Source organism: Pelmatolapia mariae, linkage group LG23, assembly GCF_036321145.2.
Source record: "Pelmatolapia mariae isolate MD_Pm_ZW linkage group LG23, Pm_UMD_F_2, whole genome shotgun sequence".
In the NCBI taxonomy this organism is placed as follows: domain Eukaryota; kingdom Metazoa; phylum Chordata; class Actinopteri; order Cichliformes; family Cichlidae; genus Pelmatolapia; species Pelmatolapia mariae.
In genome coordinates this window covers 40,570,169-40,627,231 of record NC_086246.1, presented here as the reverse complement: position 1 = coordinate 40,627,231, position 57,063 = coordinate 40,570,169, and the positions used below count along the sequence as shown (strand labels likewise).

The 57,063-nt window shown below is 46.0% G+C and overlaps 1 protein-coding gene across 3 annotated transcripts; it reads left to right on the top strand.

Annotated features, from left to right (window-relative positions):
• Positions 1-3,660: 3,660 nt before the first annotated feature.
• frem1b (Fras1 related extracellular matrix 1b) lies at positions 3,661-47,175 on the top strand. Of its 3 annotated transcripts, XM_063467011.1 has the most exons (37): positions 3,661-3,675; positions 8,350-8,462; positions 11,342-11,686; positions 11,763-11,857; positions 12,597-12,856; positions 13,162-13,358; positions 13,725-14,048; positions 14,405-14,513; positions 14,602-14,733; positions 19,550-19,894; positions 20,321-20,463; positions 20,565-20,761; positions 20,855-20,945; positions 21,070-21,237; positions 21,314-21,522; positions 23,795-23,888; positions 24,505-24,757; positions 24,975-25,169; positions 27,966-28,154; positions 28,228-28,424; positions 28,698-28,905; positions 31,708-31,852; positions 34,085-34,226; positions 34,798-35,002; positions 35,447-35,711; positions 40,297-40,717; positions 42,559-42,760; positions 43,102-43,246; positions 43,361-43,490; positions 43,781-43,853; positions 43,951-44,100; positions 44,431-44,735; positions 44,931-44,984; positions 45,058-45,219; positions 45,305-45,423; positions 45,877-45,962; positions 46,873-47,175. In XM_063467011.1, the coding sequence occupies exons 3-37, from the start codon at positions 11,468-11,470 to the stop codon at positions 47,079-47,081; spliced, it is 6,438 nt and encodes a 2,145-aa protein (XP_063323081.1). In that variant the 5' UTR covers positions 3,661-3,675; positions 8,350-8,462; positions 11,342-11,467; the 3' UTR covers positions 47,082-47,175. The 3 variants fall into 3 exon arrangements, with proteins under 3 accessions (XP_063323081.1, XP_063323080.1, XP_063323082.1); XM_063467010.1 differs by lacking the exon at positions 3,661-3,675 and having other exon boundaries at positions 8,289-8,462; XM_063467012.1 differs by lacking the exons at positions 3,661-3,675; positions 8,350-8,462 and adding an exon at positions 10,095-10,163.
• The last annotated feature ends 9,888 nt before the right edge of the window (positions 47,176-57,063 follow it).

Sequence of the window (57,063 nt, the reverse complement as noted above, 5' to 3'; positions counted from 1 at the left end):
CGTCTAACCTGAGTCGCCGCAGTTGCAGCCTCACAGCAGAACATTCATCACCTTTACATTTATTAAAAAAACGATGAGTGTCAGTGGAAAACTCCTCCAAAGTTTAAATATGCTATTGAATTAAAATGTATGAGCAGCATTTCAGTTTTAATCTAAGAATTACACGTTTTTTATTTTTTATTAAACAGGCTTAATCGTCAGCTGTTTGTTCAAAGCCGTTTGGTATCCAGGTAAGATGTCAGTCAGGTATAAATGTGGGTTAAACTGGACCACAACATCTAGAGTTTTGGCTTTCAGGCAACTTCAGTTAATGTCATGTGTTCATGCTGTCAATAAAGTTGAGGTTGTGGTACATTACCATCGAGCTAACTCACCTGCTGTGTGACAACCTCAGTCAGAGATGGGGTCAGGCTGTATTTCTGTAGCATCTTTGACCATCACGGAGTTTCTCAGCGTGCACGCGTTCTCTGTGATGTCCACGTGGTATATCACAGGGACCACGTGGTAACGTGAACGACTTCAGTGCAGCTGAATTATCAGCGGTGTGACACTAGAGCAAATATAAGACTCACAGCAACGTTCTCAACAACCTGCAGATGGTTCAGGGCAACTTTAAGACAAGTGAACAATGAGCTACAATTATCCAGACGTGTTTAAAATACATGCATGAATAACAATGAATTTTGACACAATGAGCTACACACAATAGACGCTGGCTTGACTGTTAAATCGGGAAATTATGTCGCTGTCTGGCAGGTGTGCGAAAACTGCCCTTAGACCTTTCAGACTGAAGCACAACCAGAATTTATTTATATTAGGCACGTGGAGGGAAGGATGCTAAAGCAAGGTAGTTGTTTGATTACTTCAGGTGCAGATTTCTCCTGCTGGAAATTAGATGATTCTACTGCTTTGATTCACTTTACAATTGTGTGTGTATTTTTTGTTTGTGTGTCCCAGTTATGCAGGCTGGGCAGCACCACCTGGTCAGGCTGGGCAGCACCACCTCATCCCCCATCACACTGAACACTGGTGCTCCACAGGGGTGTGTACTGAGCCCTCTCCTGTACTCACTCTACACCTACGACTGCACGGCCACTAGAAACTCCAACATCATTGTGAAGTTTGCGGACGACACTACAGTGGTGGGTCTTATCACCAACGGTGATGAGACGGCCTACAGGGAGGAGGTCAGCGCCCTGACCCACTGGTGTCAAGACAACCATCTCACCCTCAACGTCGCAAAGACAAAGGAGTTGATAGTGGACTTCCGGAGGTGCAGAGAAGTACACACCCCCATCACCATCAACGGCGCTGCTGTGGAGAGAGTGAGCAGCTTCCGCTTCCTTGGTGTACATCTGGCTGAGGATCTTACGTGGTCAGTACACATAAAAAAAACAGTGAAGAAGGCGCAGCAGCGCCTCTTCTTTCTCAGGAGACTGAAAAGATTCGGCATGAGCCCCCGCATCCTCAGGACCTTCTATCGCTGTGCCATTGAGAGCATCCTCACTGGATGCATCACCACCTGGTATGGCAACAGCACCGCTTACAACCGCAAAGCTCTCCAGAGAGTAGTGCGGTGTGCTGAACGGATAATTGGAGGTGAGCTTCCCTCCCTCCAAGACATCTACAGGAAGCGGTGCCTGAGGAAAGCGGGGAGGATCATCAAGGACTCCAGTCACCCCAGCCATAAACTGTTCAGACTACTTCCATCAGGAAGGAGGTTCTGCAGCATCCGGTCCCGTACCAGCAGACTGAGAGACAGCTTTTTCCACCAGGCCATCAGACTGCTGAACACGTCATAGACACCTCACCCTCACTACTGGAACTTCAACATTATGCACTCCATACTGTATATAAATACCACTGTTTTGCACATGTCAACTACCAACCTCTGTATATTTTATATATCTTATTTTATTGTTTACTCTATTTCATTTGTAAAATATGTATACACACACACACACACACGTAGAAAAACATATTTAGTATACACATCCAGTAATGCATATACTCTTATATATTGTACATATATTTATTACTTCAGATTTAGCCATTCTTATATTTTGCTTGTTTTACGTTATTGTATTTTTGCACAACTCTGTTGCTTGTGAAGCTCGCACACAAGAATTTCACTCTCATGTACTGTACCAGTGTACCTGCACATGTGATGTGACAATAAAAGTGATTTGATTTGATTTGATCCTGCTGTGTGTTTTCTGATATTGAAATCAGACTATGAAAGGTTCCAGAAGGTTCCAATTAACCCCCTGTTTGCCTCTACATGCCTCAATTCATATATTAATCAGGTCCGGTAGCTCAATCATTGTTTACTGACCAGTGAAGTGTGTGTGTGTGTGTGGGGGGGGGGGGGAAATAGGGTAGTTGATGAGAGAGTAAAGGTCAAAGGTCATCTCTTGGTAACAGAGGAGGAGGAGAAGAAGAAGAAGCCGGCTGTCCTCGCGGCAGTGAACGCACCGTCGAACTGCTTCCTCATTTCATGTGGAAAAACCAACTAATTACGTGGAAATATGATAATGTATAACGCCGGGGGAGCTGCCTGCCCAGCGCCGCTTATTACCCAGACTCCCCTGTTCCTCCACACTCCCCCCCACCCTCTCTCTTCTGGTATTTCTCCCAGGGAGTCTCGCCCTTTCACGACTGGAGAAACATTAGCAGCCAGTCCGGCTTGTTTTGCATCAAAACAACGCCTCATTTGCATAATCTGAGCATGAGCTCCTCCCTCCTCATCACTGCCAGGGAAGGTCGATCCCTCCGCTCCCCATCTTCCTCAGGAGGCGATATCCCCCCACAGACCATCCCCACCACCTTCTCCCCTCTCCTCTTCATCATCTCATCTCATCTCATCCAGTTGTCTGATTCCTCCTTAAATATGCCTTCACCTGATACTGCTGGCTGACCTGCAGGCCTGTGTGTGTGTGTGTGTGTGTGTGTGTGTGTGTGTGTGTGTGTGTGTGTGTGTGTGTGTGTGTGTGTGTGTGTGTGTGTGTGTGTGAGATCACCCCTTTCTTCTCCTGAGGAGGAGGAGGGTGTCAGTCAGTCAGTGATTGTGATGTATGAGAGCTGACAGCTTCCCAGTGTGACTATCCACTGGTCACCAGTATATCCCTTAATGGGTCTAATGGCCTGAGAGAAGAGACACACACACACACACACACAGTAAGATGGGTCGGCCCGAACCAGAACTTTCAGGATGTGAAGCTGAGTGTTAAACTGGAGCTGAATGAGCCAAACAGCTGGAGACCATCCAGATGTCTCCCAGTAGTTTTTTCTTTCAGTTATTTGTAATTTTGTTTTGACCCCAAATGTCCTTTTGTTCTCAGGACAGGAAAGAATCTTTCCAAAACCTCCTGGGTCCACATCAGAACATTCAGGGGCTTAGGAGGGGACGGTGGTGTGTTTGGTAACCCGTGTGAAAACAGTTTGTATCACACCTGAATATTTATGTGATGTGAGTCGGGGTTGACCTTCAGCAGCTGCTCAGACACTATGACTCAGTACAGATTTGGAGCTTTTTTAGAGCCTGAGATTTATTTGCTAATTTATCATGTGACTCAGTCGCTCATTCTTAAATGTTCATGTACTTCTTCAGTACTGAAACGCTGTCCCAGTGATGTGTTTGGACTGTCTGATGGTTCCTGTGACATTGACGGTAAGGTAAAGATGGATCCAATACTGTGCGCAGTTATATAGCTGTGATATTTAAAGATAATATATTAGTAATGGCTTAAATATGAATATGAAAATGTGATAAAATTGGTCAATTCTGGTTCCAGAGACTCTCCTCTGCTCTATGCTCATATTTTAAGAGTAATTTTTGTTTGCCAAAAAAAGCAAAATTTTCACACATGTTAAAAGGATTCTTTAAATGGACGGGTCCTCCTTTCTCCTCAGCACTCACAGGGCTTTATATACAACACGCCTCATTCACACAAACACTTTTTTTTCTATGCCAAAGTGCTTTCTATCTAACATTCACACTCAGGGAGCAGCTTGCATGCAGACTGGAGCAGCCAGGGATCGAACCTGCTCTTCCTGCAGATAAATTGTACAGATCCATGTTATCATGAATTCTTCGGCCATGAGAAGTGTGGCCTGGCCTGCAGCTGTGGACTCTGGCTGCAGGATCAGCTGTATTCACAGGTATGGGAGAAAGAGCTGAAAGGAAACCCACAGGCTTAACTCTGTGCAGATAAATACAGGTTGTAAAGGTCAAAGGACACTCCACAAAGGGCAGTGTTCATCTCAGAACGTGCTTCTTTATGTCTGCTTGGGATTTCGGCTGCTTTAGACTGACAGGAAGTGGAAGAACAGGAAGTGGAGCCTTCTCTTTCTCTGCGTCCCGATGATGATGATGATGGAGTAGAGTTTCCTCTGACAGACAGAGCACGTTCAGTCACGATGGAACCTCTGAGTCTGCTATTACAGAGCCCCTCGTCTCTCCAGAGCGGTGGCTTTCTGTGGGTCGATGCCATCGAGCTGAACGGCAGCCATGACGCTGGCAGCGGCCCGTCGCTCTCCTGCCAGCACGCTGCAAACCCGAGCGGCTTTCATCTCTCTCTTTGTAAGAGGCTCAGCAGGAACCACAGCTCTTACCTGATCTTCACTGAACTCAGAATCACTTTCTGGGCGAGCGGAGCTGTAGGAGGAGCCAGCAGCTCAGCCCCGTTTCCACATCCGCAGCTTCAGACTTGGAGCGGCGCGTCTTCAGCGCCACAATGAGGCTGCAGCAGAAAAGTTAAAGGCCTGCAAAGTCAGAGAGAAAATTCTTCTTCTTTGCTGCTCGGCGACACGGCCTGTTTAATTAAGGGTCAGCGAGGAAGGGAAATTAATCTCAGGCGGTGGAGGAGTCACGGCGTCAGGCTGACAGGGGCCCTGGGGCCAAGGGGGGGGCGGGCACGGGGCCAAATGCCGTGGTAGCCTCTGAAGTCACCACGCAAAAGGGTAGCAGTCAAAAGTGATCAGAGAGCGCCGGACAGCGGACTGGAAGTCAGTGCGTTTCTGGCAGCGAAGCCTCTGAATGAACATAAACCCATGTGACAGACACGCTTCAACTTCACCGCCACTTTCTGAGGCCACGGCAAGGACGTGTGCACGGCCTGGGGGACGGGGGGGGCTGACGGTTTCAGAGAGATCGCTCTTCAGGTTTAAACTCTACACAAAGCATGAAAAAGAAATGCATTAAGAAATCACATTTCTATTCTGAACTCTGAAAAAATGCACAACAGCGCCTCACTCAGGTACGGGGGTCCAAACGTGTTGGCCATAACTACCCGAGAGTCAGAAACACCCTAATCTGAACCTTTCCACAGTTTTTATACATACATTTTTGCAGTTTTATTGGATGGTTGGTTTTTATTAAGTTCTGCATTTACATGTATTATTTAATCAAGTGTATTTGATTTTTTTGCATTTACTTCCATTTCCTGTTTAGTTCCACATTTACTTTAGCTTCTGATCACTTGATCCATTTTTTAACAGACCTACCAAGCACTTATATGCACAATCTCTCTCTCTCACACACACACACGCACACACCACACGCGCGCGCACACACACACACACACACACACACGCACACACACAGCTTCATACATCACGTTACTTTTTGCACAACCCACTGTCATTGTTGCACATTTCTATTGCACTGTTCTGCCTGTATCGTTCTGTTCTGTCTTTGTTTTGTTGCAATTTTTGTACACTTGCACTTTATGTAGTCCTGTATTGATTGTCTGTTTATATGTAGCACCATAGTCTTGAAGGAACGCTGTCTCGCTTCACTGTGTACTGTACCACTACACATGGTTGGAATGACAGTAAAGCCACTTGACTTGACTCTTGTCAGCTTTGGGCCTCCGTACCACAGAAAAATTATCTGACAGTGGTTTGTGTGTCTGTTGTGGTTCAGAAATTAACAATTTTTGGACTCTGCATGACTCACCTCTGTTCCAACCAATCAGAGGCTGGACTCACTGCCGCCCCACACGTTCGTGCCTGATGAAAACTGACCTCGACTCTCTGACCTTGTCCAATCAGCTGTGACAGAGTCATCAGCTCATCCCACTAAAGTAAAAAACCCGCAGCAGGTCTGTTTCCTCCCTCTGGGACGGTTTCCCTCCTCCGGCCAAGCCGCTGCTGCTTCCCAACAGGTGTTTAAATGCTGTTGGGACGAGCTTCAGACGGAGACCCGAACAGGAATGGGGAGGACACGACCTTGTCAACGCTCCTGCTGACCCCGTGAACCATTTCATGATTCTTCTTCACAGCTCCTCAGTTTCCAAACAGTTTGTACGTTCAGTCCGCCGGCTTCATCAAACCTGTCGGGCCTTTTCCCTTCATGTTAAATTTCTTGCATTTTAAACTAAACCTGAGCTGACGTGATATTCCTTATGAACAAGAACATGCTGATCTCCTCCTCCCTCAGTCAGTGGGATCATTTGTCCCAAATCTGAAGCTCTTCCCAGCAAAGATGCTGATCGCTGCATGAAGTTTAGAAGATTTCCAAAATCATCAAAATGTTAATTAGCTGATGAAAAAGACTTTTTCTGCAGCAGAGATGTTATCAGGGAGGCTGAGACACTCAGAGAATCCCGAACAGAAACCTGTAATCTGGTAACGGCAGAAATGGCGAGACATGTTCTCGCTTGCTGCCAACAAACACCCAATCAACTGCTGAACAGGGAAATGTAGGAACCAATCACGTCTGCATAACAGAGACCGAGGACAGTTTGAGATGATGTCAGACGAATGGACTTGTTATGGTGGTAAAGATGGAAGGCCGGAATACTCAGCGTTTGTTTACTGCAGCTGTGGTGGGAGGAGCCAGAGACAGTGAAGTCATAATGAAACCTGAAAACCTGCAGGAAAGCTTCTGTGTGGCAGAGACACGTTTAATCAGATTTGTTCATGTAGAAAAAACACACAGACACCCACACGACAGACACAGATAAAGACTCAGAAACACACACGACACAGACACACACTGTGATGGTGTTTGACTCTTGCCTCCAGTTTGTTGCTTTGGGTTTAGTAATGCTGGAATGGAGGGAGACTCTCAGCTGAGCTCAGACTGAATGTTACAGGCAGCACTGCTGGCTGTGAGCAGCTGCACGGTAAGAGTTTACCGCCTGAGTGAAACTGTTTCTGCTGAGTCAGCTGATCTTCTGCTGCTGGTTCTTCCATTAAGGCAGATTTTCTCCTCTGGCAGCTGCAGAAGCCATCAGAGAGCAGGGATCAGGGTAACCTGGGAGTTAACGAGGATAACAGAGCTGTGAGGCCATCAGCGGCTCTGTGGCAAAGTTCGTTTGTACCAGCTTAGTTTTAAAAAGACGCAAACACGAGTTCTCGAAAGATGCCTTTCTGTCTTTATGCAAACGGTTTCCCTTCACTTCCAGTATTTGTGCTTAGCTGAGCTGCAGATGTGATGGAGAAAAAGCTGTTAGCAGGGTTCCTCTGATTAAACACGCCGTCAGTGATGATTCACAGCTGGATCTGCTGGTGGTCTTAAAAGCCTCACACAGCAGAGCTGAACAACATGTCTGAAATCAAATGACGTTCACACGGCTCTGACTTGATCGTTATCGGAGTCTTCCTACTTCATATGAAGCAAGAGCCATGTGAACCAGAAAGATCCTCACAGGTCTAATTTATATTTAAGGAGCTTCAATGATATTAACAATAACAGTTTAAGTTGCTGTGGGAACTTAAGGTTCTACCTTTTCTTTATTCTCTGAAAGTTTAGACTTCACACAGTTTTTTTTTCTTCTTCTACTAGTTAAATTGTGGGATGTCACAGAAGGGATATAAGACCCACCCACCTGCGGTTTTTAATGGGCAGCCAATCAGAAGAAAGTTGGCCTCATATATTTGAAATCATCTTCAGTCTTCATCGGTTTGTTGGAGAAACCAGAAACCTTCTTGCTGCTTTTGGGAGTTTATTGTCTGAACTTTGTGGAGCTTTGCTACTCGTTTCCCCCTGGTTCCACTCGTCCTGCCAGAAGGTTCAATTTAACGTTTAAAACGTTTACACTGAAGTGTACAGATAACAGATACAGTTCAGTCTGTGGACTCAGATCTGTGAGTGAAATGTTTGGTATTCCTGATGAGGATCAGAGGCGTGTTTGGGACTAAGGGCTCTGATGTGGTTCAGGATTGAGAGCAGAAGGTGGAACTGAGTCAGGCACACAGAGGGGGTAAACAGACGGGGGCAGTAAAACTAAAAGTCCTGGAAACTTCTCAGCACACTTCCTGTCTGCTCTCTCTCTCTGGCTGTAGAACGTCTGTGCTCGCCTTGTTTTCCTTATCTCAGTTTTCCCCCTCTGCTCCCCTCAGATGCCGGATGTGTCAGGGTGACTGACGGCGCACGGTGGATGTTTGTGTTACAGCATTCCTGTGAGCGTGTGCAGAAGGTGAAGAAGACAAGTGTGGAGCTCCTGCAGCTGCAGGTAGGTGCCAGCTCCCTCATCTCCAACCGGCTCGTGCAGATTAAAGGATTTTCCTTCGTTATTCTCTCACCCTTTTCTCCTTTTGGCTTCCTCCTCCTCCTCCTTTAAAAAAAGAAAAACCTCACACAGCGAGTCATTGGGCTTTGCAGGCTCAGGATGAAACTTTGTCAGCTGTGTTGGTGCAGCAGGAAGCAGCGATGCAGACAGACATTCACCTGAAGCGCGACTCAGTTCAGCTCTTTAATGCCTATAAGTGATGACATGTTTTGTTGGCGAAGCTGAGCTGGTGGCAGGAAGTGACAGTACCTTTGTGTCCTTCTATGTAAAAACCCGGCATCCTTACAAAACATGTAAGTCTCCGTACGTCTACTTTTTAGTCATTACTGATTTCTGTGAATGGTGCCACCTATCAAGCGTTTGGTTTTTTTCTAAAATTCTGGTGCCCACCAAAGAGGTGTTGATGAAAATCACCAGGACTGCGATTAAACATGATTTTGACCAGTAATTTTTAATTTATACAGGCTTAACATTCCAAATAGGCAACTGTTAACTAAAGAAAGAGAGATACACCCCGTCCAGTACAGTTTAACGTCCAGGTGTCTGTGAGAATGGGATTCGGGCAAATCTAAACACATCAACTCAGAGAAGATGGAGGATGAGGGTTGAACTGTTCAAACTTCAGCCAGACAGCGTCTGAGAGGATCCATCCGTCCATCTGCTGCAGCGTGATTTGGGTCAATTGGGTCAAGTACCAATGAGCCGTGTGCAGACTGCTGACCGGTGTCATGCCAAAAAGTGATTAGCGTTATTTAAATTTGTTTGAACTGTCATAAATAACTTGTTGGTCTATATTATATGAAACATGTCAAATGGATCCCTCATGAATGATATCCAGTCATCTTGAACCACATTCCTGTCACAAGGTAGAAGCTGCAATCAGTTTTTGGCAGTGACTTTTATACATCCTTTATCCTATATCCAGTTAAAAAATCTCATTGACATTAAAAATGCTCTAAAAGGCTCAAACAGAACAAACACAGTCCAGAGGTCCAGCTCAGGTGAAGCCTAGCAGACAGCTCGCAGGTACAGCCACCTGTGTCCACATCCACCTGTCAGTCAAAGAGGCCACGCCTCTAATAATCCTAATTTAAGCCTTAGTACAATTTAAACAGGTAGCTTATAAAAACAGGCTGTTAAACACGTTTGTTTCTGCTCTAATGTATTACATGGGAGTCTATGGGGACTGACTCATTGCTGGTCTGCTGGACGTCAGAGGGACTGCAGTTCATTGTAGCTTCTGTTTCCTTCCAACCTCAAACTAATGAACCCACGCTCATCTGGCTGGATGGGAAGCGGCACGCCAGCTCTCTGCTTTGATCCTGAAAACACCCCATCACCTCCTCACCTCCTCCTTCCTTCTCCCCCTCCCCCGGCCCGTCCAGCACCTCTGCGGGGTCATGCAGATTAACCTGTCGTTTCCTGCAGACGGTTTTGGTTGGGAGTGAAATGGAGGGTGAAAGCAGTTTCCGGCTGGGAGTGTGGGGCAGTGGGGGAAGAAGCTGGGCTGGCCAGCTGCATGCTGGGAGTGTTTTTTTGTTTTTGTCTGAAGGATTTAGAGGACTTTTCATGTGGCAGAGGGGCAGTTGCAGGGATTCAGAGGGAACAGTGGAGGAGGGTTGGAGCTGCTCTGGAGTATCTGCTGTAAGTATTCTGGTCTGCTGGGTTCAGTGTTTGTGTTGGAAGAGGTCAGAGTCAGGTTTACATCTGTCTCTGTTGGAGTCAGACATTATTAAATCTGCTTTAGTTTGATCTGTGTTGAGCCGTTTTCATGCAGAAAACTGACCTGTGGAGGACACACAAAGAAAACCACAGAAGAAGAAAGACTCTGTTGTTCTGCAGCAGCTCCCTGCTTCTTTGTGTGCAGTATTTCCTGCAGGAGAGGCTGGAGTCTTCGGTTTCATAGACAGGTGGTGTTCAAAGCACACCCACAGCACACTGAAGGGCAAACCAAAATGTAAATGCACACCTGTATTTATACCTGCCTGAAATAAGCTCAGGGTCGGCTGACATGTTGTCGGTGCTTCTGTGGCATGTTGTGTCAGATGAAGACACTTTGACAGCTCATTTGCATGACAGCTGTAGTTATTTAAGACTGACAGAGTTTACAGTGTAAACTGTAAATGAGCACAATACAGTATCAGGCAGTGCTCCTGCACACTGTCTGGCTCCGTGCTCTCTTATTGGATGTGGTTCATATTTCCTCTGTAAATGGTCCAATGTTAGCATTAGTCAGCCAGTTCTAAAATATGATTTGCTCTGTTCCATCATCCATTATTTTGTTTTTAGGGTCTGGAAATGAGTGTGTACAAATGACTAATACAGTAAATTTAACATGAGCTTTTTGAACAGTTAAACTGCAGTAAGTGTATAAAAGCCTATAAAATAGAATAACATCTTTGTCCATCCTCTTCCTCTTGTCCTTATCAGGGTTGTGGGAGGGCTGGAGCTTATCCAAGCTACCGTAGGGCGAGAGGCGGGGTACACCTGGACAGGTCATCAGCCTGTTGCAGGGTTAACACCGAGAGACAACTGGTCACACTCACATTTGGAGCACATTTGGGCAATTTAGAATCACCTAACCCTACTGACTGCATGTGTTTGGACTGTGGGAGGAAGCTGCAGACACGCAAACACCACACAGTGTTGAATCTTCTGTCTGTTTGACGTCAGACAATAATTCTGACATATTCAGTTTGTTTCCATTCGGATTTCATATATATATTTATTTTTACGTCTCGTGTGTGTGTGTGTGTGTGTGTGTGAAATCAGTCAAGTGACGCTGAAATACGATGTGAGGTTTTCCTGTTTTCCTCCTTCAGCCCAAAGACGAGGAGTTGAGGACGATGTGGGCGGACTGAGCGGGAACCTCTGAAACCTCGGACAGATTTATTCTCCCTCAGCGTTGCTTCACCTGAACTACTGAAACCGGTGACCCCGCCCACAGCATGGCTGTCGTCCTCGTGTCCCTGCTGCTGCTTGCGGTGACGGGGGTTTGCCCTCGGACTCTGGTTGTGGTGAACTCTGCCATGGAGGTCAGCAGAGGGCGCTCGGTTTTCATCACGAGGGCGGAGCTTCAGATCAGCGTGGACCCGAGCGCCGACTGTAAGGTGGAGGTGGTGATGAACGAGCCCGTGACTCAGAGGGTCGGGAGGCTGAGCCCACAGGTGAGGGTGGAACAGGTGGTGCTGTACGGCGGCCGCTCAGAGGAGTTACAGGTGCTCTGCTCTGTGCACTCTGCAGGTGTTTGACTGCAGCTTCCTGGAGGACGAGGTGAAGTACGTCCACGACGGCAGCCCTCTGCTGGACGAGGACACGGTGATGCTCAGAGTCTACAGGTCAGTCAGCAGCATCCACAGGTCTGCAACATGTCTTCTGACATGTCTTTCTAACCTGAGGTGCTCTGACCAATGAGGGTCAGCTGGAAATGGCTGCAGTGCTGGGGGGGGGGGGGGGGGGGGGGGGGGGGGGGGGGGTGTGTCAGGTGTGTTAGGGTCTTGTTCAGTGAGAGGACGGTGGAGCAGGATTGGTGGGTGATGATCGAAAGAATGAGATGGAGGATCCAAGCAGCAGAAATGACTCCTCTGAGGGCTGAGGTGAGGAGGTCAGAGTAGAAACACTGAAGGGAGGGAGTTTCAACCTGTGATCGGACATTCCTGGACTCTCCTAGGTGGAGTGTTTGAGGCCCATCTGGGACACACAGCAGATAAGATTTCAGGTGCTAGTCCAGTCCTGGAGGCACAGACATGGTCTGTTAGCTGATCCTGCAAACAGTAACAACAACCCCTCTGAGCCCGAGGAAAACGGCCCCGACCCCCCTCAACACTCACGACACAGCTTAGAATGCTGGGAGCTGCCCCTCAGCAGGTGATGAAGGTGATGAATAATGAGTTTATGAATTCCAAATGAAGGTTGCCATTCATTTTAGAATAATGAGAAAAACAATTTCTGCAGGTTAGATTTACGGAGCGTTTACAGACGTGGCTTAAACATTAATTCAAACTTGGATGTACGTGTGATGACCTCGTGGGCCAGTGTGGAGCTCTGTTTAACATGACATGTGGTGTCTATGTGGAGGTTCACGTCCTCGGACACGCAGGTGGAGACGGTGGTCCTGAGGGTCCGGGTGGTGGACTCGGGTGCAGGCGTGGTGGCACTCGGCAGCGCTCCGCTGGTCATTCCCCAGTTCTACAGTTTATCCAACGCCATCAACGGCTCGGTGCTGAACATCAGGGCCGCGCCTGACCTTGTCTGCACTGTCAGGCTGATGACCGCAGACACCAGCGTCCCCGCCGCGGGTCGGCTGGTGAGGGAGGAAGACTCCACGCAGAGGAAGGGTACCAGACTCATAAGATGTTTTTAATTTGCTTTGTTTCACTGTGTCATCACAGTTTATAAAATATAATTTAACCTTTGAAGTTGAATAAATTAAACTTTATTTACAACGTGGAGCACAAATAAAGCAAAGACTATAAAAAAATATCAAAACTTAAAAATAACTGAGAGAAATGCTTAAATATAAAATACACATTAGTATAACTATCAACTGAAATGCAGGCTGCTTGTGGTTTATCTGTTTGTGTGTGTCTGGTGTTTTCCACTCACTGATTGGTCTAAAACCCTCGGCTCTCCTCTCTGATAGGTCGACAGGCGACGCTCTGCCCGGGAAACAGTCCGTGTCTTCACGACACCACCGAGGTCCGCTTCCTCAAAACCAGCTGCCATGAATTCCTGAGCTCCGGCCTCAAGTACCAGCACCTCAGCCCGCCGTCCCCGGAGATCGACTACGTCCCCGTCAGGGTGGAGCTGAGAGAGCAGGCGAGCAGAGCGCTGCTGGAGGTACAGGAAAGACCGATGAGCTCACAGCTCAGACAGCAGCGTGGAAACAAAGAGAGCAGAAATGAGGCTCAGACTTGCTTTAAAGGAAGAAAGTTTGTAAAGTGCAGATTCTGCTGTTTGCAGGTGAGATGTTGGCAGTGAGAAGGTGACATCCCGCCTTCTCAGCTCGGCGATGAGGACGGATGTGCAGGCGGAGGTTTTGCGGGGTTTTGAAGCCTCCAGCATTCCTTTAAAGCATTTCTGTCTCATCGTTAGCACATGAGCGGTGGCATAACACCTCTCACGAGTGTAACAGCAGAAGTTGTGGCGCCATGTGTTGATCTCTGTGTGGTGTGTTAAACTTTACCTGTCCTCCTCCTCCCACAGTCACAGGCCGTGTGGCTGCCGGTTTTGATCCACGGGGCCATGCAGAACCAGCCCCCGCAGGCTACCTTCATGGCCTCTTTCATTCTGGAGGTAGACCAGTTCATCCTCACCCCGCTCACCACTGCCACGCTAGACGCCAAGGACCACGAGACTCCGCAGGAGAAGCTGGTCTTCAACGTGACCGTCCCACCCACCGAGGGCTACATCACACACCTGGACGACCACACCAAGCCCATCCGGTCCTTCACATGGCTGGACCTTCACGAGATGAAAGTGGCCTACCAGCCATCCAACAGCAGCCGGGGGCACCGCAGGAACTATGAGGTACTGAAGACGCGACGGGGCTCCAAAGGTTCCAGTTTCTGTAGAAAAGTTGGAATGTTAGAAGCACCAACACTGGGAATTTTGGAGAAAACAGGTTTTTTTTTTTTTTCAGGGCAGTGTGGCAGATATCTGAGCTTTTATTCTAGGAATCAAACCTAACGTTGTAGCTGCTAATGCTGCTTCAGCTTCTACAGCATAACAGCACACCAAAGCTAACCATAGCTAACCCACCCCACACCGATCTTTCAGAGGGTCTGAGCCGGAGTGTTAGTGTTCTGTTCCCTTCAAAAATGTCTATGTCAATCACGCTTAATAATGTAATTTCCTGTCATTGCGTATCCTTTTTATATGCTCAGGTGGAGTTTCAGGTGATAGACGGTTCCTATCTGACCAGCCCACCCATCGTGGTCCACGTCTCCATCAGGACATCGGAAACGAATGCTCCGAGAGTGTCCTGGAACGTGGGTACGTCCGCGTCCATCTCTGTGGCGTGAAAAATGTCTCATGGCGTTTTATTCGTTGAGGTAACGTGTGAACATGTGTGCCATCTCAGGTCTAGACCTGTTGGAGGGTCAGTCCCGACCAATCACCTGGGAGCAGCTGCAGATAGTCGACAACGACAACATTGACGCCGTTTACCTGGTGGCCATTGACGGACCCGTGCACGGGCGGCTCAGTGTCAGAGGTGAGGGGTCAAAGGTCGGCGGGGTTGGGTTTAAGGTGGTAAATGCTCTATCGAACATCAGTCAAAGTGAAGAAAAATCTTCTCCTCAGTTTTCTTTCTTTTCTTTCAGACCAATCAAGTTTTTCAGTTTTAGTCGCTACCTAAACTTTGATGTGCCACAAAATAGAATCTGTAGGTGAGACTTTTGTACCTGAAACTTCCGCTTTCTGTGTAGTCTGAGTTCTTTTGACCGATCAGATCTGAGCAGATGAAAGAAAACATGGTTGGGTGCTAGATTTATTAAAATATTAAAAATCGTTTTAATGTTAGTTTTTAATTCTTGAGTCATGGCCAGAGGTGGGTAGAGTAGCCAAAAATGGTACTCAAGTAATAGTAGCACTCCCTCAGCATAGTTTTACTCAAGTAAAAAGTAGCCATCCAAGAAATTACTCAAGAGTAAAAAAGTATTAGTCAAAAAGCCTATTTGAGTACTGAGTACCTGATCATAACATCTGATTTATGTTTGAAAATGAGATAATCAGACAGACAGAAGTATAAAGTTTAGTCCAAAATTTGGTATTTGAAACAAAAATAAATAAATATAAATAACATGATTACAAAATAATAAATCTAAGCACTTTTCCAAAATAATATTATTTCAATATAAAACGTGTGTGTGTGTGTGTGTGTGTGTGTGTGTGTGTGTGTGTGTGTGTGTGTGTGTGTGTGTGTGTGTGTGAGAAAGTGGTAAAGTACTTCCAGTGACAACATATGGTGTTACTTTACTTCATCTCTAAATGGCACAATAGGCTCAGCAGACAGAATAACATTAAAACAACAAACCTTTTGTACAAACAAGAATCACTTTGACATAAACTGCAAGTTTGTGTCTGTCTCATGCATTTTTGGTTAAAACGTGCTTGTTATTCATTCACTGAAGTTACTCACACCGAGTTGATTAGCCAGAACTTTTCAAGTAAGAGTAGTGATACTTCATAATAATAGTATTACTCAAGTAAAAGTAAAAAGTACAGTAACCAAAAAGTCACTCAAGTAAATGTAACTGAGTAAATATAATTACTAGTTACTACCCACCTCTGGCTGTGACAAAATATTTTTTAAACACCTTAAAATTTTAATTATATATATAATTTTTACTAAAATTATATATTTTTATTTTTATTTATTTACATCGAATAAAAAGTGTGTTTAAAAAACTAAACAAGTTTCAAGGATTTATGTTCCATTTTAAATTGAATGATTTATTTATTTGCGCTTAATTTACTTTTTATCTTCTGTATTTTGAGTTTAAATCTTGTTATATATAAATTATGATCCATGAGTATTTATGTTACGTCTGTTAGAAATCATCATCAAGACCAACGATAAACACAGAACAGACAAAGTATAGAAGATGTCGTCGACGGGTTTCGGGAAGCCCCTCGGCACCGCTGCCTTGCCTTGTCCCTCCGTCCTCGACTCCCTCGCTGGTATGCTGCTCGGTCGCCTGGGACTTCTGCAAACCGGCGTCTGGCCTTTTCCGCCCTTTTAGCTCCATGTGCTGCGCGTCCGTCAGGGACCGCCGTGTGGCAGGGGAAGCATATGTCTCACGGTTCTGCACGTGTTTCCTAATCAGGTGTAAAATGGGGCCAGGGCCACTTCGCCAGGGGCCGCCGCTGCCCGCCTCTCCGTCCACTTCCGTCCCTTCCAGCCCGCCGCTCGGCGAGGTCGCCTCTTTGTCTGAACGGCATCGGGACTGAGCAGATTGGAGCGACTTCTGCCATTTCATGGCGCCGTGCACAGGGAGCAGATGCACTGTCCCCAAACAGGTTTTCATGCTACCAGCTCGGAGGGGGAGGAGGTGGCGGGCGCCCCGAGGGATTCAGGCGGGCAGGAGTTAACCTTTCATGGCTGCTTTTGTGCTCGCCTCATCCTCCGCTCATTTGTGAGGTTTAATCAGTGATTCAAGCTGCAGTCCTCACCTGAGCTGCTGTGACATTACGCCACCTTTTCAAATAAAGTCACAACATTTCTGCTCTTTTATTGTTTTTTCATGTCCCTGCAAAAGTTTCATTTTTATTTCCTGAACATGATTTTTCATCAGCGTGCTGCCGTATCCACTGACTTGCATCCATAAACAGGAATTAAAAAAGGTGGAGGCAAAAATAATTTGGTATAATTACATCATCATTTTTGTCCCAGCTGTCAAAGTTCATAGAAATAAATGAAACCATGGAAACAAAAATAATGAGTTTATGAATTCCAATAAATGAATTATTACTAACATAAACACATTTAATCAGACTGAAATGAATCGGATCGTCACTGCCGCAAAAAGAACAGGAGAGAAGATTTTAAATGATTAACCACTTTTATATATTTCTTTATTTATTCTTCAGCTCCTCTAAGTTTTTACCTTTTTAAGATTTTGGTTTTGTCCTACTTTTTACTTTATTGATCGAGATATGTGTTTTTATTTTTATTGGTTGTTTAATTTTCAGCAGAGGAGCTTTCACTGTGTTTGGGACAAAAACTCGTGCTGTGTAAGCTGATGCAGAAAATGATCAACAAAAATTCTCCATCCAGCATGTGACGTTCAGACCTCTGCTCTGAGGAAGTCTCCTACCACGTGTTCACACTCAGATCGGGCAGCAGTTTCCTCAGATTTACAGATTGGGGTCACACAGAAAAGCTACAGTGGGGTCAGGCTGATGATTTCACAGCAGGCTGGAAAAAGAGCAGGGGTTAAACTTGCTCACTGTGCCTCTGTCAGGCTTCAAACCACAAACTTCACAACAGCGAGAACTCGTGTTTGCTTCGTCGACGGAGTCGCAGCTGCTCCTCATGTCTGCATCCTCTATCAAAGCACAGAAACCTGCAGAGGGAAGAACGTCTCTAACACGCAACAAAATAAGTTGGATGCTTGTTGAAACTTTGGTCCCACCAGGCAGCTTCCTCCTCCTCCTGCAGCACCTGCTCCTGCATCATTTCATCCCGTCGGCTTGGGCTGAAGTTTGGCGCCGAGTCCGTGCAGGAAGCTGCAGTGGAGCTGCGTCTCTGAGGACGCCGCTGACCCTCGGTGCTGCGACTGGAGGGCGGCGGCTGCAGCGTGGGGACGGGCTCGCTCCAACGCCTTCAGCCAAATGGATGGCTGCCTGTCCCTAACAAACACACACTCTCACACACACACACATATACACAGGCGTGCCGTTTCTCCCTTCGTGGGCCGGCTGCCCAACGCCACCTTTGGGCCCAATTACCAAGTTGTTTCCATCACTTGGACCGCGAGCCGGTTCCCCTCGGTAAAGTTGCTAATGAGGTTCGGGCTTGCGACCGCTCGTCTCTCAATCTGTCTGCTGACCTTGCCCTTCTGTCTCTCTGGCACTCGCAGGGAGACAGGAAGCCCCCGTCCTGGCAGCCGGGCGGCCGCCGGGAAGGACGCCATGTTGTAGCCCACCGGTTTTCGCGGCGCAGACCGAGCCAGCGCCTCGCTGTGCCTCCAGGCGCCAACACAAACTTGTTATTTCCAAGTGACAATGGGAGGAAAGCAGCGCACGTGTTGGAGACGGTAATTGAATCAAAGTGCGAAGCTTTGGCTGGAAACCGGCCACCGACAACACGTGTCCTCCGGTAGGCCACGGTCACGTGACGCTGGGCCATCAGCATGTTGTAGAGCGCGAGGAGGGCCAGCCAGCGGCAGAGAGCTGGCAGATGGACGCGGCCGACGTTTCATTAATGTAGGACACCGAAGTTTTTCATGTTCGGCCCGACGAGAGACAAACAGCATCCCGCCGCTCTGTGACAGAAGCAGACGCTCGCCACACGTTCATCCCGAGTACTACACGATGCCCTCCTGACGCCTCACTCCGTGGAAACATTCAATCTGTTTCAGTTTATAAGTCAGCAGGAAGATTTATTGTGAAACCTGACTGCAGCGGGAAGATCCCATCAAAAAAAAAATAAAAATCAATAATCAGTCAATATGGAGGCATTTACTCTTTAAAACGACGACGCTTGTGAAGACAATAAATAATAGCAATGTAACAATAAATGGTGAAGGGTCAGAAATATTATGTGTTTAAAACAGAGTCTACAGCATCGTTCTGTTTTAGTTTTCTGAATTATAAGTCAGGTTAAAGAGGGAGTGCTTTCATCTTTATTCAGTCCAAACAGTACTGCAAAAACTTCTTTCAGCATTAAAAGAAATCCTGCCAGGAGTTCGTGAAGAGGCACAGAGAGCGAGTGGCCTCGGTGCGTTTGTGCTGTCCTGAGGTGAAGCTTTCACCAGATGGTTTTCTGTCTTTCTTTTGACTGATGTCATCGTGAATCTGCCCCCAGCTGATTAACACAGTCATCATCACAGTCAGAGTTTTATGTTTAAATGTAGAAATGAGGTTTTGTCTCATTAAATATAAGATTTGAACGCGGCCCCAGTCAGACAGACAAGAGTCTGCAGTGAGCGTGAAGAATAAAGTTACTGACTGAAGTTCCTCCTCAGTGAGACTGAAGGTCCAGTTTGAGAGGATCACAGATCATTTATAATCAGGTAAAAACATCATTTTAGCTGCCAGTCAGATGCTTTAAGTGGCTGGAAGGAGGTCGCCGACCTTTCAGTCTCTAATGTCTGAAATCTCGTCATCGCTCTGAACCTGCTGGCTGGAATCGAAGGTGTTTTGATCTGTCAGGCTTCTCAGAGGTGAAGATTTGAGGCTTTTTTATTCAAAAAAAAAAACGGACTTCTGAAGCTGTGGGAACAGTGAGGACTCACTGTTGTTTAGTGGAAAAGAATTAAAGATCTTTCTCTTTGAGTCATGTGACTTTTGCGTTGTGTTTCCAGGCGGGAAGGCGTTTATGTTCCGCGTGCAGGACCTGAAGGAGGGCACAGTCGTCTACCACCACTCCGACAGCGACTCCACCCGTGACCACGTCGTCTTCCGCATCAGCGACGGTCGTCACAGCGTCCGCCACAAGTTCCCCATCAACATCCTCCCGAAGGACGACTCTCCGCCCTTCCTCATCAACAACGTGGCGGTGGAGGTGCAGGAGGGTGGGGCCGTGCGGCTCGAGGAGTTCATGCTGCTGGCCTCCGACCTCGACTCCAGCGACGACTACATCCTTTATCAGATAGTCTCCGCCCCCCGGGCCGGGCACCTGGTCAGGAGGACATCCGCCCATGAGACAGGTGAGGGCGAGTATTTAGACGTAATAATTAGAGAGGCAATGTGGGCGTGTCTAACGCTGGGACTCTCCCACCCAGAAGAATCAGCTAATCCAAACTCACTCTGATAGGTCAGCTGATACTGACCTCAATGACCAGAATCACCTCTGTGGTAAATAAATGTTTGTGATACTCGATTTGTGTTGAATTTAATGGTTTTGAAGGGTAAAGGTAAATGTTCACCACAGTCACATGACTAGGGGTCACACCACTGAGCTCCTGGAGGACGCTTAGCTTTACTCACTGAACCACAAACACATTCAGAAATAATCTACGAGGGGGTGAAAATGCTGATTTCTGGGTAAGAGGGCTCAGTCCTGCAGCTCTCTGCTGTAAACCATCATGTTCCTGTACTGCTGGTCTCTGAGCTCTTCTGTGCTCTCCCTGCAGGGTCACCGGTGGACAGCTTCCTGCAGAGGGACCTGATCCAGGGTCAGATCTTCTACCAGCACTCGGGGGACGAGCAGTTTGAGGATGCCTTCGACTTCACGCTGTCTGACAGCCACCGGCCGCCCAACCTGTCGCAGACATACGTGAGTCGGCTCTGGTCTGAGAGAGTGACAAGTCTGAATATCGCTTTGAGACTTCCTCTTCCTCTCACCTCTTCCTTCCTCCTCTTCCTCCCTGTGTGTAGACGGTGGTGGTGCACGTGTTCCCGGTGGAGGACCAGGTGCCAGTCGAAGTTCCTGGCAGCGTCCGCTCGCTGACAGTGAAGGAGACGGAGGTGGTTTACATCACCCAGGCTCACCTTCACTTCACAGACCGAGAGCACCCAGATGCTGACCTCACCTATGTCATTACGCAGCCCTGCTTCAGCCCGCTACATCCTGGGTAAGGACCCGGCTGCCAGCTTAGCTCTGACAGAGGAGGAAGATCAGACCCTGTGACTGAGGAACTAACTATCGTGTTTGTATTCGTTTTCAGCCTGATGGATGCAGGACGTCTGTTCTACACCGACAGCACCAACGCCATGAAGAAGGACCACACAGCACCCGTGCTGAAGTCCTTCACTCAGGTGTGCAGCACCTGCTTGGTTCTAATACATATGAAGGAGTTGCTGCTGGGGGGGGGGTGGCTGGCGAGGTTGGCATGGGTCGTGCTTTTGCGGGTTAAGATGTAAATTTCTTGTTTTCTCCTAGCATGCTGTGAACCACATGAAGGTAGCCTTCATGCCGCCGGTCGAGGACATTGGGCCCGAGTCGCTCTTCGTCCAGTTCATCTTCTCAGTCAGCGATCACCACGGCGACACCGTCTCCGGCCTCATCTTCAACATCACGGTTACCCCTGTCGATGACCAGGCCCCAGAGGTCAGAGGTCAAACGGGCAGAGCCTCTGGTTTGACCGTGCTGTGGATGTCGTGCTGAATCTCTCTGTGCTCCTCAGGCTTTCACCAACCTGCTGCGGGTGGAGGAGGGCGGCGTGGCCTTCGTGACGGAAGAGCACCTCCTGATCCGGGACCGGGACAGTCGAGAGGAGGCGCTGAGGGTGGAGGTTCGGAGCACGGCTCGTCACGGCCGGCTGGAGCTGCGGGGCCGAGCGCTGCAGCAGGGAGGCGGGTTTACCCTGCACGAACTGAGAGGGCTGGGCGTCAGGTGAGACCCGGGTCAGGTGGTTCTGGACGTGCCGTGGTGATCTGAGCTCAGCGATCACTCTGAGAGCTCTCTGGTTTTATCCGCTGCTTCAGCAGATGGGTGTGTTTTCACCGGTGATGTAACGCCGGAGGGTTTTTCTGATTTCAGAGGATTCGGTTTCAGAGGTTCGGAAGTTTTTAGGTGATGATGAAGCCACTCACCGTGCTGTGGTCGACTGTTTGCAGTCAGTCTTGGTTTCTTAGAGCAGAAAGCACGGAGCGGATTTACTGCCAGCTTTTCTACTCCTCACTTCCTGTCATGTACCTCCTGATCCAGTGGTGGGCGTTCACATTAAACATGTTTCTAATAATGAGCTCAGAGTGTGCAAGTAGGTCACCTTTAAAGTGTTTCACCTGCACCTCTGTTTTAAACGTCCACTTAATGTTTAGATAAACCAATTATTGTTCCTGTTTTGCAAAACTGTTTTGTTGCTTTTTCTCGTCTCACATTTATTTGTAGGTGATGTATGATTTCTTGATCCAGCACATACGTCAGATAGAAACGCTGCAGTTTGTTCCTCTGAGTGATGCTGCTGTTTTTGCTGTTGTCGTGTTCTTCTGAAACCGCACCCTGCTAAGAGCGCCAGTCACATAAAATCCAACCAGCCGGTGGCTGTAACCGTGTGGTGTTCAGGGAACCCTGGTCACTCACCAACCAGCAGTTTGTGTTCTTAAAGTTCACGAAAATCAGAAAGTTTCTTCTTTTTTGGGCATCCATCATTTTTTTCAGTTGTCCATAGGTGACTATGAGTATTTCTATAATTAGCAGCTGTAATCTTTCTATTTTTATATTTTACTATATTTATACTCGGAGGCCAGGTTCTTGTTTTAGCTGAAACCCCACTTCAGGCTTCATATTTTATATATTGAGAATTTCTTTGTTAATGTGATGATTAAAGGCAGACTCTGTCAACACGTGACTTTGACTCGTTGACTCATCGTTTCCCTTTGTACATTTAAAAATAATTTTGTGCCAGTTTAAAACGTCTTGATGCATTCTCAATCATCCAGGAAAGTAAATCTCCAAAAGTTGAATCTGTTCATCTGGACGTAGCGTTTTGTGGGAGAAAGGTTCCGTCACTCATCCAAGTGACTTCTTCAGGCTCAGCTGACTGCAGGTTTCCCCAATCTTATAAACAGTACATCTGCATAATGACTGAAACCAGCCCTCACAACCCATTGTTCCTTCAGTGGGCTGGTTTCAGTCTAGGGCTGTGCGATATGACCAAAATCTCATAGCCCGATATAAGACGTATCGTCCTGATAACGATATAAATCACAAAAATGCAACATTTTCTGTAAATTCTGTGAATCTCGGGCAGCTCGACTTGCGTGAAGTGTTTCCAGCTGGGCGTCGTGTACCTGGAGTCGAGTGTTTTAACCGATGCATGAAATTATACATTTTTAGACATAAGTTGTAACGGCCGCCGTTTTCTTTGTGAGTATTTATTACACAGCGTGCTGCGGGGAAAAGCCTGTTCTAACGTTTGAGTCTAAGGTTTTGGTTTTTTTTTTAGCACCTGACGGCTCTTTTTTGCTTCTCATCCGTAAACGCACACTCTTTCACGTGACTCAGTTTATTTTGAAAAGTCTCAACAGGATCTTGAGCTTTATTGTGAAAGGTTTATGTGGAAAATAAACAAGCGGACACGCGATGGTTTTACCGTCGTTGTTGCTAACGACAACGCATGAAAACAGTCACTTGTCCGTCTGTAGTGTGGTTATATTAAATATAAGAGAAAGAGAGAACTTTAAGAAATTAATATAGCCACTACAGTGACCATCAAAACTATGAAAAAATATTGCTGTAAACAGTTTATTTTGCGACACCACGAAACAAACGATAGCGTAAAATGAAACGATAGATGTTTTTATATCGTCATCCGATATATATCGTTATATCGAACAGCCCTATTTCAGTCATTATGCAAATGTACTGTTTATAAGATTGGGGAAACCTGCAGTCAGCTGAGACTGAAGAAGTCACTTGGATGAGTGACGAAACCTTTCTCCCACAAAACGCTACGTCCAGATGAACAGATTCAACTTTTGGAGATTTGTGCCAGTTTATTTTATGCTTATTGTATGTCATAAGAGGTTCAGTAGTCTCCAATTAAAAAGCAGAAACTCTTTGGGCTCTAAACATCATCAGTGTTTGTAGAAGCTGGTGATGTCACCGATGTTTGACTGAGGAGCCTGTCACAGGTCAGCGTGACGGCGTCTCTGTGTTTCAGGTACATCCACGATGACTCTGAGACCACTGAGGATGTCGTTGGTCTCAAGGTGTCGGACGGTCTGAACTCAATGGATGTCGTTCTGCACGTTCAGGTGAATCTACTGAATAAAGGTGTCACCTGCTGAGCACCCAAAGGTTTCTACTGGCATGTAACAAGTGAAGAAGAAGCTGATTATAAAAGGTCAGGTGCTGCTGTGGGCAGGATACTGAGATACCAGCAGAAACCGAAACGGGAAAATTTCAGTTAAAAATTCACAGATTAAGACAGGGAGACACCCAAGTGTTTAACCAGCGACAGTCTGTCTCAGTGGACAGTTTATGGATAAAAGCAAGGTAACACATAGCAACCTAAACCAGAAGAGATCAGCGTGTTAGGGCATGACCACCTTTTATAGCAATCAGCTCAGTGCTTACAGGTGTTGCTCCACACCTGTAAACATTGAGTCCTGCCCACAGAAAACCAGGGGGAAATGCAGAGGAGGAACAAGCAGAGTGGGAGGGGTCAGCAGATGTGGCTGACATTGATGTTGGTGAATGTTTACTTTCTAGAATTTCTTGTTTCAGTGAACTGTGAGGAGTTTTCACTGGTTGTAGTTCAAACTTGGAGAGAAACCAGAGCGATGACTGTGTGTGTAAAAGAGACCAAACACAGTCGGGACTTTTAGCTGGTTAATAAAAACGAAATGTAATCCACCCCCCCGTCCTCAGGTGCTGCCGATGAACGACGAGCCTCCTCAGCTGGGGGGGCGTCTGCAAGGGGGGCTGAGCTGCGAGGAAAGGGGGCGTGTCCAGGTGACGGTGGACTACCTGTCGGCCACCGACCGGGACAGCGACGACTCCGCCCTGACCTACATGCTTGCCCGGAGACCGAGCAGGGGAGAGCTGCAGCGAGCCGGTGTGACTGTGGACAAGTTCTCCCAGCAGGACGTCCTGCAGGGTCACATCTACTATGCCCACACAGGTGAGCAGGCCAGGCTGCGTTCACGTCACGTAGTAAAAATGTGTGTTCCTTTCGCAGGAAGGGAACCAGCCTTGGGTGAACTCTGGAAAAAGTTTGAATGGGTTATAAAGTAGGTTTGAAAGCAGAAACTAACCCGTGGTGCATTCATAAATGAAATAAAATGAAACGAAAGCAGCTCTTTAGAAACGTTTGTTGTGGACATGCTGTTCTGTTTAAGGCGGGGAGATCGGACCTGAGCCGGTGTTCGACACGGTCACCCTCATCATCTCCGACAGTGAGGCCAGAGGACCGGACAGCTGCTGCCACGGGGAAGCCCTGCCCCCTCCTGTTCCTCTCCATGGTACACTTCCTGTTTACGATCTGAACATCACAGTTCTTCCTGTCAACGACAAAGTCCCTGCCGTCACTCTGGGTAAGATTCACCAAATTCACAAAAACCATGTGTACAGTTTACACAACAGCCTCATTCACGATGTCACGTGGACACACCTTTTGGATCTGTGTGAGTGAACCAATCAGAGAGAAGCCCTAAAATCGAAAGTCTTAACTTTCCTATGTAACAGCACCAGAGCCACAAAAAACTCAAACTGTCATCAAACTACTTTATTGCAAACAGGAAACAGGTTTGTGGTTATTTAAACTGCAGAAATAAAGAAATGTCAAAAATAACAAAAACCATTAAAAAACTGGTGATGTTCGCTCACTGACCTCCTTCAGGATTGGTCAGATTTTAGTGACGCTGACACACGGCGTTCACACAACCTCCTTTCAATGTTGTGTTTGCGTTTACATCTGTGAACTGTGGGGAAGAGTGGGCTTTCATTCCCACTGAAAGGCTCAGTGTGTGCGTGTGCGCATGTGTGTTTAATCCTCTCTAACCAACAACACACCGTTACCTATCAGTCCAACACACACTCTGTAATGGGAGGGGCAAGGGGGGCTAACATCTCTCACACACACATACACCGTCTCCCAGTCTTCCCAGTGTGTGTCCCAGTGGTCACTGGTCTCCATTGATAACCATGGAGCTCTTCAATCCCTGTTTTTGGCTGTGAGCAGTGAGAATGATCATCCATCCCAGGAGAGAGAGCGCGTGTGTGTGTGTGTGTGTGTGTGTGTGAGGGGATAATCTCCTCCACAGTAGAGACATCATCTGTGCATTGTCTCCATTTTCTCTGTTTTAATCCTGAGATGTTCTTTGAGGTGATTTTCGGTCACAGACGTTTAAACTGTGAGGTAGCTGCACTCAGTGACTCACCTGTCACAGGTGGAGATGATGGGAGATGAGAAACAGCAGGTCTGTGTTGTTAGTCGGTGGCTGAAGATTTTTGGGTTCCTTTACAAACGGCGCAAAATTCCCCAGAAATGATGCTTATCGGGAGTGAAATGTGAACACGATGCTTTATTTCAGGGCAATAAATCAGAACCATTTTAGTAAAAATGAGCCGTCTTCTGAGCTCACAAATAACACTTTACTGTGAGCTGTGTTGTCAGCCTGCTGCTGGCTTGATTACAGCAGGGATGTCAAACACTGTGGGCCAGACCAAAGAAACTCTCCTTCCAGTCAGTCTAATGAAGTTTAACAATGCATTAACTACTCACTATAAAACCAGAAATTTCTACAGTAGGTGGTCTTAACCTAACCTAACCTAACCTAACCTAACCTAACCCATGACTACCCCAACCCTACCCAAAAGAAAAACTTGTGAAACTTATGAAAATACATTAAAAAGTTTATGCCCTGCTTCCCATTTTTTAATGAGATCCTGTGGGCCGCATTTCAGTCTTTGCCGGGATGATTCTGGCCCTCGGACCTTGTGTTGGGAACCCCTGGATTACAGTTTCATAAACCAGGGTTTAACCATCGAGGCAGCGGATGAGAAGATGGAGCAGTTTGGGGGTGGCCGAGTTTTAATGTAACTGTAGGTTGGTGCTCTGATCCTGTCGAGCTTCAGGAAACCAAAATCAGAATGATCTCTAACTTTAAAGATTTAAAGTTAAACTCAGAGTTTATTCTGGAGACAGAGCCCTGAGTTTACACTTGCTGAGGTCTTTGTTTAAACTGGCCCAATACTTGGGGTGTGTGTGTGTGTGTGTGTGTAGGTGTGTGTATGTGTGTGTGTGTTGTCAGCCGGCTAACGAGGTTGGCACTGATGTGTTTTAAATGAAATCTGCTAATTGTCTGGTGGTATTACATGAAAACACACACACACGGCTGAGAGATTATCTCAGCCGTGTGTGTGTGTGTGTGGACAGCGGACAATGAGCGTCTTAACTAAACAAAAGACAGAACCTCCATTTCGTGCTCACAATAGGAGACGTGTTAGCCGCAGCTCAGCTGCCAGATCAGCTTAGCGCTGCCGACGGTGGGACGACTCGTAATCCTGCCGGCGGGTCTCCCTGCTCATTCGGCACCGGCGCACGGTTCAGGGCCGAGGGTGGGGTGTGTGCATGCGCGTGCGGTGGTGCTGGTGTTTGGGTGGGGGGGTTCTTCGTCTAATTAATTAGCAGTGAATAAAGACGCAGAATAAGAGCCTTAGTGGAGCGAGACGAGAGGGCCTCACATCCACGTGTTCCTGTTTTAGGACGACGCTGGTTTATCAGCCAGATCCAGGACTGTCCCTCATTAATGCTCACACCCATCCACTCACATCTGCCCACAGTGTTCATACTCCAACTGAACACAGCAGGCTTAGACCCGTTCCTGTCTGCAGGAAAGGGAGGGGTGGAGGCTGCAGGTGGAGGGAATTCTGGTCCTGGTCCTGTTTGAGTTTCACTCAATAAATAAAAAGGATTATTAAACGATGCCTGAACTTTAGTTAGAAACTAATAACCACAGGTGTAGTTTCCAGCTGTGAGAGATCTCAGTTTGGGGTAAAGTATTGAGAGTGAAAGAATGGACGGATTCGCCTGCATGAACCGTCCGCTAACACATAAGGAGGCAGCTCAACATCTACACCTGTACCTGTTGTGTACATGTCCAGCCCAGAGTTGTGTTAGCGCCTGAGGTGGGCTTCAACATCATGGCAGAAAATAAGCCAGTGCTCCTGTGTGCTTCGAGTGGACATCTTGGTGGACGCTGTGCTTACTGCATGGCGTACATGTGAGGAAGCAGTGGAGTTTAAATCCACCATCAGGTACTCAGTCAGTGTGGCGAGCAGCATAGTTGATAAATGAAGAATGAAGGTGTTGCTGTGTCCTGGTGCAGGCGAGTCCATGCTGGTGGTAGATGAAGGCTCTTCTATCTGTCTGTGCGGGGGGGTCCTCGGAGCGTCAGACCCAGACAGTCCCCCTGAGCAGCTCTTCTTTCACCTGGAGACTCCTCCCCTTCACGGCTTCCTGGAGAACACGCAGCCGACGCCCGGCTCCGAGAAGAGCAACGCGGGAGTGCGAGTCGGTCAGTGTGCGGTGCACGGGCAGAACCTCAGGGAGCCAACTCAGATCTCACTCTAATGTTTGTCTTTTCCCAGAATCCTTCACTCTCACACACCTGACCTCTGGCTTCATCAACTACGTGCAATCGGAGCACAAAGGGGTGGAGCCAACTGTCGACCAGCTGTCTATCAGTGTGAGCGACGGGCTGCATCGCTCCGCCCCCATCTCCTTCTACATCATCATCAAACCAACCAATGACGAAACACCATCACTGCTGCTCGCCAACTTCACCGTACGTACACCTGAGGCCTGACCTGAGGCATGATCAATAATCGGTCATCAATCAGCTATGACTTGAAGACAGCTGACTGGTTATTAAAAACATTGTCACCTCACCCCGATTGAGGTGACAAAGCTGTAATTGTGACATCAAACGAGAAAATAACAATAAAGACTAAACAAAATTCACACAAGAGAGTAAAAGTAAAAGGATTTCTCTGACTGAAACTGAATCTGTGATGATCCCAACAGCCTCACGGGGGCGCACTCCTCCTGTTCTCTGCAGGTAAAAGAGGGCGGGATGAGGGAGCTAATTCCATCCATACTGGATGGTTTTGACTTGGACGCCCCACCTGACCTGCTCACCTTCACCGTGGTGCAGCCGCCGGCTCACGGCAGCCTGATTAACAGCATCCACGGCACGGAGGCGGGAGCTGACCTCCTGCACAGGAGCCTCCCCGTCACCTCCTTCACTCTGCAGGAGCTCCGACGAGGTGAGGCAGTCACTCAAACAGGAAGTGTGAAAGTACAAGGTGAATACATTCTAGATTATTGGTGTGTTTTATACAGATGATCATCATTCAAACACTTTGAACCAGGATGACTTTGAACAAGAGCAATAATCGCTTTTTATTTCATATTCGGAGAGGGTCAGCAGCAGGGCCGTGTTCCCAACCATCTAAAAAATAAAATGCTTTTGGTCCATCCATTTGCTTCTGCTTATCTAAATCAGGGTCGCGAAGGGGCTGGAGTCCATCCCAGCTGTCTTAGAGCGAGAGACAGGGTATGCAATGGACAGGTCCCTAACACATAGAGACAGACAACCATTCACACCTATGGGCAATTTAGAGTTTACCTATCCCCATTAACTGCATGTGTTTGGACTGTGGGATGAAGTCGGAGTACCCGGAGAGAACCCACGCATACACGGGGAGTGCATGGAGGAATACCTTGGCCTCATAGTGGAATTGAACTCAGGACCTTCTTGCTCTGAAGCAATCGTGCAAGCTACTGGGCCACTGTGCTGTCTTGTTTTTGGTCCAGTGAGCCTAAAAATCCTAAACTTTTGTTCCTTTTATGATTCTCATGAGAATCTGGTTTCTTTTTCTTGTATTTTAATGCAAATCAAAAGATGAAGCATCGCCAGATATGCTTCCAAACCAACTTCCTTCCAAGCCAAACACTAGCAAATATGAAAAGGTATATCTTGCCACCACAACAGCGGTGCCAAGGTAGGTATCCCCGACAGAATTTGTTTCTTCTGTGTTGGGAGGACGCGTTGGGCTGTCCAAATCACAGACAAACAGTATCCCACATTCTTGATTTTTTTAGTTCACAAACACTTACTATAATGACTAACTACCCCTGAAATTTTGGAGATGTTAGCTCTTTATACAGTAAAGTTCCAGTGGGATACAAATAATATCAGGCTGATCCTGCCATAATTTGTTCCCCCTGTACAAATCACAGACAAACAGTATCCCACAGTTGTTTATGTTTTTAAACCCATTTTGCAGAGTAATTTTTTGTATTGACAGCAGTGTTGAATATTCTTACACAGTAAAAACAAAAAAACAAAACAAAAAAAACAACCACACGTAAAATAATTGCACCATAAAGACGGTTTGTTTTTATGTTATTTAAGGCTATGTCCACAGGTACATGGGTATTTTTGAAAACTGAGATTTTCCATTTTTGTTAAAAAAAAAAAAAAAAATCCCGCCCACATGTGCAGTTTTGAAAAAAATATCTCCATCCACATGTAAACACAAAAAATGAAGTCAAACGCTGTCAAGAACATGCCAAATCCTAACTGTGAAGAAATGTTGACCAATCAGAAGTCTAGACACCTGGGAGTAAAGTACTTCTGAAAAGTTTTTGTGTTTTTCTGGAAAGGCAGCAAATTTTGTGTTACTTTGCAAATGCCTTCATCATTTCAAATGTTAATAACTAAAGACAGTATTTTGGATTTTGTCTCACTGGCTCCCTTGGCCAGAGTTTATTCAATAAATAAACTAAAAAAATCAGCCTGAGTGATTCATAATCATAAGTCACAGCGCTGTGAAATATGCCTGATGGACTCACAACTTAGGAATGGACAAATGCATACAGCATACATAAATTTAATTAAAAAAAATTAAATGTATTCAAAACTGACGACAATGTTGGCGTCGGGATTTGGGTTGTGATAGCGTCTGTGGTGAACGTATAAGCCACGTCCGAAGTTCACTCTGACGCCTTTGTCTTTCTAAATGGAGGGACAGTAACTGTGTGTGTTTATGTAAAAACTGCAGATAGTCGGATTAACAGCAACAGTATGTTGTCTCTATCCCGCCATTGTAGAAATTCATCTCATGTAAACGTCACGTGGCACACAGCGTGATGCCAAAAAAGGCACACACCTTTGACGTTGCGTGACTAAATCTCCGTTTTCCTCGTCCACAGGTAAATGCAAAAACAGACTTTGAAAACTCCACACTGGCAGGAGTTTTTAAAAATCTCAGTTTTCAGTGATCCAAAACACTGTTTACGTTTGGACAAAAGGCCCAAATGCATAGAAAAAGCTGCATTTTCAAAAATACCCGTGTACATGTGGACGTAGTGTAAGAGTTAGTAGTTTATTTTATTGCTACCTGTAATTTATTGCAGTTAATTTTTATTTGTTTAATTGTTTATAAAAGGTTCGAGGTGTGAAATAAACTGCAATGGAGTTTGAAAAAAATATGTGTGTGTGGTTGGAGGATGTGTTTGTGCCGGGGGGGGGGGTTTGCAAAGATTTTCTTGTAAAACAAAGGGGGGCCTACCAAAAAAAGTTTGGGAGCTACTGGCCTAGCCCTTACCCTAACCATCAAAATGAATGCCTAACCCTAAACCTAACCATAACCCAACTGTAACCCTGTCACTAAAACCACATTTTGAAATACACGTAGTAACAAATTGCTGAAGTTGATTGTATTGTACAGTGATTCCTAAATGTCAATTAAAAAAAACAAAAAAAACCTCACATTTTGAGTCTAAAAAATGCCTTCAAACTTGTTGGGACCAGGATGTTAGTCCCCATAAGTATAGTTAACATCAATTCAATTCAATCTTATTTATATAGCGCCAAAACACAACAACAGTTGCCTCAAGGCACTTTATATTGTACAGTAGATCGTACAATAATAGATACAGAGAGCCCCCTATGAGCAAGCACTTTGGCGACAGTGGGAACATCCAATTTTTTAACCCCACAAAGATATGAATACATGCTCACAGAAACACACTGCTCCATATTTTCTGTTTTCCTCCTGCAGGCATGAGGATCGTCTACATGCACGATGACACAGAAACCCTGAAGGACGCCGTGGCTCTGCGGCTGACAGATGGTGTCCATGCAGTCGAGGGAACAGTTCAGGTCACCGTGCTGCTGGTCAACGACGAGAAACCACGACTGCTCAAGTACACACACACACACACACACACACACACACACACACACACACACACACACACACACAGTGGTGTTTGCTCACCCTGATGTGGATCTGGCTTCCTGTGGGTCTGAAATTAAAATCAGGTGTAAGGAGGCTGAACATCTTTTACATTTCCTGTGAATTTGCTGCAGGAATTAAAAATGCAGCTGCTGCAAAATGTTTTTCTTCTTTGTGGTTTTGTGTCACTTGCTGAACATCGTTTTCAGTTTGTCACACACATTTATTCTCTTTGTTATGAAGTTAATGTTCGTGGCCCTAAAAACCTCAGAAACATGGTGTCAAACAGAAATATCTAAGACTGCCTTCCTTCATCTGAGACCAAACACGGATGTCAGCAAGTAGAAGACAAAAGTTAATTACATGCAGCAGAGGTGTGTTAACACACAGGAACACTCGGTGCATCATGGGAATTCCCCAGCACCCTACACCTGTTGCATCATAACTATGGGAGGATTCGGCATCACCTGATCCAGCCCTAACTATATGCTTTAGCAAAAAGGAAAGTTTGAAGCCTAATCTTAAAAGTAGAGATAGTGTCTGTCTCCTGAATCCAAACTGGAAGCTGGTTCCATAGAAGAGGGGCCTGAAAACTGAAGGCCCTGCCTCTCATTCTACTTTTAAATAGTTTAGGAAAAAGAAGTAAGGCGTCAGTGCTCTAATGGGGTGATATGGTGCTATAAAGTCATTAAGATAAGACCTGATTATTTAAGACCTTGTATGTGAGGAGATTTAAAACTCTTTAAAGGTTTTCAGGGAGGAAGTAAAGAGAAGCTGTGAAGGAGGTGAAATGTTTTGGGTTTAGTTCCTCTCGTCACATGGACACATGGACGTACTATAATTTGTATTAATTTGAGCTTTACGGAAACAAACTTCTGCATCCGCACAGCAGGCGGCACTGCTGCACAGGGAGGGGGAATTACCTGCACAGTGTGACAACAGAGCAGCAGAAATCCGTTTAATTGTCACAAACTGCTACAGAAACAAGTGCAGTAAATTCTTAATACGGTGTAAAAACTCTAAAAATAAAAGTTTATGTGTGATGCTCAGTCCAGGTGTTTCCACCTCACACCTGTACCTCTGTTGTTCCTGTGCAGTCTGAGCGTTGGACCATAAAAGTTGAAATTCAGAAATCTCTCCGGCTCTGATCGTGTCACCTTTTGAGCCGTTTAGAATTTTTTGTGTTGTTTGGGTGTTCGGATATTCGTTTAAGTCCTGAACTGTCAGCAGACGTCCGGTTTAACATCTGTCTACAGCTGCTGTGTAATCCAGAGCATTTGGGGAGGGGGTGGTAGGTGCATGTGACCTGTGACCCCCTCCTCCCCCACCCTTAGTGTTTTCATTCCACTGATTGTGAATTTGCATCCTTGACTGGGCTCCCACCCACTGTCCCTCACCCCCTCCCCTGCGCTGTCCCCAGATCAGCTGTGTTGGTGGGGGTGGAGGTTGCTGGCGGAGGCTGAGCTGGTGCTGTAAAGGCCGCCGAGGCAGAAATAACACAGAGACTTGGCAGATGCCGGCCGCCTTGTTTTCCTGTTTCCTGCAGGATGGACGTGGCAGCTTCGCTCCTGCGTGGATTTTACTTCCGAGTGAAGAAGCAGCCAGATGGTTCCTGATGTTCAACACCGCCCCACCTCAAAAAAACAAAAAAGACCCCACCACCAGCACCACCAACATTTCCACCATCCCACAGGAAAAGCCTGCTCACACAAACGTTCACCCTCCTGCTCGTGACTCACATCAAACGGCTCCTGTTCGTGTTTTCTTCGAGTCCTGTGGGGCGAAACGTGTTTGATGATAAAAATAAAGCAAGATGTTTTTAAAGTCAGAAATATTTTTTATTAAAGTCATCCAGAGTGCAGCTAAAAGATGAAGCTGAAGCAGACCAATATCTTCTGTTCTCCACCTCTGCGCTTCACCTCAGAGATGTTGGTATGGTATGCCGCTCTTGGTGTTGTGACATACAGATGCTCTTAGAGGGTCAGTGTCATTACCTCCTCTCTGTCTGCAGTTTTGTTGCACAGGAAACAAGTTTGCCAGGAGATCTGCCAGGAGGGGGCACTCAAACATCTGTTTAACTTAAAGTTAAACAGATGTTTGAGTTGAACTCCATGCAGGATGGAAGTTATGAGCATGCTGAGAACAGAAAAATGTGCTTGACCACAAACGTAATGAGAAATTTTCTTCTGTGGTGTTTTAGGAATGCTGGACTGCAGGTGGACTCAGGTGAGCTCAGGGTGATCTCCAGTGTGGTTCTGGAGGCTGAGGACCTGGACACACCCCCAGAACAGGTGTACTACTTCCTTAATGCTGCTCCGCGGTTTGGAAAACTGCAGCTGAAGGTGTGTGTGTTTGTGTATGCGTGTGTGTGTTTACTGAGTTTTACTTCTATAATAAGCAAAAATTTCAGTTTGAGTTGTTTCCAGGTTAAAAGTTTAAAGAGGATGGAAGGAAGGAGGAGGGAAGTAAAAAAGAAGGAAGAATTAAAGGAAGAAAGAGAAGGAAAAAGAAAGGAACAAGGGAGGATGAGAGGAGTAGAGGAAGGAAGGAAGGATAGAAAGACTAAGGATGGAATCAAGAGGAGGAAAATAATTAGAAAAGGAGAAAATGAAGGAAAGGAGGAGTGAAGGGAGGATGGAGAAGAAATGTGAGTGGGCAAGGGATAAGAGAAAAGAGAAGGAACGGAGGATGAAGACAACAAATGGTAGAATGAAGTAAGGGAAGAAGAGGGGAAAGAGAAAGGGACGAGAGGAATGAAGGATGGGAGGAGAAGTGGCAGAAACAAGAAGTCAGGTGTGTTTGTGCAGGTGTTAAATCCTCCTGAATAAATTGTGACCTGAGGCTGATGTGAGATGATGAAGGTGAGTCGTCTTCCTGCCGCGTCTCTTCCTGATCTGAGCGTCTCGCCCGCAGACGGCGTCGGGGTGGAACGAGCTGACGGCGGGTCAGAACTTCACACAGGGTGATGTGGAGATGAACCGACTGTGGTACCAACACACCGCCGCCACCAACGCAGCTGGCTTTAAAGGTCACGACAGCTTCCGCTTCACCCTCAGCGACCTGGACAACGAGTCTCCGGCTCAGAGCTTCTTCATCTCTGTGCACGTGGTGCAGAAAGGTCAGAGGTCACAGAGAGTTTTAATGCAGAGATTCAGCAGTAACACTTTTATCCAGGTCATGATTTTATTTCATGTTTTCTCGCACTCACACACACACACTCACACAGACTCACTCAAACACACACAAGGCCCTGTGTGGCCCTGCTTCATTCATTATTGAGCACCCCCTTCCTGCCAGTTTTACCAGTCGGATGAACACGCTGCCGTGAGTCCGCGGCCCTTCTGGCTTGGCGCCCTGTGATCCTGGAGGAACAGAGAGGTGAGAAATGGCCGACCTCCTCGGCTGCTGAATAATTAATGGCGGGGAGGTGGAGCAGCTGTGGAGGGCGCCGCCTCACCTCCTCTGGGTGCTTTTTAGTTGAAAAGTTGAACTTGGGCCCCGACTGTCACATGTATTATGTAGGCAATCGCTCGGTCCCCTCTGATACTCTGACTGCCTCCAGGGGAAGTCGTGGTGCTGAGCAGGCCGGTGCACCTGAGGGAGGGGCAGCGTGTCGTCCTGAACACTGACATCCTGCTGGCATCGGACTCGACTGGCCGGCCCGAGGAGCTGGTCTACACGGTGTCTGACCCACCGCGTCACGGCCTCGTCCACGCCGTCCACCGGCCCGGAGTCCCGCTACTCAGCTTCACCCAGCTGGACGTGGCCGCGCACCGAGTCTGCTACACCCACGACAACAGCCATGATGCTGAGGCTGACTCCTTCAGGTGAGAGTTGGAGCTCAGAGCAGCTTCTTTTAATGACAACCGCTGTGAAGGTGAAGGCGGAGCCTGATTTTTAAAAAAAACAAACACTCCGGGTTTTCTCTCTGCTCTTGGCTCTTTTTCCAAGAACCGTTACAGTGCAGTCTGTCAGCTTTCAAACCGTTGCTGTGTGTTCGTGTGTTACACACAGTGTGTTCTTTAGTATATTTAAGTTTACCCCACCTGCCCTCCGAGGTCATCTGCTAGTGTTCTCCGGACCAATTCCTTGATTTAAGGACACTTCCTGGAGGTTCTTTTCTGACCGTGCATCAAAGATTTGAGATGCTTGCTGGAACTCCGTCACTATGTCGAAACACTGAATCTCAACTTGAATTTAAGTTTGCAAAGAGGGCAAAGTCACAGGCAGCCGAATCTGCAGAGCAGCCAGAAGAGTGTTTTGTGTGGCACCACTGCAGCTTCTTAAATAACATTATACATTTTGTGAGGAGATGTCAGCTTTATCTCCAGTGAGTCGCTCTTCCACCTCCTCCATGTTGTTCCACCCCAACCAGTAGCAGCAGATGGCCGCTCCTCCCTGAGCCTGGTTCTGCCGGAGGTTTCTTCCTGTTAAAAGGGAGTTTTTCCTTCCCACTGTCGCCAAACTGCTTGCTCATAGGGGGTCATATGATTGTTGGGTTTTTTTCTTTGAATGCAGGGTGGGTAGGGTCTACCTTACAATATAAAGTAACTTGAGGCGACTGCTGTTGTGATTTGGCGCTATATAAATAAAATTGAATTGAATTGAATTCTGCAGCTGGTAGCTCTGGTTCTGCTCACAAACGGTCCTCCTGCTGCAGGTTCTGGTTAGAAGAAGCTTCCAGAACAGAACGAGGAGGTTGTTGAGTGATATTGAGGACCAACAGGAACCTGACCAACCAGCATGTGTCAGATGGCAACTGCTAAACACTTTGAATTTTCAAAATAAAAGCGATGCTTTGAGAGTGGTTAAAGTCTTATGAAGTTTTAAAACGCTGTTGTTGTTAAATAAGAAATATATTTGTCAAGAAGAATATTTTAGTCCTTAAATCACTTTGTGTCCAGATACAAGTTACAATGACAGAATAAAATGGATGTTTGTGATGATGAATAGAAGGCTGAGGAGCCTGTGAAAATCTGCACACATCAGGAGAATAAATGGAAAATTATCCGCCCCACACTGTGAGAGGAGGAATTCTCTGCCCCCCCCCCCCCCCCCCCCCCCCAAAACACACACACACACACACACACACACACACACACACACACACACACACACACACACACACACACACACAAAACTATCATGCACAACATTTGGCCAACAAAAGAAAACTGGGCACGGAGACGAGAGGAAAAAAGGCTCAGCATCAGGAGACGAGAGGCTTTCTCTGCTGCAGTATGTTTATCTGCTTTTCCAGCCAATTTGGCAGCGGTTAGGGTTTTGAGGAGGAGGAGGGGAGCATGCTGGTGTGTGCAGACCCCGGGTTTGTCACCCAGACCTCTGCTGCCCCAGCCGGCTGGCTATCTGGCTCCAGAACACCCATCAGATCACAGCCAAGACTGAGAGAGAGAGCCACACTCTGACGGCTTCCAGAGCAGCTGAATTATAATGAATTACAGTAGTCCAGCCTGGAAATAATAAATACATGAACTAGTTCTTCTGCATCACTCTGAGACAGGGTGTTTCTAATTTTAGAGATCCTGCACAAATGGAAGAAAGCAGTCCTACATATTTGTTTAATATGTGCACTGAAGGACATGCTGGTCTGGTGTTACTGGATAAGTATCTGGTTAGATACCATATTTGTAAGATTTTTAGGTTTGAGTACAATAACCTCGGTTTTATGTGAATTTAGAAGCAGAAAATTAGAGGTCATCCAGGTCTTTGTCTTTAAGACATCCCTGCAGTTTAAGTAGTTGGTGTGTGTTATCTGGCTTCACACATAGATAAAGTTGGGTGTCATCTGCATAGTGAAAGAGTGTGCTGTGTTTCCTGTGGAGCTCCAGCTGATTATGTCTGTTTAAGTTGTGGCTGTGTAGAACCGATAGCGAGTGAGGTCATCATTTATCATCAAACATCAATTGAACGAAATAAAACATGTGACAAGCTGCGGGAATTAATAACTGCTTCCGCCGATTAGATTCCTCCATCAGCTGACTCCAGCGGTTGTAGCTGTGGTGCATGAATGTGGATAACTGATAATTGAACACTTTCTTTACTACCTCACACCTCAGTACCTGCATTCATGTTAGAGCTATACGAATCACTTTAATTTATTGATGTTTTCATTTTGTGTATTTTCTTTTTGATTGGCTGCTGGGGGACAGTAATTTCTTTTGGGAGGAAGTATTTCTTATCTTGCGAGGTTTAGAGTTAGAGTTTAGGCTTCATTTACATGAACAAACTGGTATCCGTCAGATAAAGAAGATTCAACTACACTGCATTTCCTTTAATTCTGATCACGTTCCTAGTATCTGAATCAGATCTGGAATCAGAATCGGGGTGAAACAGCTTTCATCAGCGTAAGTCTGTCAGCTTTAGAAGGCACAGACAAACTCAGTCTCATGTAGTTCAGACCACTACAGTTATATATTCAAGGAGGAGGAAATGTCCCCTTTTTAACTTCTGAAAACATCAAAATAAGGTCACGAAGATAAGATCACGAACAGCCTGACGAGTCAGAAGATGAAGAAAAACCAGTTTGAACATCGTGTCTCAGTTTCCCACAGTTAGTGTGTCTCTGTCATGGAACAACACAAATATTTAACCTCGATCAAAAACTAGTAATTAGAGCTGGGCGATAGAACGATAAAGATATGTATTGCGAAATAACTTTTTCTCGATAGAAAAATGAAACTATTGCGATAGACCTCATCTCTCTCTCTCTTTCTCTCTTATAAAAAAAATGAATAGCCAATACAAATTAAGTAGCGCAGAGCCAAACCAATCACAGCCGCAGCGTCACGTCACGTGACTTGTTACGTACAGCTCAAGTGCCAAGCCGCACATGTGTATTTGTTTGGGAAGCATCCAGCCGCCGCGCCGGCCGGGTAATGGAGGAAATGAGTGTGCCGACTAGAGAAAAATCAACCGAGAGCGTGGGTGACCAGGTTACCGAAGAGAACACAGATGACAGTTCCAATGTCGGAGAGATTGTCGAAAGGAAAGGCCAGAGAAGTTCCGTAGTGTGGAGGTATTTTGGCTATTTGAAGTCTGACAAAAAAAAGAGTAATGCGCACTGTAAATTGTGCCGAAACCATGTTCCCACAAAGTCTGGAAATACAACAAACCTTTTTTATCACCTGAAGCAGCAACAGTCAATTGAGTCGGCTTTCTCCAGCGTCTTACCATATGACAAAAAAGCTAAGAGACATAGCAACATAACAAATGCCATAGCTTACTGTCTTGCTGAAGACATGCTACCAATAAACACGGTCGACAATGAAGGATTCAAGCAGCTAATTAAGGTAATGGATCCTCGTTACCAACTCCCTGGACATAAACATTTCTCTCAGACAGCGCTTCCAAGGCGATATTATATAAGTTAGTCAATTTGGTCTCTTCTTCTGTAAAATAAATTAAGATTTATTTTTAGAATTAATATTTTGTTTCTAAGTGGAACTGACAATTTAGTAGTAGTTTTGTTTGTTCTATTTTGAAACTTAAATGCTTTAGCGGCTGCCTTTTATGTAGTTTGCAATATTTACCTTTATTTATCTGAAACTGAAGCCTCATTTTAAGTACATCTGCCCTGCTGAACTTATTATGGGAAATAAATATTTAAATCAAAACAAGCTGCTGATTATTTCATATTTTACTTGTGAGCAACGGCACATTTAAATCATACAAATATAGTTATTTGGCTTATATCGTGATATATATCGTTATCGCCTGAAATGAAAAAAACATATCGTGATATGAAAAAATCTTGTATCGCCCAGCTCTACTAGTAATGATGTGGAAATCTTTTATTCTTCAACATTAACGCTGGCTGCTTTTAAAGGACCCTCTGGAAGGCCGGATTTGGCCCCCGGGCCACATGTTTGACACCCTCTTTTAGAGTCTGAGCTCGAGCTGTGGCTGGATTTACCTTTAACTGATGATGTGTGTTAGGACTCAGGTGCACACCTGTGTGTGTGTGCGCGTGAGTGTGGTGACAGCAGATGATGAATGTGTATTATTAGAAAAATAACAACAACGTTGGCACGACAGCCACCGACAACCAGAGCACGGCCGTCCCTGGGCAAACGTGGACGCTACTGCAGCCAGATGTTACACCAGGACTGTGTGTGTGTGTGTGTGTGTGTATGTGTGTGTGTGTGTGTGTGTGTGTATGTGTGTGTGTGTGTGTAGGCCTGGGGCAGTTTGTCAGCTGCAGGGCTGAGAGGCAGATTGTGTTGGCACAGAGAAGAGAGGACAAAACACACACACACACTGGTTTTGAGGACACTGCCTCAACCTGAGGACAATGTCCTGTGTAACATGTTCTCCCAGTGGGAGGCGCCGCAGAACTGAGTTGAAGCTAAATATCAGATCAGTTTCTAACTGCTTCCACTCTTCTCTCCTCAGTTTTGTTGTTACAAACGGTGACTCGTCTCGCAGCTCCACCCTCCACTTCACCATCGAGCATGGTGACCGCATCCCGCCCACCCTCAGCCGCAACGTTGGCCTCCGGCTGCAGGATGGCTCCACAGTGACCATCACTTCGGACCAGCTGCAGCTCACCGACCCCGACACTACCATCTCCAACCTGAGATACGTCATCACGCAGCTGCCGCAGCACGGGAAGCTACTGCTGAGAGGCACGCCGCTGCCCTCGCCGCCCCGGTTCTCCCAGACGGACGTGGACGACGTCCACCTGACTTACCAACACGATCCGAGCAGCCCTGCGAAGATCGATGGGTTCTACTTTATGCCGAGCGACGGACACAACAGGGGCTACCTGGAGTTTGGGCAGCTGAGGGAGGAGCCTGCTGTGTTTGACATACAGGTGAGCCATGAACGCACAACACAACTCAGAGGAAGTAACAGGAAGTAACACAACACAGGAAGTCTGAACATTTCAGTTCAGTTTTACTTATATAACCAAAAATCACATCAACAGTCACGTCAAGGCAGTTTTTATGGTAAGGTAAAGATTCTACAATAATACAAAGTAAACCTCAACAACCACATGACCCCTGTGACGGGGGGACAGTGGGAAGGAAAAACTCAATTTAATCAGGCAGAAAACTCCAGCAGAACCAAACACTGACTGCAGGGTCAGAGGTCAGTGTGGCTCAATCCACAGGTAGAATTACTCTATTCATCTCACAGCAGAAACGCGAAATTTTAATAATAACTAAAGCAGGTCAGACGGAGCCCAACAAACAACGATCTGGACCTCTGCACACGGCTTCAAACCAGCAACTTCCAGCAGTGAAAATGGATCAAACACAGGAGGTGCTGGTCCTGATCTGGAACCAGTTCCAGGTTTCCACTAAAAGCCTGATTTTGACCCAGAGTTGGATTCCTCCCCACAGGTTACCTGCTGACAGGCAGCCAGGTGGCTAACACCATCGCCTCGAGCCTCTGAGACTCTGGAGGCCACCTGTGATTGGACCAAACATCGAATAGTGTGTGTGTGAGAAGGATATCAGTGAAAAATGTGTGTGTGTGTGTGTGTGTGTGTGTGTGTGTGTGTGTGTGTGAGAGAGAAGCCATTTGATATGTATAATGTGTAACACTAGAGCAGGGAGCATCCATGAAAAGCAGCAGAGGATCCCCTCACAGAGCTGCTCAAGCCTGCAGCACAAATCTCTGACCTGATGATGACGTAGATTTTATATCTTTTTGTGTTTGGACATAACAGAGGCGACCTGGATGAATGAAACTGGGCTCCTTCCCCTGTTCTTTAAAATATTAGAAACCGAAAGAGCTGCAGGTCACTGAGATATTAAAGCACCTTGTCTTATTCAGATGTTTTGTTCCTGCTCTGAATGAATTACACAAAAAAGAGCTGAATTCAGAGGATGGCATAAGCTTCATCAGTGTCAGCAGAATCATCCGTGAACAGACTCATACACAGGACATCGGTGACACCTGGTGGTCAGGCAGCTGAACTGCAGGCAGCCTCTTGTTCTACTACAGTGTGTGTCTGAGAGAGACGGGTAAAATAACACACACTGATCAGTTTCTGCTGCTTCACAAAGTTCTCTGAAATATCCAGAACATAAAAATCCTGAGATGAAGTGCAGCAGGCCATTTTCAGGAAAAGGAGGCACTGAGAGAAAGAGGGGGAGATGATTTGTGCTCAGTTTGATGACAACAGCAGCGTAAAAGCTCCCTCTACTGCCTCTGCTCAGATCTTAAATCAGGATGACAAAGGATGACCTGAAGCTCCGCCAACACGTGACGTCACATGCTGCTGTACCTGATGTCACTTCCTCCGTCACCTTTGAGTCTGTCGCTTCCACAGATTTGAGTTTCTGTAAAGTGCTGACAGAGCGACACTTTCTTAGGAACCCGTAAGCCTGACTGAAGCCCGACTGTTATCTCTGCATGACCGACAAATCATCCTCATCCTCATCCTCTCCTCTGAACTTCGTCTGAAGACACATTCCAGAAAACCCTCTGTTTGTTAAACTATTAATTTGGGTCCTGAAGTGAGATGATGAGTTGATGACGGATGCACAATCGAAATGTTTCCCTTAAGAAAATAAAAAAGTTTTTTGCGTGTGTTTGACTCGTTTGGTTTCTTTTCGATTCCTGCTGCTCAGTTTCCTCTGATCTTCGTCCCCCTGAAGTGCTCGCTGTTTCTGTGTTACTGATTTAACTTCCTGCTGTGTTCAGGTGGATTGGGTCGACCGGACGCCTCCCACTCTGACCACCAGGGGGAGTCCCAGCACCGTGGTGGATCTGGGTGGCGGCCGTTACGGAATCTTCATCACCAACAGAGAGCTGCAGGCCTCAGACCCTGACAGCCCCACAGAGGAGCTCGAGTTCTCCATCAGCAGACCTCCACGCTTTGGATACCTGGAGAACGCCGCCACAGGTGTGCGAGCAAACTGATGGTTGCTTACACAGGCTCACCTGTGCAGGGCTCACGTGCTTCTCCTACTGAGAATCTCTGATTTCTGCATCCTAAACATGCTCCTTATCTTTAATATGAAAACTTAGGATAATGTTTATTTTAGAATTTCAGGCCCATTTTGCTCTTTTTATTCATGAGTGGGAGGTTTCATTATTTTATTAAACATTTTATTTAAATAGCTTTGTATTTTTGCTTGCTAAGTCAAAATTTGACGTCTGAATTTAAAGTTTTAATCTCATGTTTGAGTGGTTTTATTTTCTCGTGCAGTCAGATTAAAAGCCTTCCTCCTCTCGCTCCATCAGGGTCGTACATCAAAGGTCGTTTCACGCAGCGTGACGTGGATCGGCGAGCCGTGATGTTCGTCCTCCCCGCTGACGTGGAAGTGACGTCTGACAGCTTCCTGTTTGTCCTCAGAGATCTGGCAGGAAACAGCGCGTTGCCTCAGACGTATGTTTCATCACATCCTGTCTGTCTGCTCGTGGATACTCTGTGAACATAAATGAAACCTTCAGTCAGGTGGGGGCGCTGTCTGACTCTAACAGCCTCTTCTTTTTCCTGCAGGCTGGAGCTGTCCTGGTCTCGAGTGGAGCTGTCGGCGACCTGTTACAGAACCTGTGAGACGGCAGGGACGCTTCAGATCCGCGTGCTGCGCAGTGGGAGGAGCGCTGACCCTGCCTACGTCGCCATCCAGGTCACACCTTGTCCGCCTCCTGGTTTATAATATATAAAACAGGAAGACCCTAACCGCTTTGTCTGCTCAGATTGATTCTGTTTTAAGTCTGAGTGCAATCGCAGACTTTAGCTCTCAGACGTCTTCCTGAGCGTTTCTCAGTTTTCAAGCCGCTGTGGTAAACCTGCGAAAGACTCCAGCTTTTACGAACTCTGACAAGCAGCTGAGAAACGAGTGAAGCCGACGTGTAACGAGCAGGAAGCTGTAGTTCGGTTTGTTTTGGACTAAAATCCTGACGTCTTCTTCTTCAGGTGGACGAAGGATCGGCCAAAGCTGGCAGAGATTTCACTCACAGCACCGCCAGTCTCATCCAGTTTGATCCAGGTCTGACCGCCGCTTGGACTTTCACCGCCTCATCATGTGACCTGTTGTGGCGCAGTGTGCAGTCCTGGTCTAACAGCTGTTTTTTGTCGTGCTTCAGGTGTGAAGGTGAAAACCTGGAACATTTACCTGATTGACGACGGCCTGGAAGAAAACCACGAGAGCTTCACGGTCACGCTGAGAAACCCCCAGAACGCCGTCCTGGGACCAAGGAGCTCGGCCACCGTGGAGATCATCGACCCCCGCCGAGGTGATGTGATTGATCTGATAAATATGTCCAAGTCAGCTGAATGAATTTCACTCTGTCTACAAACTGAGAGAAATTCAATAAAATCATATATGAGCGGGATTTAAAAATGAATCCAGTCGACTTGAAATGAAAACTGCTGCTTTATTTTTCATTTAATGGGTTCAGATCTTGATTAAATGCAGCTGGTTCTGATGAGCCAGGATGTCAGCGATAAAAGCTCATCTTCTCTATAAACCATCAAACCATCCTCACACCATCACAGTTAGGACTTCAAGCCGCTGGTCAGTCTTAGATTCGACTGAATGTTAAAGGATCGTTTCTGTCTCTCAGGAAGCTGTGACCCAGACGACCTGTGGGTAGAAGATGATCAGCGCCCCCTTCCTCCTCCTACTCCTCCCCCTCTCTCTCCTCAGCTCCCTGATCCTCTGCAGCCAGAGGAGGAAGAGGAGGATCCGGTTATCAATATAGAGGCAGAGCTGCTGTGGGAGAACCAGCCTCACCCACCCCGAGGAGACGTCCCGAATCGGCACCACCTGGACTACAAAGAGGTGGAGCCACGAGATCCAGAGCCCCACAGCAGCCACCTAAACATTCAGCAGCACACTGGAAGCAGCACTGGGAACACTGGGAGCACGGTAAGACACAGACAGAACATGAATCTGAGTTCTTTAAACTTTAAACAGTCAGAGTGAACGATTGTCACACGAGCGTAACACATCACCGCCTGCACTCTCAAACAATATCTGTTCACAGATGTGTGATCCATTTTCTCGTGTGTGTTTGTATGAGTGTGTGTTTCTGTAAATTCTGAACTTTGTGTTGTTGTTCAGGTCCGTCTGTCAGCACAGAGGAGGCCTGAGGACGAGCAGGAGAAGGTTTGGACGGTAAGACGCTCAGCCAGTTTATCCAGAGACCGACTGAAGCTCACTGTGTTAATGTCTCCTCTTCTTCCTCCAGTTCCACAGTCTGACTCCTCTCCGGCTGGAGGAGCTGCAACCGGGCGATGTCGAGTGGAGCTGGTCAGCTCACGGTCGCCCCCTGCAGGAACTCCAAGTTGGAGATTCTCCTCAGATGGCTCATCAAGCTCAGAAACACCAGCCCGAGCTCCGCCAGCACAAGGCACACAGACACACACCTGCATACACACACACACACAACACACAACAGAGTAACCTTTGACCTCCGGCTGTCTGTGTGTGTTCAGGTGGGGAAGTCTGTGAGCAGCTCATGTCCTGACGGCTGGACGCACCACAGGAGACGATGTTACATCCTCAGCCCGTCCGTGGCGAGCTGGGCCAGCGCCAACAGAACCTGCTCACTGCTGTAAAGAAGCCGCTTTCTTCTCTGACCCAGTTTCCGTTCTGTTTCCGGTTTGCTGATTGATCTTTGGTTTCAGATTTGGTCACTCGGCTGAGATGTTACACAAGTCAGAATCATCACTGATGTCCATGACATGTTTAAAACATGACCACGAGTCTCGCTGTAACACATCTGATGGTTTAAAGGAGGTCCTCACAGAGTTTCTTCCAGCTGTGCATGGCAAACAGCCTGCAGCTGCAAAGCAAGGAAAAGATTTTGAACCATCGCAGTGACTGTATGATTTTTATTTGAACTCAATGAGCGTTTGAAAACCGTGCTTCATCTAATTAAAACAACGATCCAGAGCCAGCCTGAGGTCATGCACCTCTGTGCTGCACGTATGAGCAGGAAGGAAATATTAATCATTCAAGAACCTGCTCTCTAATGTGACCTTTGACCTTTGCTCTCCTCTGGCAGGTTTAACAGCAGCCTGACTGACGTGCACTCCAGGAGAGACGTGAGCTGGCTCTGGAGGTTTGCAGGGAAGAAGCCATTTTGGATCGGTGGGTGTTTCCTTAATATTAACAATGATAACCAGTAATTAATCAAGTTCATTGATAGTTTAGCTGTTTCCTGATGTTTCTCAGCTTTTGGGTCATGTTGACTTTTATCCACATTTAAAGAACTGAAAGTTTTAACATGGTCACATAAACCACAGCAGGCCTCTGTGGTTTGACTGGGAAATAGATTTTATTTCACTGGTTTTTTTTTTTGGTTTTGTTTTTTAGGATGTAGCACAGATATGTGAAACTGTACGCAGGCTGAATCTTGTCCCTCACCGATTTTCACTTTGGGCTCTTAGTAACACCTCGCTGGACCTGAAGGCTCAGAGAGAGTCAAAGGTGCTGGAGGAATAAACACGTGAACTCTTCAAAGAGTGTAAAGAAAAGTTCTGTTTTTCAGAGATTTTGAGTTTGGGGCATCACTTTGAATATATGGCAAAGAAAGCAAAGCCACTGTCTTTTTTAAACTCAGTTCTAAGAGCGATGAAGCTGTCAGGGTTATCTGGCAGGAGGCTGTGCTGCAGGTAAACTGCAGGATCATTGTCACACAGGTGCTGAGTTTGTTCTCACACACCTGAACACAAAGAAAGCTTTGTGGTGTCAGTGTGGCCCTCTGGATCATATCAGAGCTCTGCTGCAGTCACTGAGCTTTGAGCATGTTGTTCTGGTTGTTTCACTCCTGAATCTGTCATCTTTTGATGCTTTGAACTCTTTGGAAACTTTTAAGCTCGCAAACCTGAGCAGGTTTTCTTTATTCATGAGTTTTCTGGCGGCTGAGTCTGATGACGATGAAAGGTTTTTGTTTCAGTGACTCTGATTTGGAGCTCCAGTGGATGAAATGTTGTATCCTGAGGCCTGGTGCGTGTCAGTCTTTGCTTCCAGACTGATGGCTCCTCTCTCTGCTCCTCAGGTCTGTCTGGAGGTCCAGGACGCTCATCGTGGGCTGACAGTCGCTCGCTGTCTTCCTCCAGACTGGGGGGGGCGCCGGTGAGCCCCGGTGAGCCCGAGAACGACTCTGACTGCGTGCTGGTTCAAAACCCAAGAAGCTGGATCTCCACGAGCTGCTCTGCAGAAAATCAGCACTCATTCATCTGTTCATCGCCAGCTCAAACTCACTGAGACATTCATAGCCGGTGGCCTTCATATTTAACGTGATGAGGTGATGCTGCTCTGTACATTAGTTTCATACTTTGTCTTAATAAAGCTGCTGCACAAACACAAATATGAGTCCGCAGTTTCGTGACTTCTTTCCTCACATTTTGAGATAGGTTTGTATTACATAGGTATAAATGGTGTCAGTGATTGGAATTGATGTTTAAAGAGAGTTAGCCAGTTTGAACAGATGAGTTTTGACTTGAATGAGGAGAGAGAGCCAGTATTCCTGATATCAGGAGGAAGGGAATTCCAGCGCCAAGGTGCAGAGCGGCTAGAAGGAAGAAATATACAGCTGAGTGTCATCAGCATGACAATGAAACTTAATATTAAATTTCTGAGTATGTAACCAAGTGAAAGCATGTAAAAAAATTAATAGAAGAGGCCCCAATACTGAACCCTGGGGCACACCAGCAGGAACAGAAAATGAACCTGAAAAGTGAAATTTCAGTTGAATGAAATGAGTGCGATCTGAGAGATATGAGGCGAACCAGGCAAGGAGGATATGACTAATGCAAAGGGCTGCAAGTCTTTTCATTCATCGTTTCACCAATGAAAGAGACATGAACCCACAGGCATGGTTTAGAAGGTTGATACATTTGTTGTCAAACCATTTTACTGCAATCAGACCTTCATCAGACCTGCAATTACAGGCTCCATGGCACTTCTTCATCAGGTCTTTGTATGCCATCAGGGGAGCTCCACCAGTGCAGTTTGGTCATACAGCTGACACCCAAGGAGGTTTGCAAGTTCTGGACCAAGCTGAAACTTGTGAAGAGCTGAGGTTCTTTTATGGGGTTGCATAGTGTTTTTGTTTTTTGTTTTTTTACAACTTTGGCCCCTAGAAGTAGCTTCTGTTCCTTTCAACTGAGGGGAGCATTGAAGAGATCCCCCTTGATATAGCAGCAAGTCGTGGATGATGCCAGATAAACTTGCTTGGCAGAACAATTTAAATCCCCACTCATCTGGTTTGTTGGCACTATACTGGTGGAGAGTGCCAGCCCTTGTAGCTTCATATGAAACCATGACCTCAAACACACTGTGGTTGAAGGTGGATGGTATCATGAGACACCGCTCACGAATCCGCCACAGGACCATGTGATTTTTAGCCATATAATTGTTTATATCCATAAAGTATTTGTTAAACATGAAATTATATTTTTGACAACTTAGTATTATTAATTTACCAGCTACTGTAATTTGGTTAAAATGTAATTAGTTTTGATATTTGTGATTTCCACATGTTACTCTTGATTTTTACCATATTTACTAATATTAACTCAGAAAGTTACAAAAATTACTTGCTGAGAAAATTATTTCAGAATATTCTTGCTGTGCTCCACCCTGATTGGAGGATAACTGCACTGCCAACACTCATGGACATTACACCTTATTTATAAACCGTATTTCTATTTATACTTCAATGCAACCAACATCCCTACCTCTTTAAACTGTATTTATTATAACCTTATTCTGTATAGTTGCAACAGTAGCCCCCCACTCAATGTACAATATCACCCCCCCCAGTGCATTATCACTGATCACACTGCACCTCTCAATGCAACGCTAAATCCCCCCCCCCCAAAAGGAAAAATTCATATATGGCTCCTACAAGACGGATACCCCAGGTAACTGAACTTGTTCTTTGGCACAGGGCTCAGGCTGCTCTGCTGGCTAAGATAACCAATGGTAAATCTCAAGGTAAACAAAGAAATAGTGCAAGTTATTTAGTGGGAGTCACACTGTTCCCTCTCCCACAATTTATTATTATACCTTTTCATTATATGTTCTCTCTCTTTCCCAGGATAACTCATTTTCTTTAAATTGCTGTAGTTGTTGTCATTACGCTTGTTTAACTAGAATCATGCACACCGCTTGCAAACTCTCAACATTACTACTGTAGATTAAAGTCACCCATCAACAGGCTCTGAGTCTTTTCATCCATACAAGGTAGAATTTTGCAATGCATTTATAACAAGTGTAGAAAATTTGCAGCTCTCCCAGTCTGCAAGTTCAACTAAAATGTTGAGGCGCTCGTTTCACTCAGTGAATTTTAGATGATTTTGAATTACATGGAGAAAAATCAGACCAGAGACCAGCAATTAATAAAATACATTTTTGAAATCAAAACAGAGTTGCAATCCATCATGAAGCAAACAGTGACATCATCAAGCACTAGTTTATTTTAACCAGACTTATGAAGCATGGAGGTTTCAGTTCAAGCTACATTAACTAACTATAACTAAACGAAAACACAAGCGGTTCATTAAAAGACATGAGGGTTTTTAAAAAAAACAACTTTGTTATTGCTCAGTAATAAGACAAAAGTATTTCTTACCTGAGTGCGAGATTCATAAAAACACACCATAGCCATGCATTAGTTTAGTTTGTTTATATTGCATTTATTATGTATTTTGCAATTTAGAATTAAACTGCATTCATGTGCAAAATTTAGCATTTCCAAATGAGATTCAGAACATGCACAACATGCACAAAACAATTTAAACAACAGTGAAAGGTTCTGAATCGAGGTGCTTTATATTGTAAGGTAAAAACCTTACAAAATTAAAGCTCCAACCCAAACAATCCCCCACGAGCAAGCACTTGGCAACACTGGGGAGGAAAAACTCCCTTTTAACAGGAAGAAACCTCCAGCAGAACCAGGCTCGGAGAGGGTCAGCCATCTGCCGCGACTAGGGATGGGTATCGTTTAGGTTTTATCCGATACCGGTGCCAAATCGGTACTTTTGAAACGGTGCCGGTGCTTAAACGGTGCTTGAACCGGTGCTTAAAGAATGGAGAACACAAACTTCGTCCAAAAACCTCTCATGTTTTTATTTTTAGCAGTCTCTTTTTTTCTGCAAAATGATAAGAACCGTAACAACATATAAACATCATCTGTGCAAAGATTTATGTTTTTAAAGTGAAACAGTCAAAAATTACAGCGCTGTCAGTACATGAATATCCAGACGTTGTACAAAAATGTCCAATTCTGGCACACAATTGGACACCATGCCAGTTGAATTTTTTAGGTATTTAAGAGCAGAAATTAATTAATTTTATTAACATGCCTAAAAATGCTTTTTTTAAAAATACGTTTTTGAAGAATTAACCACACATTTACATGGTAATGGGCCTTTTCTGCCATGGAGCGCTTAATTGGCCTCTGGCCCTTTAAACTCTGAGGGGCTGTAACTTTGGTTTCTTTTGGTCAATTTGCATGGTTGACACCTCTTTTTAATTGTTTGAGCCAATAGAGTCACAGTAACGATGCCACGTTCACGTTACTTCAACCAATCAGACGTTCCAAGGCCAAAACCCACGTGGGCCCAAATTTACTGCATGTGACGTCTGTCCAGTCACGTGTTTATAGGTGGGTCTAAAATGGAGGTTGTTGACGGAAAACGACTCTGATGCGGCTAGGTAGGCATGGTAACTGCTGATAATCACATGGCTACCGGCTACCGGCAAAAATAATGGAGGAAATCTGGACGGTAAGCCAATTTCTGTCTTAGCGCATTTGCGCCGCTGTGTGTTTTTGTGGTCTTCTTTTGCGGCTCATTCAGTGAATTTTGGTCAGAGTGTGGTGAAACTTGGTGTTTGGAATTGGTGATAGCTCTGGAAGATAACCAGCCTGTCTTTAACCGGTTACATGAAGTCTAGAGAATTTCTGGTTCGCCTTGTTTGTTTAGCGGACTTGTGCGCATTTACATAACTGCTCGTTTAATCATGGCTTGTTTTCGTTGAGTTTGGTGGTTGTAGAAATGGTTTATATGACATTTTAGCTGAGATTCAGAGGTTTCTGTGGATACCACACATGTCTGGACTTATATTTCTCACCCCGTGTTATAACCGATTAAACGTGATCTCCTCCTTTTTGCTCGCGGTACCGGGGGCGTGGGGCTTAAAGCACTTGTTGCAGGCTGCTGAGTTTGCGTCTTTTGCTGTGAAGTACAGCAAGACTTTTGACCGCTTCGCCTTGGGCATTTTTAATCTGTAGCTCTGCTCTAAAAGAACGTACGTACCTGGGCCCGCCTACTATCCTCGGAAACGTAAAATGATTGGCTAGAATCCAAAGTGTATGACATCTCAAGAAGGAAAAAAAAAAGCACCGAAATAAAGCACCGAAATGTGCGCTGCTTTTTGGTCTGGTTACTACCGTTTATGTCAGAACTGGTGCCATCATGGCACCGGATACCGGTACCCATCCCTACTCATAAGTGACCGTCTAAAGACTGTTCATGAGGAATATAATAACCATCTTGAGAAAGAAAGAGTAAGAGAAGTGTTAAGCAAGAACGAATATGGGTCTGTTTTTGGTGACAGCATCACGGAAACTGCAAGCTCTATAGAGTTGTCAGAGCAATTAAGCCATCACTCTGGCTCATCCTGTACCCGCAGCAGTAGAGTAGATGCAGAAGCAGAGCTTGCTGCCAAGCTGGAGCAATCAAAGGCTATGGAAGAAATTCGAGCACAGCAAGCACATCTTCACAAGTTAGAAAGTGAATGGAAACTCAAAGAGGCAAAAATGCTGTCAGAAATTAAACTAAAAGAGGTGAAAATGCAACAACAGTTGGAACAAGAAAGAGCAAAACTACAGCAGTTACAAGCAGACAAAGAAGTTGCTATAGCAACAGCTCGCGTGAAGGCGTACAACAGCCTTGAAGGGTATGAGAACCACAATGGGGAAATTGACAGCAAAATTAGCTCTGCTTGCTACAGAAGGCAAATTGAACCTCAACTGAATCCAAATGCCGCATCATTCCAACCTCACCAAGCAATTCCAGAAATGACAATGACCCAGGAGTCTGTCAGCTTAGCACAAGCAATCGCTAGCTCATTAAGTATGAATCGCTTGCCAGCCCCTGAGCCTGCCTCATTCAGTGGGGACCCTTTACAGTTTACCGATTGGAAAATGTCATTCATGAATCTGATTGATCGAAAACCCCTTCCAGCAAGCGAGAAGATGTTTTATCTGAAAAATTATCTCGCAGGAGAAGCACGCAAAGCGGTAGAAGGTTTCTTTTACCAAGATTCAGAAAATGCATACAAGGGAGCATGGAAGGTCTTAGAGGACAGATATGGGAACCCATTCATTATACAGAAAGCATTTCGTGATAAACTCATGAGATGGCCAAAAATCAGCGCAAATGACCCACTAGCGCTACGAGAGTTTGCCGATTTCCTCAACGGATGCTCAGCTAGTCCTTCTTTCTCAAGGACTAGCTATCCTAAACGATTGTGAAGAAAATCACAAATTGCTCAAAAAACTGCCAGAATGGATCGTGCGCAAGTGGAGTGGAATTGTTGTAGATGAACTTGACGAATCTGGCACCTATCCAAATCTTGCATGCTTCACAGACTTCCTGAGTAGAGAAGCACGGATAGCTTGCAACCCGATAGCTTCTCCACTGTTGATGAATTTCAAACGTGTATGTAACGGAGGGAAGGTGATTTTTTTTTTGCACAGTGCTATTAAAGGAGAGAAACCTTCCTCAAAACGGACAGAGCAGTGGAGCAGCCAAGGGAATGCGCACAAATTTAAAAACTGTAAGGCTAAAATATAATTTATTATATTTAAACAGTTAAAAATATAAAATGAATTAAACAGCCCTGGCCAGGGGACAACACAATAAAAATCAATAAAACACAACATTAAAAGTCCCGTGGCGTCCGCCACGAAATAAAAGTCACTAAAAATTTAAAGTCCAGTGAAGCGGTGCAGAAAGGAAACCCGGCGGCGTCCTCGCCTTCCTCTCCGCGTTCTGCGCCCCGGTGCGCTAAAGAAAGGAAGGCAGCGGCAGTCACTACTCTTTTAGGCAGCTATAATTCATTAAAGGGGACAAGTCAAAAGACTTACCCCGGGTGGGCAGAGCTCTTAACTCTGCCCGCCGCTTCTTTGTAACCGCCAATCGGCACCGGCCCGCCTCGCCGCCTCTAGTTCCCCGCAGACGCGTAATCTGGCCTCCTGTTGCTGCAGCAGTCGGACCGCTCACTCCGCGTCCTTGCCCGCTTGCGCTGTATCCTCCTGCCTGCTTGACGCCAAGCTCCACCAGTCTTATGTGTCACTGAGCACTCTCTGTAAATTACCACTCGCTCCTTTCCTCTCAGGTGTGTCCAATTAGTAAAACGGGAAAAGGGCGGAGTCTCTCCAGGACAGCTTGACGGTGTAACCAAAAACATGCAATATAAATAAAACACTGCACAAAATATAACCAAAACATGCAAAATAAAAAATAAATAAACACACTTCACATTAAAACACAGCAAAGCAACACAACATCCGTCCTTCCCTGGATGACATCCCCCCACACTGAAACGTTAGCAGTCTCTGCTACGGCACAGCTTCCAGCCCCATAATTCTGGTAATATCAGCGACATTCTGCAAACTTATGGAAGTCCCGATTTCTGTTTTATAAAACCTGAAGCAGAAGTATAATGATGTGCGCCATTCTGTCCCATGCCACAAAATGATCCATTTCACGTCCCAATAGCATCGCTACCCTTGAGTCATAAGACCGTAGACTGCACCTAGCAGGTACGGTGGGGATACTTCCAGGCATAACCTGGGCTTCATGCTTTATCCCAAGCACTGCTGCCTAGCAGCAAATCATAACCCCATTTCCCGCAGCAATCCCGCCAAGGTTGGACGTTTCTCTATTACTCCTGTGGCCAGCACTCATACCCGCGCACACTGTCCACAACCCTCTGCTCGGGTGGCTCTTTCACTTCAGATACAACTCTGTTTACCTTCCATTTTCTTACGGGAAGCTCCCAAAGCAACAGCTACCTTCCAGGCTGCTAGTAAGTCCAGATATCTCGCATCCTGCTCCTTCCAATCCTGATATTGCACATCCTGATCAGGCCCTTTAAATTTCGGCAGCAACGGGGCTCCGGGATATACAGGCATCATCATCTTTGCTATTCCCCTGACTAACCCAACTGCTCTTAACTCCGTATCCTATGTCAACAACGCCAATTATGAACGGAGGGAAGGTGATTTTTTTTTTTGCACAGTGCTATTAAAGGAGAGAAACCTTCCTCAAAACGGACAGAGCAGTGGAGCAGCCAAGGGAATGCGCACAAATTTAAAAACTGTAAGGCTAAAATATAATTTATTATATTTAAACAGTTAAAAATATAAAATGAATTAAACAGCCCTGGCCAGGGGACAACACAATAAAAATCAATAAAACACAACATTAAAAGTCCCGTGGCGTCCGCCACGAAATAAAAGTCACTAAAAATTTAAAGTCCAGTGAAGCGGTGCAGAAAGGAAACCCGGCGGCGTCCTCGCCTTCCTCTCCGCGTTCTGCGCCCCGGTGCGCTAAAGAAAGGAAGGCAGCGGCAGTCACTACTCTTTTAGGCAGCTATAATTCATTAAAGGGGACAAGTCAAAAGACTTACCCTGGGTGGGCAGAGCTCTTAACTCTGCCCGCCGCTTCTTTGTAACCGCCAATCGGCACCGGCCCGCCTCGCCGCCTCTAGTTCCCCGCAGACGCGTAATCTGGCCTCCTGTTGCTGCAGCAGTCGGACCGCTCACTCCGCGTCCCTGCCCGCTTGCGCTGTATCCTCCTGCCTGCTTGACGCCAAGCTCCACCAGTCTTATGTGTCACTGAGCACTCTGTAAATTACCACTCGCTCCTTTCCTCTCAGGTGTGTCCAATTAGTAAAACGGGAAAAGGGCGGAGTCTCTCCAGGACAGATTGACGGTGTAACCAAAAACATGCAATATAAATAAAACACTGCACAAAATATAACCAAAACATGCAAAATAAAAAATAAATAAACACCCTTCACATTAAAACACAGCAAAGCAACACAACAGCCGTCCTTCCCTGGATGACATGTAGATGATCGAATCCCAAAGAGAGCCAAAGTCTTCAACACAAACATGCAACCAAAGAGTTCCACTCAAGAGGAACAAGACACAAACATTAGTAAACCAAAATCACCTTGTTCTGTTTGTAAAAATGAAACTCATGGAATCTCAAAGTGTCCCATCTTCGCAGCTAAGAGTGTTGAAAATAAAAAGGCATTCATCCATGAAAACCGGCTCTGCTTTGGATGTTTAAGAAAAGGTCATATCACCAAAGATTGCAAAAGGCGACACACTTGCAACATTTGTGAGCGTCGTCATCCAACCTGCCTGCACGAAAACAGGAAGCAAAACCCTGCAGAAGCAGTAACAAATAGCTCCACTCCCACGGAAGAACCTGTAAACCAGGAAAAATACAAGGTCATGTCTCATACATCAACACAACGCGTTTCGGCTACCTCAAGTATTGTCCCAGTCTTTGTGTCTTCTGCACAAGAGCCACACAGAGAAATACTCACCTATGCATTGTTAGACACACAAAGCGACTCAACATTTGTCTTGGACGACATACTTGATAAGCTGAGTGTGGATGTCCAACCAGTGAAACTGAAACTCAGTACCATGACGGCTATTGATACAGTCATCTCGAGTAAGAGTGTTCATGGTTTACAAGTTAGAGGACTCCACTCTGAGAGTTGTATCCAACTACAACAGGCTTATAGCCGCGATTTTATCCCAGTGGACAAGTCGTACATCCTAACGAAGGAAACAGCATTACTATGGCCTCATCTCAGAAGCTTGGCGAATAAGTTGCCGCCTCTCCAAGATTGTGATGTAGGGCTTCTGATTGGATATGACTGTCCATCTGCGCTGGCTCCTCTTGAAGTCATCATAGGTGACAAGCATGAACCCTTTGCACAAAAGTCAGAACTAGGATGGAGTATAATTGGCTCATCAAACCCCCACCTAGACATACAAGGAAACCAGAGCTTTGTGCATCGGCTCACAGTAAAAGAGTTGCCTGTTCCATCAGCGACAGATGTTCTAAAAGCCCTGGAATCAGATTTTGCTGAGAGAACCTATGAGAACAAATATGTGTCCCAAGAAGATGTCCATTTCATACAGTTCCTCAGTAATCACATCACACAAAGGGAAGACGGACATTACGAAATGCCTCTCCCTTTCAAAGGGAACAGCCCACCCAACCTGCCAAACAACAAGAGGTTAGCCACGGTATATCTACAGTGTCTCAAGAAAAAACTAAAGGCCAACAAACAATACTACGACCAGTACCGAACATTCATGGAAGAAACCATCAACAGGGGTGATGCAGAGCCTGCTCCTACAGCATCTCAGGGGCAGACCGAGTGGTACCTGCCACATCATGGAATCTATCACCCCAGGAAGCCGGACAAACTAAGAGTTGTTTTTGATTGTTCGGCCAAATCCCATGGTGTCTCTCTAAATGATACCCTATTAACTGGATCTGATCTCATCAACCCTCTGGTTGGAGTGCTTTGCAGATTTCGGAAAGAAGCCGTAGCTGTAATCTGTGACATTGAAAGAATGTTCTATCAATTCGCTGTCACCCCTGAATCCAGAAACTATCTGAAATTCCTCTGGTGGAAAGAAGGTGATTTGGAGAGAGAACCCCAGGAGTACAGAATGGCAGTTCATCTGTTTGGAGCTGCATCATCTCCAGGATGCGCCAATTTCGGTTTAAAGCATCTTGCATGACAACATCAAACCGACTATCCTCTAGCATCAGCCTTTGTGGAGAAAAACTTCTACGTTGATGATGGATTAGCCAGCGTTTCATCGGTTGAGGAAGCCAAAGAACTGATCACTCAGTCACAAGATTTGTGCAGAAAAGGAGGCCTGCTCCTCCACAAATTCAACTCAAATGAAGAAGCTGCTCTCTCCAACTTAGACCCTTCTGAAAGAGCAGCAACCATTGAACCTCGTGGGTTTGACCCATCCCCTTCAGAACGCTTCATGACACCTTCAGCTTCAACATCAGCCTGAAAGATCAGTCTTCGACCCGCCGTGGTTGTTTGTCTGTCATTGCCTCACTCTACGGTCCACTTGGATTTATCGCTCCATTCAGCCTAAGTGGAAAACATATCCTAC

Coding starts and splice junctions, on each gene's coding strand:
- frem1b (XM_063467011.1), top strand. CDS start 11,468: ATGGCTGTCGTCCTCGTGTCCCTGCTGCTGCTTGCGGTGACGGGGGTT. Junction 13,359..13,724: donor CGAGCAGAGCGCTGCTGGAG/GTACAGGAAAGA, acceptor CTCCTCCCACAG/TCACAGGCCGTGTGGCTGCC. Junction 35,003..35,446: donor TGTGCACGTGGTGCAGAAAG/GTCAGAGGTCAC, acceptor GACTGCCTCCAG/GGGAAGTCGTGGTGCTGAGC.